At 35.2% G+C, this 72,089-nt stretch overlaps 1 protein-coding gene, 4 long non-coding RNA genes and 1 pseudogene across 6 annotated transcripts in view; 2 read left to right on the forward strand and 4 right to left on the reverse strand.

Moving 5' to 3' along the window:
* Window positions 1-13,386, reverse strand: part of LOC127842293 (uncharacterized) — a 37,906-nt gene extending 24,520 nt beyond the window's left edge. Inside the window, exons 1-3 of the mRNA XM_052371725.1 lie at window positions 13,258-13,386; window positions 933-1,503; window positions 352-510 (exon numbers count right to left, since the gene is read on the reverse strand). Of these exons, the coding sequence (XP_052227685.1) occupies window positions 352-510; window positions 933-1,442 (669 nt within the window). The 5' untranslated portion in view covers window positions 1,443-1,503; window positions 13,258-13,386. The remainder of the gene's footprint in view (window positions 1-351; window positions 511-932; window positions 1,504-13,257) is intronic.
* Window positions 13,387-18,026: 4,640 nt separating this feature from the next.
* LOC127842294 (uncharacterized) lies at window positions 18,027-28,278 on the reverse strand (annotated as a pseudogene).
* A 1,412-nt stretch (window positions 28,279-29,690) lies between these two features.
* Window positions 29,691-31,474, forward strand: LOC127841307 (uncharacterized). Its single transcript, XR_008030892.1, has 3 exons — window positions 29,691-29,870; window positions 30,242-30,361; window positions 31,160-31,474. It is a non-coding gene; the product is annotated as an uncharacterized LOC127841307 (long non-coding RNA).
* Window positions 31,475-36,385: 4,911 nt separating this feature from the next.
* On the forward strand, window positions 36,386-48,004 carry LOC127841309 (uncharacterized). Its single transcript, XR_008030894.1, has 4 exons — window positions 36,386-36,479; window positions 38,122-38,193; window positions 38,592-38,718; window positions 46,893-48,004. It is a non-coding gene; the product is annotated as an uncharacterized LOC127841309 (long non-coding RNA).
* On the reverse strand, window positions 42,257-45,331 carry LOC127841318 (uncharacterized). Its single transcript, XR_008030906.1, has 3 exons — window positions 45,266-45,331; window positions 43,038-43,169; window positions 42,257-42,400 (listed from the first exon to the last, which is right to left on the reverse strand). It is a non-coding gene; the product is annotated as an uncharacterized LOC127841318 (long non-coding RNA).
* Window positions 47,456-49,980, reverse strand: LOC127841315 (uncharacterized). Of its 2 annotated transcripts, XR_008030901.1 has the most exons (4): window positions 49,914-49,980; window positions 49,265-49,326; window positions 47,834-47,893; window positions 47,456-47,552 (listed from the first exon to the last, which is right to left on the reverse strand). It is a non-coding gene; the product is annotated as an uncharacterized LOC127841315 (long non-coding RNA). The 2 variants fall into 2 exon arrangements; XR_008030900.1 differs by lacking the exon at window positions 47,834-47,893 and having other exon boundaries at window positions 49,914-49,972.
* Window positions 49,981-72,089: the final 22,109 nt, after the last annotated feature.

The raw sequence follows: 72,089 nt of genomic DNA on the forward strand, positions 1-72,089 counted from the left end.
CAGCTTTTTTGATGATATATAAAATCTGTATAATGCCCCAACAAGCTCGCTTTCAAACCCGCCCTTACAATTCAGTCAAATTTTATTAAAAATTTGGTCACTCAATGTGGCGACTAATGATAACAATGTAAATGCTGACGACGCACAACAATGCCAGACAAAAGTGACAACAAAAGCTCTCCATGAATGGTATGTGCCCTTATAAGCTCAAAACGGTATTATGATGGTGCTTTATCTGTTTAATATGAGTATCTAATGGTGAAAAGACATGACACAATATGTTATGCTATTATTCGTTTACAATAAGCAAGGAAAGGCGTTAAATGACAAGACATAACGCCAAAACACTACCTGGGCTAATTTCACCACAGCATTTTTGGCAACGTTATCTTGACTGAGATAGCTTGAATCATTCAGCAGGTTGTTCAATGTTGTGAAATAGTCTTGGAGATCGACATCCGTGACTTTCATTATTGAAGAGTGCCGCACAGCTTTATGGACTTCACGAGCCTATTATGGAAACACAGTATCTATAGATATTATGTATTTGGCAAATGTGACAGCTATCCATTATGAAAACATGCACATCAATTATGTGTAAGCATTTATCTATCAATTATGTGTAATGCAAAACAACACGTCCTGTTTAAACCTCTACTGTTAAATAGCGCGTCAAAGATAGCTCCGCAAAAATGTCAGCATTTTATTTTAAAGAAAACCTTTGTAGTAACCTCAGAAAAGATAAGTTATATACGACGTTCACAGTAGACAATTTCAGTGCAATGCTGTTTGAAGTGTTAGATCCTTTAAACGTTATATATGTCAATTTAACATTATTCAACATTCATGTATACGTATAACTCCTGAAATACTTATATTTAGATTATTTGATAGAAAATACACTACTTTGACAGAAGCACTGGAGTTTTTACCTTATACAGGAGGCATGCAGGATTGTTATGGGTTGGCTTTCCCTTTGTTATTGGAAAAGAAAACTTGCTATCAAAGCGTTTGCAGTTCAGCATAAAACTGACGACTCCGTTAAAGTCTGTTTCTTGAATCGATATCTTGTCAGCATATCCATCTGTTTGGATGTAACATTTCGCTATTTCCCAATGACTCGTTTGCCATAATGTCGCAGATGTATTATTCCAAGAACATTTTTTGTACCGATGTTCCTTGATTATTTCCTGGCAAACTTTATTACAAATCTTGACTGGACACTGTTGGTTTCGCAGTAAATTTGCTGTGTTACAGCTGTTGCAAGTATATGATTGTGACTGGAGAGTAGACGTTACATTGTTGTAAATGTGCTGGTGAAAATTACGAGCCTCGTTGTCAGCTAAGTGCTCCAAGCCAGACTTCGCAATGTCTATTGCTAGCCACGCCTTGAGCCAGTTCACCCGTTCCTTCTCCTTAAACCCATCAGCTAAACTTGCCATGATGCTTACATCAACAAACTTGTCTTCATAGAGTCAACTTTTCAGCCATGTTCAGTGTCACCTAGTAAACATAATTACAACATGATTAACCACAATAAGAATTATTCATAACATTTGGGTGATAAGCCCGCTCTACAATTAGAATACGTCCTCTGAAAGCTCAGATGGAAGGAGCACGATAATTAGCATAAGGGTTTGTAGGCCTCACAATAAGCATACGTTCTATGAAAGCTAAGATCAAAGGATCACTCTAATAACGTATCGTTGGCAGGCTGCATAGAAGGAGCACATTAATGTATGTAACACTGGAAGATTCCACAATAAGCATGCATCAATGAAAGCTCAGATAAAAAGGAAAAACGAATAAACATAATGCTGGGCATGCCTAAACAATGCATGTCATCATACATCCTATGAATGTTCAGGCGGAAGGAGCACACTCATTAACGTAAACCTGGCAGACGCACAATAAGCATACAATCTTTGAAATCTCAGATTAGAAGGAGCATACCTATTTACATAAAGCTGGTTGCACACCACAATAAGCATAAAAAGGTTTTCATAGACCACGATTCTTTCATGTTGATAAAGAAGATCGAAATTGATTTTTTTTACTTGAGCAAATTTCAGTTCTTGTATATATTTACCCCAATAAAATCATGTCCAAAGAGTGTACAATCCTATCTAAACACCCAGTTATCGTTATGATGGTATTCAGTATTGATATTAGTATTTTAAGTACTTTTAACACAGGTGGTACGCGTTTTCGTATGATATTAATTAGTAAAAGAACCATTTTGAATGAAAAATAATTTAATAATTGCATATTATGTAATTTCATCTGATGTATTTCTTAACAAGTCTATCTTCTTTAAATAAAGATTTTATTATTATTATATTATTATTATTATATAATTGTTACGAAATAATCACTATCAAATATATGTATAACAGTGTATTCAACTGAAAATAACTTGGCAACAGGGTGCATCGCTTTGAACAGACATTACTTCAGCAATTGTGCAGCGATGTCAATGCACTTGGTCTTATTAAACATAGAAATGAATGTCTCTCAATGTTCGACACTAACTATGCTGAGTAAGGAGTTCTTTGGCTCGCTTTCCCTGAAATTTTTTAGTCCGACCATTCTTCAGGAAGTAAAAAATAAGACACGGTTTATACCGTATTTTTCGGCTTATGACACATCTTAACCCTTTGCATGCTGGGAAATTTGTCGTCTGCTAAAATGTCGTCTGCAGAATTTCTAAAATTAGTATTTTCTTCTATTTTTTTCAAAGAATATTATTAGAATAGCAAACAGTTTGGATCCTGATGAGACGCCACGTTCTGTGGCGTCTCATCTTGATTCAAACTGTTTGCAAAGGCCTTTAAAATTTGGTTCCCGCACTGAAAGGGTTAACCATAAATTGTTAAATCCTTTTTCTCGTTTGGTTTCAGATTGAAGTTCAACGTGACTGCTGTTCAATCTTTGTTGTCATTTGTTACTCAGATTGCAAAATTATTTTACACATGCCAGTCATATTTAAGCTAATTATTGTAATTAAAAAATATAATGTTTTATAATGCATTGATATATGCTTGCTTGTTAAGATTCGGGATTTGTTGTAACAGCCCATTGCATTATATGTGTTCCCCATCTTAGTTACCATAATATATAACAGCCAACTAACCGCCACAAAGCCCCTGAAATTATTGATTGACAGTGACATAGGGTTATTATTAGAGTCCAGATTGAAGGAGCACAATATTGAACATAAGGGTATTGTAGGCCGCAGAATACGCCCGTCCAATGATGGTAAACAAATGCGCCAAATGATTTTAGAGACTCTCAATAAATGACAAAGTTATGGCCCGGACAAGCTGATTAATGGGCATTTTGACCTTTGAACTCCAAGTTTGACCTTGACCATGGAGATAGCGACGTACTTCTTTCGCATGACACACCGTCCCATGATGGTGATCAAATGTACCGAGTCAATTTAAAATCTAACGATACATTGCATAGTTATGGTCCAGACAAACCTTTGGTTTAAACGCACTAAGTGACCCGTAACATAGCTTTTGACCCGACATGACCCATATTCAATATTGACCTAGACATTATCTAGATACAACTTCTGACCAAGTTTGGTGAAGATCGGATAAAATTTTCGGGACCGAAAGACCGACCGACCGACAAATTGAGTCCTATATAGCCCACATTACCAATGGAAATTGGGTTATAACAATACTCATACATCCTATTAATATTCAGACGAAAGGAACACACTTATTAATATAACCCTGGCCTGCTATTTGCAAGTAGTTTGATATGGGTTGTTGTCATTTTAATACATATTTTTATTTGTATAGGCAAATCATTTATATTAATCATCATAGTTTTGTTTTCAAATTTCATGTTTACCAAAAATTTACTTTAAAATGATTGATCTAAATAATGCTGTATTGAATGGTCGATCTATCACAAGAAAGATTTTGAAAGAAAAAATACAAAAATATGTCTCCATTACCTGTGAATGGGGAAAGCACAATTATTGCAGCAAAGCTGACAGTGGTCATAACAAAACAAGTCTAGACGTTTGTCTTCATGAAGGTCACATTCCTGAAGAAAATCATACACTTCCTTTGGCACTGGCCATATACTTGTGTCCCTCCTTCCATATGTGACATGTGCAGGCTAACATTTTGCACAGTTATCGCAGTAAAACTCTATGGTCAATTGTGTGCCTAGACAAGACGAACAACACAAGTCTATAAATGAATCAGAGCCTTTAGCCAAAGTTGCTGAGAAAACGTAGCCATCTTGATCACCTTTAATAAATATTCAGTAGAAAGCTATTTTCCTTAAATTACACCCACCATCTGATGGCTAAAATCACCTGGTATAATACTTTGGACCGTACTGTTTACAGATAAACATTTTAGCTACCGGTACTTGACCTCATGTGACAGTACGCGTTATCAAATCAGGTGAGGTGCATGTTATCATACAACATTAAAGTCTGTAATCACATCAGCGCTTTAAGGCACAGTCCGCTTAGAAAAGATGCTACATTTAATAGTTTTTTTAAATCTAAGACTTTTTGTGATATATAATGTTGGACACAGCCTATATTCACACTGCATTTAGCGGGTTTTAACTGTGTTAGCAATGTGGAATATAAAACCATGTCATGTCCATGAAACCTCTATTGGAAATGTTTTTCAATGTAAAATAATTTAAATAAAAATGCAAAAAATATTATATAATCTAAAAGGGACTTGTGTACAATAAGGCGGTCCTGAGTTATTTGAACGTGGATGAAAAAGCGGTGTTTGGGTATTCATAATCTTTGTTTAAAATTGCTAGTTTTGAAATTAGAACACTGACTGTATTTAACATTTAATTAAATAAAAAACTATTAAAACAAATTAATAAACATCAACATCAAAGTGTTAAAGCTCGCATCAACACCTTTATTACAGCTTACAACATGAGTCCAGTTATTATTATGGCATTTACAAAGTCATATTTACAGTCTCATATCTACAGTCTTACATACAAGTCTCATTTGTACAGTTTTGTCACCGTGAGCATTATCCAACTAATCCTTCTGTTTAACACCCGACAATATGTAAAGATCTGTATTTAAAAAATGTGGTGAAAGGTTAGTAAATAATGTGATAAACAGTAGGTAAAAATGTGATGAACGGTGGTGAAAAATATGATAAACAGTATGTGAAAATATTATTAATGATATGTGGAAAAATGTGATGAACGGTGTGATGTTGATGATAATTGATTATATTGATGGGTAATGGCTGTAGTCAGGTGTGCCATGGGACCCCATGGGTCATTGTGGCATCACCTAACAATGGCAAAAGGTTGGAACGCAGTTCTAATTTCAATTGTCCGTTTAAATCCGGCTGAAACGTTGGTGGAAGTTGCAGCTAATACGTGTGTAGATCTTCAGTAAATAGGCCAAACAAATTAATCGAAGGTTTATCGTGGGATCTCCTCCAATGGAAAATAAGAGGGGCTCAGGTTTAACTTTACTTGTCCGGTAAAATCTGGTCAAAAGGTTGGTGGAATTTGCAGCGTGTACCTCTACAGTGAAAAGGCGAAGTAAATGTGCTGTGTTACAGCTGTTGCAAGTATATGATTTTGACTTAAGAGTGGTTGTTACTTGGCTGTAAATGTGCTGGTGAAAATTCTGAGCCTCGTTGTCAGCTAAGTGCTCTAAGCAGGACTTTGCAATATCTATTGCTAGCCACGCCTTGAGCCAGTTCGACCGTTCCTTGTCCTTAAACACATCAGCTAAACTCGCCATAATGTCAACATCAACAAAATTGTCTTCATAGAGTCAACTTTTGTCGTAGAAACAAGTCATTGTTCAGTGTCACCTATTAAACATAATCACAACATGATTAGAGACAGTAAAAATTATTTAGAACATGTGGGTGATAAGCTCGCTCAACAATTAGAATACGTCCTCTGAAAGTTCATATGGTAGGGGCACACTAATTAACATAATGATGGCATAACAATGGTTTTGCAGGCTACACAAATTAGCATACGTTCAATGAAAGCTCAGATAAAAGAAGCACTCTAATAAACGTAACGTTGGCAGGTTCCATCATAATAATACACCATTTGGAAGCTCAAATATAAGGAACACATTAAATTATGTAAAACTGGAATATTCCACAAAAAAGCATGCATCAATGAAAGCTCAGATGGAAAGGGAAAAGGAATAAACATAATGCTGGTAGGCTAAACAATAGTCATACATCCTATGATATGCTGAGATGGAAGGAGCACACTTATTAACATAACCCTGCCAGGCTCCACAATAAGCATAAGTCCTATGAAATCTCAGATAGAATTAGCACATTAATTAACATGATCCTTGGAGGCTCCACAAGAAGCATACGACCTTTGAAATCTCAGATAGAAGGAGAACACTTATTAACAAAAGAGCGGTTGCTCACCACAATAAGCATACAGAGGTTTTAATAGACCAAGATTCTTTGAAAAAGACGATCGAAATTGTTGTTTTTTTCTGACTGGAGCAAATTTCCTGGTTAGCGTGTGGCTATAATTTTAATTAGTAAAAACAAGATTTTGAATGAAAAACAATTAAATTGTAACGAAATAAACACTATCAAATATATAACTAACAGTGTTTTAAACTCAAAATGACCCGACAAGAGTGTGCATCGCTTTGGACAGCCATTACTTCAGCAATTGTACAGCGATTTCAATGAACATTGTCTTATTAAACGCATGAATGAATTTTCTTTCTAAAATGTACATATCTTGCAATATGTTTACAAATGCCGGGTCAAATTGTAAGAAATAAAACGAAACACAACTCGCGTGACCTACTCGTCGTCGATCCCCGGGTACTATTTTAAGTACAACAGAAAATATACCGTGAAGATTATTGAAAAAGGAAAATACAGCTAAAGTTCATTATGGGTTGCTACCACACCGGTGTTTGATACTATTGATATTCCTATTCTTATTCAAATTCTCCAAAATGAGTTTGGAATCCAAAGTACCCCATTAAAATGGATTGAGTCATACCTGACTAACAGAACAATGAAAGTTTTGATAGAACAATCTTCATCTGACACTGAGCCTTTGAGATTCGGCGTCCCCCAAGGCTCCTGTGCTGGACCAGTGATTTTCACTCTGTATTTATCGGCCCTAAACAAGGTGGCTCAGAAGTATCCAGCTGATCTGTATGGCTATGCAGACGACCACAAGATTGCAAGAAGTGTCTCAATGATATTATTAACTGGATGACAACTTTCAAGCTGAAACTGAACCAATCAAAAACAGAAATCATTTTATACGGAACACGGCAACAATTATCTAAAATGTCCATATCAAGTGTGAGTGTTGGAGGATGCATGGTTAAGATAGTAGACCGTATGAGAGATCTTGGTGTTCGATGACCAACACTTTTAACCTTTACCTTCACATCACGAAGAAGTGCCAATTGCCCATATGCAATTGCGTAATTTAAAACCTATGCGCAGGCATTTGACACAGAAGTCAGCGGAGGTGTTAGTGCATGGTCTTGTACACTCACATATTGACTTTTGAAATGGTGTATTCACCAATCTACCAGCTTACCAAATTCAAAAGCTTCGGCGGACTCAAAATCATGCCGCAATAGTGGTCCTGAATGCATCATTTGATCAACCAAGTATTGAACTCTTGAAGCAACTCCACTGGATACCATTAAAAGCTATAAGAATGTACAAAGTCCTGGTTATGGTATTTCGTGTTGTCCATGGTTATGCTCCAGGTTACTTGCAAGAAATATTTGTCCCAGCAAGCAGTCGGTACAGACTTCGATCACAAAGTGACTGAAATCGTGTTATTCCCAGGAGGCGAACTAAGATGGTGGATAGATCTTAAGCTGTAGTTGGCCCGAAGTTGTGGAACAATCTACCAAGCCACTTAAAAATCATTGACCATGAGGACTGTTTTAGATCAAGACTTAAAACTCATTTATTCAATTTTTTTCACGGATAACCAATGTGCAGTGTTTGTGAAACGCAATAGAATATTGTTATAATAATTTTTGCGCTATATAAGTTGCATGTATTTGTATATTTGTATTTGTTGATTTTACCATTTCGTTAATACTTGATGATACATATCGCTAATTACAAAAAATAAGCCACAAACTTACATTACTATATACAGTAATACAACAACTTCATTTCCAATATATTTAAGGTAAGTACATAGTATCAAGCTGAGATTAATATTTAAAATGTATCCTTACTTTAAATCATCCGAGACACACTTCCAATTTAGCTCAAGCGAAAACAAATGTATGTCAGTACAAATAGTTGTGTATTTGTGTATTCTCCTAGCTTATTCATACCCATAAAGCCATTTTGGTAATGTCTTATTGATTCCTTTGAACAAATACAATGTCACGAAATTTGATATATCATTATACAAAATACACATACATACACTGCGGTTTGGAATTTTTAGTGATACTATTAATGACGATGAACTCTAATTGAACTCTTTCATTGATATATGTTCTACAAATTAAAGCTGTTCCATTATTAGATTGATTTGGTCATTTAAAAAAATACATTTTAGACTCAGAGATTATATTTAATGGAAACAAGAGCTGTGTTTGTTAAACACAACACCACAATCTGCGCTTTGAAGCAGCACGGCAGCTGTTTTAAAAAAAATGACCATTGACAATGATGATGACCTTGACCTTGACCTTTTACCACTCAACATGCGCATCTCTACGAGATACGCATGTATGCCAAATATCATGTTGCTATCTTTAATATTGCAAAAGGTATGACCAAGGTTAAAGTTTTGGGACAGACAGGCACACACATACAACGACAGACATACAGACGGGCCAAAAACAATAAACCCCCGATCATTTTATCCGGAGGCAAAAAAGTTATTCTTTTATAAACACGGCAACGAAATTTAACTTTGTTTTGTTCTGATACTGTTATGAAATTGCCGTTATTTTAACCTGCTGTTACTCTGGGGTAATGATAACAAATCATCACGTAACAAGCAAGTTACAGTTTATTTAGTTCCATTTATAAATCAATAGTTAAATGGTTCATGAAGATGTTCAAGGAGACGTCCAGAAAGTAGACACAAAACCATACACGTATTAATACAGGTGTGGTTTCCCTCATTATAGATTATATGATAATTTTATTGATTTTTTGTGCATGCGCAATGCACTAGTAGGCAAAAGCTCTGGTTACAGTAACGTACAACATATGGATAACGAAACGTGTTTAGTCAATAAAACGAAAATAACTCCGAAAAAACACCAAAATAATATTTCAAATATACCATTTGTAGTTCCAATATAACTTAATTAATACGTGTGTTTGTTTCTTTAAAAAAATACGCGTGATTATCCATCAAAGTAAAGATGGTCTGAAGACTGAAAATCCGACCTTTTGACACAACAAAAATCTCTATGCATAAGCATGTTATTTGTTTTGCAGATGAGCTTCAGTAAATTACAAAAAATAATAATACATATATTTAAAAAACTATAATGAACAATGGAATGTTTACGCCAATGTAAACTGATAAAAAATATAAGTAATAGAAACTGGTGCATTGAAAATAAACGTACTACAAAGCACAATTAAAAGAAAGCGCATGACTGTATTCACATGTAATTTTACATGTATGGGTTTTGTAAAGTGAATGAACTTATTGAGTAATATTAACATACAACCGAAAACCACAACTTCACATGATGCAAATTGAACTGTGTATTCGTGTATATTAAACAATCGTTACTACTGAATATGAATGACATCATCTAACAGGTTAACACACATGCATATCCCTCTATATATCAATATTGTTGTCATTGAAAAAAACATTATTTATCCCGTTGGTGTCAAAACGTAATTTATTGTGTTATGATTGCGTTTGTGAATTGCCGTAACATAAAATCTTCGTACATAATGACGTGGTTTTTAATAACGAATATCCGCTAAATACGCAAACTGATTTTACGTTAATTTTATCATTATTAAAGACTTTTTTTAATAAAGTAAATGGGCTAGTATCTTAACGGTGTATAGATTGTGATAATCGATATGGGACATATGACTTAATCTTGTTTTCTTGCTTTTATCATGTCGCTCGTGAATCGCCGTAACAATACATCTTCATACAGAATAACGTGGTGTTAACTCACCAATATCCGCTAAATACGTAAAAGGTTTTTACGTGAAATTTATCATTATTAAATACTTCATTTTTTTAATAAATCGGCTAGTATCTTTATGGTGTACAGTTTATGATAATCTATATAAGAAATATGACTTATGCTTTTACAATGTGTCATATATTTTATTTAAGACACAATTAAGTAATTTGCTGGTAAATAATTCAACCAAATGACTGCTTAATACTACCAGAACGAGAAGACACGGTGACATCATCAATTGTGTTTAATGACCAGACTGTCATATGTCGCCCACTGTGGTTTATGACACCATGTTGTTAGTTAAGTCTCGAAAATATCTGATCAAAACGAAATAACAGGGTTTTGCTGAACAAATGGCAATTTTATTATGTCTTTCGTGGTGTGCGCGTGACGGCAGTACGATTAACCCAAAATACACCCAAATACGCTCAAAATACCCAAATACGCATACTTTTGACTCATTATGTCATGTTTGTCTTCATTGCACACGTAATAGTACACGTGACATTCCCACATCATTTAAATCAGAGTATGTAAACAACAAAGTACAAAGACTGTTTTATATGTGCATGTAACTTAGCTGGGGAAATTCAATCCTATATTTTAGTTATCTAAGTTTTAGACAAATATTTTAAGTCATCAAGCGGACCCAAGATAAATGTGGATGATACCCCAACACGTACTATGGATGTTTTAACATTTTACCCTTCTACGTTCATTCAAGTCAGGTGATTTTACAAGATGAGATAATGTTTATAATGAGGTGAATTGAATGTAAGATACGTGAAATTATATCTGACTTTATCTATTGGTTTTCCTATTTTTAGAACATGGGATGATTAAACAATTTGTACTTTTCCCTGACGTGTGATACAGATGACGGTTGCACAATATTTGTCCAGATAGCATTTCATATTATTGTATCAATCTTTGGGCTGATTGCATTTCTTATTTGACACACTGACACCAGTATAAAATGTAAAAATGCATTTTAATAATTAGATAAAGTTCGTCACAGTTTGTGTTGTTTATGGTTATGTCAACTAATGCCATTATAGTTTCCATCGTACGTTTAGTATGAGACCTTTACAAACACAATAAGTATAAATGTGCGACATAAGCAAAATAAAAGATAGAAGCTAAAATATTGGCCTTAACACATAAAATTAATTAAGAAATAATTAACGGGTCACCGTTGGTTATTGCGGTAATAACCAACGGTATGGAGTTCCGATGCGTAGGAATTAAACCACGAGGGCGTAGCCCGAGTGGTTTGATAACAAGCATCGGAACGACATACCGTTGGTTATTACCGCAATAACCAACGGTTACCCGTGGATTATTTCGATTCTAACACGATTTCATTAATAAGTTATCCGCGATTTAAAGGCTATAAATGAGAATTATATTAACCGAACGTCCTCCACTTTTCCGCGAAAACGTGACGTCACCACAACAATTACAATCAAATGACGTCGTCTTCATTCATAAAATGTGCGCGGACAGGGTTAGTGACCTCAATCAAATAGGGTTAGTGACCTCAATCAAATTTAGTGACAATCAAAGTGACGTCACTTTAAACAACCGTTGGTATATCGGGGTAATAACCAACAGTAGTTTTCCTTCTTTGTATATAGAAAAAAAGTCACGTGCCGTGGTAGAATGTAAGATATATCATTGGAATTCGTAGAACTTAAACAGAAGTAGCCGCAACTTAATTTGCTATTGAAATATCTTGTTGTTTCGCTCTAATCTAATGGCGTTATTTTTTCCTGGGTGTATTACATCACAGCACGGTCAGTCTTCATCGCGGATTACGTTATTAGACAGTTAATATAAAGATTGACATTTTGAAAGATTAAAAAATTCCTTTCTATTTTGTGTTATCATTCACTTCTCTAATTTATTTGCAGTTGGCCATCTTTGAAAATAAGATTTAAAACACATTTCGTAATATCTTTGTAAATCGTACCATACGTAAATTAAGCCAATCTGTTCGAGTAACATTTAATTTGACATGCCCAGTTTCTGCCGTTGTATGTCGCGTTATTTTCTGTGTCACTAAGAATATAAGTATATAGCATACGATAAAAACATAGTTGCATAAACTGAAATTATTCCTTCAATATTCGAGTTTATTTTGTCGATGATACATATAACGATGTTGACGATTCAATCCATTCAGCTTAATAGTGATCTCGCAATGTTATTTTAAATAAAGAAATGAATTTGTCGATATTAATAGATTCAGGGAATAACCATAAATATCCAAATCCAAAAAGTATATCGCCAACTTTTGATAACCAATTCACCGTATTATTTCTTTTTAACAATTTCTTAAATATCGTCCAATGAATAAATGATATCGACCAACTTCTGCATACAATGACAATGAATTAGTTGACAGTTTTACATTTAATAATCTTTTTTTTAATCAGTGAACGCGTTCAATAATATTGTCATTTATAAAACCCCATACTTAAATGTAAAACTATGTGTAGCATGTACAGTATGTATATCGATAAGAATTTCGAGGATAATACTAGTGATACCGAGAGTGAATGCGAATGAGTTATTTTGTTACATAAGTTGCTATTACAAATATTTTAAAAAATGACACAAATGCACACAGTTATGTGCTTAAAATGTACATTGAATTCACAGAGATCATTCAATTAGTGTAAAATACAGTGTCGAGTTGTAGAGCATTCTAAGCAAAGAATGCATAGTTGTCCTTCGGACTTTCGATTTAAGAGTCCTATATTTATCCACTGCATGATCACACAAACGGTATTTTACTGTGAATCGATTTTCGATTGATGGTCCCAATTGGTGTCAGTTTTAGTCACACTTTTCTTTAAATTGAAAATTAAAGAAAGAAAGCTAGAATTAACCTACCTCATAATAAGACGTAATTGACGGGTAAGGGTATGTTAATTACATTTATGACCAATGGTTTTGGGGCAAATATGGTTTACTCAACGTAACAAACGTTTACTTATTTTACCCTAGCACAAACTCGTATACCAATTGGTCTATAAATAAAGTAAAGCACTTACATGAAATGTTGAATATGGAAATGTATTCCCTTCGTCTTTCTTGACACGCATATCACTGTTAAGTCTATTCCTGTGACTGTCTTAAATACAAATGCGCAGATAACACCAAACCACGTGATAATTGACGTGGTCTATGACTTGATTGAAAGGAATTTTGAGGTTTGATAACACTTCATTGTAACTTGCATTTAAAGCTGCGCTACACAACTTATTTGGTTAATGAAAAATTAAAATATAGATTTATATTCCCCTAAAAAATATTTTAAAATAATAGAACACATTGCTTTTTCATGACACTTTGTGATATAGTTACACTCACGGAATACTTGTTTTTTTTTCTAATTGGTATGATTTGTTTACCTGAATTTCAGATGGATGCATGCGGTGAAGTGCTAGGATTATATACGCGCTTAGCGCTGTATTACATGCAACTGAATTTTTAGTGCATGCCTTTTCAAAAGTATTTGAAATTTAAATGTTAAATATCGATGTATCTGAATTTGTTGTTATATATTTAAAAATAGAAATTGTGTTGTGCTGAGTAATACAATTTACAAAACAATGCGCTTAATTTTATATAATGATTTCCATATTTCTTAATGTAAGCTATCTTAGGCGAAGTTATTTATACCTAATTATTGCTTTGCTGAAAATGTAAATACAATAACTCTTCCTACTCTCCATGCAAAACCCCCCAATTCGTACAATGAGACGAGTCGATTTCTTACCTTAGGAAAGTAAACTGTTTTAAATTTTATTGTATTTCAGGTACAGAGTGGGTATTTTGTCTTGTCTCGGACGTTTGAATTAGCTAAATAAATATACGCGTAGTAATATATCTTCACTCGTTAGTTATTGAAACCATTAATCATTCGTTTTGAACGTGATAGTGTCAGTATTTTTATCTGGTGTTACAATGTGTATTTTTCCCATATTCGGCGATTATTGAACATCATGTTTTTATGGTTAGAAAAAGCTTTCGTTATTTTCCGAGGAATTGCGTCGAACAATTTGTAGGCCTTATAATTAACTGTATCTATATTATATTAGTGGCATACTTTGTAAGAGCATTTTTATCAAAAATGTAAATCGTTGCAGCTTTTACGTCCATAAAACATTGTTCGTTACATCCAAACACTCCACTTGACAAGTATTCTTTGCACACGAACTTGGGTCTAAATTGAACACTATTCATTATAAACGAAAATAAAATTTTGAATAAGGTAATAAATTGTGTGGATTAAGTCGTCCAATATCAGTCAGTTTTTGGGATAACGTTTAATACTTATTCTTAATAGTTACAATATCATTTAGTATAATTGAATAAAGTTGATGAATTAAAACGAGCAAATTAAAATCGCCCACAATTCAAGTGATCCGGGATAAATACACGCGTTGTATTTAAAAGTTTAATATACTACAAGTATAATAATTAAATATGGTTTACATTACTGTAAGTAAATAAATACCACAATTATAATGATTTACAAAAGTTATAATAGTCAATATTTGCTAATTACATTTGCTATTTGACGATGCAATTAGATTAACACATAATTATAGTTTGTATCGATTGACATAAAACAAACAAACTCAAACTATACATTCATTTTAATGTCCTTGGTATTCACAACCCGCACGGTGCGCCTTATAAAGCAATTGATTACATATCGAAGCGTAAAATTGTTATCGCTCGGTAAACATTCAAAAAGTGCAATATCAATTCCAAAGAAGTCTTTATTCTCTCAAAATCTTCGATAAGAATACACTTGCCGATATAACTGACTGAAGATCTACGTAAAGCCTATGTTTGAAATAAACGCATCAGGTCCCGAGTACGATTCGTGGATCTTCATTCGAGTCGTCGCCTGAGTTTGATAGTTCAAGCAGAATATTTAATCTATGTAATCTATGATATTTGTATTCACATTTTTATACTTTAAACGTCGGTTCGGCGAATTATGTGTCAGTAATTCGCAACTGTCCTTAATGAATCATAATGTGAACTCACCACACATTGAGCATGACAGGTGATCGATCCGTGATCCACGGAAATGTGTTCGTGCGAACTACCAGTGCATATTGGGTTTATTGCAGAAAGTTAATTCGTAGTTTTCCTAGAGGCAGACTTAACTCAGTATTGCATTTTCGGCCCATTTTTGCAAATGTCACTTTTTCAAAAATATGAGAGGTCAGTACACGTTAGATATCCGAGCAGATAGGACACAATTACTTGTTGTCGAGAGGCCAGTAGGCCGCCACCTTTATCTTGCTGTTCAGAATATTTTATGGACATTATACAAAGTTGTGTTATAGTTCGATCAGCAAAAATAAATCTAAATGAAAATTTAAATGGACTTGTGTACGTTCTTGTGTTCCTCCGACTCTGTGACATAAATACAAATTGGTATTAACCTTAAAGGTGTAAAATGGCCATGGTGCATCATAAGTCCAGTCATTTGGTGAAACGGAATACAATAGCAACGACATTCGATTACAAATCAGGCACAAAACTGATGAAGTTTGTTGTGTATTCCTGTTTGAGCGTTGAGCTACATTCGATCATGATATATTATAATCGTTAAATATATGTTGTAAATAAATTGAATGATTTCTGCAAATGAAAGTTATTATTTAAGTGGAGATAAACGGTTTATGAAATTAAAGACCTACACACTATATAATTTTTGGCGATGTTAGTGGAGAAACAAAACGCTCTAGGAAAACAGGGTTTACTGCATGAGCGTAAAGTGTTGTAAAGGGACAACATAATCCCCAATTACAGAGCTTTCGCTAGGAAAAATCTTCCTTTAGCGAACAATACCATTTAAGCAGAAAGTTTTTACCCTGATTAGCCTGTGCGGATTGCACGGGCTATCTGGAACGACACATTACGCATATTTAGTAGGCCTCGTTTTCACAGTAATAGACTCATTTTGGCCTTACCGCCTATGATGTTGCTGAACACGGTGCATCAGGTTGACCATTGATTGATTTTATTTGGTAAAAATATGAACATAACATAGTTACTACACAGTGCAGACATAAAATATATTATCACAGCAATATACATAGTAAAACATGGAATGCACACACAATATTAAGGATAACACAAAAAAAAAGAAAAATTATTATCACTTATTTCCATTGTGGTCCTTGATATTCGTGGCAGTAACCATGAAACAGTAATGCATTAGATATTTTATAATTTATATGTATCAAATATGTGCTGTATAAAATATCAAGTATATTACTGATTAAGTTATGAACAAATATTATTAAATGTTGATCATATCACAGAAGTTGCTTAAGAAAGTATCACACTGCATATGTGGTTAATAAACATACTTTGTAGCACACTAAATGTTTAAGAATACAAATAAGATCCTTGCATCATAATGAGCATAAGACTTAACAATGTTTAACAGTTTTTAAAAGAACATAAAATGCATATTAACATTTGTACTATACATGTAACAATTTATGAAGACTGTAAAACATGTTTTTGATGGCATCCTTGAAAATGGTTAGATGAAATTACAACCCTGATGTTTTGAGGAAGATTGTTCCATAAACCGATACCATTATGTGTAAATGTTTTAGAACCGAAACTAACTCCTCTTGGTTTGGAAAATCGACCAGAATCTACAAATTTTCAGCAAAATTATCAGATTCTGGCTGAGCAACCATATTGGACCTAGCACAACGATTATGCCATTTTTAACCTTATGAACATGACATAGTATTATCTGTTCTACTCTTTTTGAAAAAGGCAGCCAACCTAAATATGAAAAGAAAACTGTTATTAACCAACATGGGATCTGTTATCCATACTCAAAACAAACCTTATCACCTTATTGTGTGTAGTTTGAAGCCTATTTTTAAGTGGCTGAATAAGACCAGGGTACCAAAAGGAGCAGACATAGTCAAAGTATCACTGTATAAGGGAAATGACAAGGAGTTTTCTGGTGTGCAATGTTAAGAACTTACTTTTTCTGTATAGGAACTTTTAACCTGGAGTTTGCTTTTGTAATAATTGACCTAGCAATAGTTTTACCAGACAGACACTTGTCCAATATAGCACCTAGGTACTTAACATAACTTGATGAAGTAATTGACACACCATTGCAAAAGGCATTTAAGTGAGGATTTGACCTTAGTTTGGGCTTTGAGCCAAACAATATTGACTCCGTTTTACCAAGATGTAGAGGCAGTTTATTGTCCACTAACCACTCACTTATAAGTTCGAGATCACTAGAAAGAATGGATTCAATTTCTGAAATGTGTTTACCAGCTACCAGGATGCCAGTACCATCAGCTTAAAGTAAAATTTTATTTTTAACCACATCGGCGATATCATTCACATGAATTAAAAATAAGATGGAGCCCTGAGGAACACTACAAGAGATGGAGGCCTCAGAGGACACAGTACCTGATACGTCAACAATCAGATGACGATCGGAGAGATAGGAGGTGAACCACCTGAATGCGTCACTATGGAGCCTCAAGTTTCATGATTGAAATACTATGATTGACGGTATCGAAGGCCTTCTGTAGGTCTAACAATAGCATACCAACCATTTTACCTTAATCCATCTTAAAACGAATATAATAAGATAAATGGGTAAGGCAGGTGTCTGTAGATTAGCCACGCCTAAATCCTGATTGATAGCTATACAGAAGCTTTTTGTCATTCCAATAGCCTTCAACTTGGTTATAAAGAACTCTTTCAAAGATCTTTGAGATGATGCTTAAGACCGAAACCGGTCTTAATGGCTCATGGCCTGCGGGTACCGAGCATGCCCAGCCGCCTCGTACATGACGGCCGGAGTGTGCGAAATGGGGATGCCGAAGAATACACCTTTCAAAATGCCAGCGCCCATGATACCGTAGTAGTCCCGCACTTTGCGATATGCGCGTGTGAGACCGCGATCACTGGACATACGTTCATCCTGTGCGTTATAATGGAGATTTAACTGAAATTAAGATAACGTCGACGACGATTGATTATCAATGACAAATTTGTGTACATTACCATCTTACATGAAATGCATGCACATATTATTTAAGTGTAATTGACATTAAACTCTAAAAACCATGCCAATCAGCGGTCGGATTGCCGTGTACGGGTGTCGTTTTTGGACTATAATAGCACTTGTGCAAATCCGGTCAGACAGTCTTTCATATGCATGTATATTGTTTGTTCCACTAGTTTTGACTACCTGTCAGGTAAGCAACACTAGTGGCAGTTGATACTCCTATTTGCAAATATATTTTATTATGGTTCATAAACTGCACTTTCCATTATAAATACTTTTCCTCAGTTTCGTCTATTTCTGTTCCATCAAACTTTCTTCTCATATTTCCAAATCTCGAAACCGCATGGCTTGCGCATAGTTAACGTTAAGGTGAAAATGTATATTTTGTCCGTAACCGGTTAACTAGCACATAAGCATACCACTTTTAACTAGAGTATTGCAAAAGAATAATACATATTTTAAAATTATTAAATGCTTGTGGTGTATGCTTTCCCAGCCTTAGACTCTGCAAACGCAACACATAGGAAATGGTTACTTACGGTAATTTAAAGCGCCCAATAGTTCCAGTGACTCTACCAATGAAGTGTGATGCGCCTATGATTGACACAAGAATAGAACAGGCTTTGCGGCAAAACACTCTTGACGTCATAATGACCACAATAAACCACGCCTCAACGTTGCCTGCCGGTAAACAATGCACGGGATTGATGTATGAAATTAATGGGGGCAGTCCCGAATTACTCATTCGGCAGAGTAGCCAACTGCCTATGGACCCGCGACTTTAAGGGGACCCATGACACCGTGACAAAATATGTGTACGTTCTTACTGAGTTTTATCTAATGACTTGACAAACGCAATTATTTTATATCAATGTTATGTTCTGATTAAAGGCGTTACATTGTCTTACAAAGTGACAATTATTTATTATTTGCACAACGAGTGAAATATACTGAGCACTGGTGTTTTAGTAGGCACGGGACCGACTAGGGGCCGAGGACGAAGGGCCAAAAGTTAACTGCCTATGGGCCGCTATGATGCTTTATCTTTTGCCTGCATCTGTTTTTTCCAAGGTTGTACAGTTTGTCGTTATCGTTCGCCTCTTTTGCCATACATGTCTGTATTGAACCCTATTTAAATAATCTTGTCAAAACGGACGTTGTAAGCGAATATGTACGATTTTTAACGTAAACACTCTATTTCGAAATCTTAAATCCAGCATATGAATAATACCGAGGAATGTTGAACACTATCCATTAACTATATTATAACCTTGTAATAAATAAAATCTTTTTAATTTCAATGGAAATAATAACGAACAGACTAAAAGCGATACCTACAGGGTTTACTAGGGTATTTCCATTAGCGTATTCGGTAGTCATTAATTTACCATGTAACCATGGTGCAAAACAATACATTAAAGCTGCTACGACAGAGATGATCACATGATTAAGGAGATAAATACATGAAGCTGCACATCTTGTTTGAATCGTTTGAACAAAAAACTCATTCATCGAAGATGATTAATCATTGTAAAATTGCATAGTCAGTATACAAATAATATTGGACCAAACGACTATTTTGGGTAAGCCCGTCTACAAGTAGATTTGAACGTTTCACTAGGAATGGTTCATTGCTTGTTTTTGGCAGTTCATACCAACTATGATTTCCTAGCTTATAAACCGGTATGATTTATCATTTCATAATTTTATTCGTATTCATTTTTTTTGTTAATTAAAATATAAAAATACATTAACTAAAATAATTGAACAAAGTGAGTTTTTGTTACCAAAATGACCAACCATCATAGTGTTATAATTGGCTAGTTGAAAAAGTTTGCAACGACTTAATTGTGACCACAAAACGAACACTCGTGATAACAATATGCGTTGGACATCCGTCGAGTATGCGTCTTTGTCTCGATCGCATTGACGCTGCAAGCCCAACAAACAGACATTAGCACAAGCCCTTCAGCTAACGCGTGCACCCGTCGTAAGGGCAACATGCTCACATCGTTCGGTGAACCTTCGTTCGTAGCGCGTTGTTTAACCAAATGCGCGTTGGTGTAGGAAGGCGTCCATTTAATGTATGTTTGTTTAAGTGTGTGAGTGAATCCTTATGTGCGATAGTGCTTTCGTGCGTGCGTGTGTGGAGGTTGGTTGCATGGAACTGTGCGTGCATGTGTGTGTCTGGTTGTTTGTATTGATAGTTAAATTTAATTGTTACAAATACGCAGTTACATGTAATCGTTTAAAAAGTAACATTTCGATAAGGGGCAACGCGTTTGGCTTAAACCTCGAAGAGGTTGCCATATCCGGGACCAGAGCTAATTGCCAACTGTTTATGTTCCGTTGGTCAGTCTTGAGTTGCTTCAATCTGACACTTTCCGGGCGTACGTTGCTCTGGTTGTCACCCTTGTTTGTTTGGCAATGGCTTTACAACCAAAGTTTGAATTTGTCAAAAGAAAATAGTTCGTTGCGCTCTTGTCCACTCTTGCGTACGAATAGTTTTCCGTATTAATGCCTGGCCCCTCCACAAAGTCAGACTTATTAAGGCGAAATGATGTAAGAACATCTGCATTGATCTTTGTTAGGTCTTCCTTTATGAAAATGCAAGTTTGTTTTAGAAGTTCGGCGCTTTTCATGATCTCGATTTTGATTGGCGTCGTTCTTGTTCGCCTTAATCGCCATACGTGCCTACACTAGGCCCAATGGCAGAAATCAAAACGAAAATGTACGTTCGTTTGGGCAGTATATAAGATTACTAATGTCAACATATTTTTTTTATCAGAAACTTACATATTTACATGACAGATTAATGTTGAATCAAATTAATTGAATATATTGTAATGGTTTAATAAATAAAATCGTGTTAACTTCATGGAAATAATAAGGAATCGATTCAATCGATACCCACACGTTTTCACTTATTCGTTGCAGGACCAAACATTGTGTCTATCAAACTTGGACAATTATTGTTAATTTTCCGATAGTGTACATGACTGAGGTTTTGACATCTAAACAAAATTAAATTCAATTGCAAACACCTCTTATTTCGTTTTCCTTTAATCTGAAAGATTATTAGAGTGTGACTTTTCAACGTTTTATCTGTTTAAAGCGACCATATCCGATTGTTATATCAACATTTTATTTATGCAATCCAACCCAACACATGACTTTAAACGAAGAAAAAGGAATGGCCATTATTCTAACACGACACGCGACTTGTTTTCTATAGATAAAGAAGGAAATCAAGTGTGGGTTATTCTACAATAACTTATGGGCGGAGCTTAATGTTTCGAAAATAGTTCCGAATAAGCAAATAACATATTGCAGTAAAATGCACGTGCTAAAACCCGCACTTAAAGAAATCTAATAAATGTAGCATGTATATAACTGTAATGAAACAGCAAATTGTATAAATGGTGATAAGTGGCATAACCACGCCTACAAAGAATGTTATTTGTTAGGAATCGTACTTAAGAAAACACAAATAGCATGCCAGCTTTTTCAGTAGCATCAATTAACGTGACGTCATTTAGTTCCTATGATTGTTGTTTTCAATGCAAGTGACGTCTTTTGCAAAATATTTATGAATGAAAACGACGTCATATATGTTTGTACAATTCAATTACGTCACTAAATAGTGAACTCTGTACTAAGAACGGCGGAGTATTGAAAAATATAGTTCACGTCTAAGAGCTTGAACCAAATCAATCAGAATCGTGATATAATCGAAAAAATATTTTTCTATGATGGTTTGTTGTCGAATAACCCACAGTAAGGAGTATAGATGCGTGTTATCAAATCACTCGTGCTTCGCACTCGTGATTTAATTCCTACGCATCTATACTCCTTACTGTGGGTTATTCGACAACAAGATGGTATGAACCCAGGGAACTGCGATACTTTTCAATCCAAGTTTTTGCTTGCCAATATAAGAAGTTACAACGAATAACAATATTATTGATTTATTTGTAAACATAGTTCAGATATTTTGTTATTGTTGTTTTTTTCTTCAAAAAAATAATAAAACTGTGCACATGTCCCTTTAAATACTGACCACTGAGTGCTATCAGCAAAGAGTTCGTCAGCAGAATACAAATAAAGAGATCCTTGCAAAAACTAACAGCACAGGTAGTTTGACCGCCTATGGGTAAATAAAGACATAACATATATTCATACACAATTGACAATTTTTAAAGAAAGTTCATCCATGTGTATGTATACGGATTTAAATTGCATTAATTTCACTATGCCACCTGTTAAAATTGACTTTGTCTTGATGTACAAAGAAATGCAAAATTGTACACGAATTTCCAAAAAGGTGATATTTGCTATGGGATCGAGTAGATAATGCTGCTAATGTTTATTTACATAACGTATTAGTCGCGCTCTGACAAAACATGACTTCATGCCTGTTCGTGAAGCTTTGTCCCGTATTAGACTTTGCGGATTGCTTAGGCTAGTCTGTGACGATAGACTAGATGACGATAGAATAGATGATAGTTTCAAAGATAATGCATTTATATACAATAAATCCATAAAAGCGTAAAGTGTCGTCAATGAATAGCCTTTGCAGACTGCACTGGCTTCTACGGAAATATACTCTACGCACATTCATCAAACCGGTTTTCACAAAAAGCCACTAAATGATGTATTCCCCGTAGTACTCCCCGTCGTTCACCGGAAAAATAAACGCATGTCTTGGGTACTCTAGCAACTATTCCATAAGAAACACATTGATGTGACCACTAATCCTTAACAACGTTGTCATGTTTATGGTCAGCGATGCCTAATAAGCCCCGCCTTCTGCAGGACTCGACCTTATAACCTTTTCAAAGTATCATCAGAAGTATCTTTAAGGCCAACATAAAAGCTTAGTCAAACAAGTATGTTAAGGAATATACTATAATAACATTGAACTTAGAATGCTAAAAAAAATGTGGTGCAAAAATAGGATGATTTTGATGATCGGTAATTTCCGATTATCGTTCAGCAATTTCCGCCGCCATTTACTCTGATAAGGTACGGTTTGAACTGGCTTCTTTCGCCGTCACATAATACTCTTTGGAACACAGAATAATCAAGCCAAATGGTATACACTCGAGGGAGAAGTCGGCCAGCATAATGAACGCGCCTTACAAGGCGAAGGTCTCGATGAACACCTCATACAGATACGGCACGATGAACTGGCCCAGGCTAAAGCCAATGGTGAGGCAGATCAACGAGACCCCTAGATCCTTGTAGAATACCTAACTTAGTGTTATGAAGGCCGCGAGGTAGCACATGCTTATCCTCATACCTGTTCGAATTTCAGTCGCTTTGTGCGAAAACTTAGCTTAATGAATGTGCGTAAAATGTCATTCCAGATAAGCCTGGTCAGTCCGCACATGAAAATCTGGGACGCAAATGTCCACTTATCGTTTATTTTTGTTTAAAGGAAGTCTCTTCTTAACGCTAATCAAGTTAAGGCTGATAATTGTCGTTCTTGAATAACCTTTGTAGATTGCACTGGCTAAGCTGGAACGACACTTCGCACAAGCATTAAGCCATGTTTTCCCAGAGTTTAGCATATAAGTTAGCCGCAGGGTAGCAAGAGCACATCCCCATACCAGCTATTATAAGTTACCGGTATCCATTGGTACAATTGGAACGCCTTTGTCGTTTTGCCGTATAAGCCGCCTACTTGTTATCCGCGTCATGCCAAAAGGGGTCTTATGTCATATGCGGCTGAGCATCCGCACAGTCTGGTCAGGAGCTACCCACTTCGCTATTGCGCAGTCTGGTCTAAAGCTAAGGTGGCCGCATATGGCATTATACCCCTTTTCGTAGGACGTGAATAATGCTATGTAAAGATAGGTGAAGAACACTCAGCTCAGATATGGCTACTAGATGGCAACAGACCATTACCACATCTTTTGTAATGAATAATAACTTTAAGTTGCGTGATGCGAGGCTTTGAAAACAAACCCGGGCCTGTATTCACAAACCAATCCGTAGACATAAGTCTAAAAATAGATTATTCTTAAAACTACCACGTGCTAAAACTTTTTCATAGCCAAGTCTTGCGTGGTACTAAATGCATTTAATTATATAGTTCTTTATTAAGAACAATATGATAATGAAATAAGCACCAGTGTAAGCCTGTATGTGTGAAAAATAAAGGCTATTTTTATTGAGTCTCACACTTCACTTTATTTTAAGTATAAAAAGAAATACGGAACCTGGACGTTAAACCTTAAAGTCGTTTGGTTTGAGTATTAACTTATCTGGTCTCGACTCTGACCTGATATGCTGTTATAATTATCAATTTCGCATTGTCCTTAATTTGAAAAAAGACTGTCAACCGGTGTGAAGTATTATCAGTTTTTGTTCAGTTCAGTTTATCCGATGTATAATTATGCAAGTAAATTGTTGTTTACACCTAAAGGAGAACAAATCGTACGAAACGCATGAATTAATAACAAAGAGAGTTTTCTTACCTTTGACACTTGACAATCAAACGCCGGTACAAGGAACTCACCAATTTAAAAACATCGAGTTTAAGAGATTGCGGTGGCGTAGTGTATATCGGGTCCGCCTGACTGTCACGTAGTGCATATCGGGTCCGCCTGACTGTCACGTAGTGTATATCGGGTCCGCCTGACTGTCACGTAGTGTATATCGGGTCCGCCTGACTGTCGCGTAGTGTATATCGGGTCCGCCTGACTGTCACGTAGTGTATATCGGGTCCGCCTGACTGTCACGTAGTGTATATGGTGTCCGCCTGACTGTCACGTAGTGTATATCGGGTCCGCCTGACTGTCACGTAGTGTATATCGGGTCCGCCTGACTGTCACGTAGTGTATATCGGGTCCGCCTGACTGTCACGTAGTGTATATCGGGTCCGCCTGACTTTCACGTAGTGTATATCGGGTCCGCCTGACTGTCATGTAGTGTATATCGGGTCCGCCTGACTGTCACGTAGTGTATATCGGGTCCGCATGACTGTCACGTAGTGTATATCGGGTCCGCCTGACTGTCACGTAGTGTATATCGGGTCCGCCTGACTGTCACGTAGTGTATATCGGGTCCGCCTGACTGTCACGTAGTGTATTTCGGGTCCGCCTGACTGTCACGTAGTGTATATAGGGTCCGCCTGACTGTCACGTAGTGTATATCGGGTCCGCCTGACTGTCACGTAGTGTATATCGGGTCCGCCTGACTGTCACGTAGTGTATATCGGGTCCGCCTGACTGTCACGTAGTGTATATCGGGTCCGCCTTACTGTCACGTAGTGTATATCGGGTCCGCCTGACTGTCACGTAGTGTATATCGGGTCCGCCTGACTGTCACGTAGTGTATATGGTGTCCGCTTGACTGTTACGTAGTGTATATCGGGTCCGCCTGACTGTCACGTAGTGTATATCGGGTCCGCCTGACTGTCACGTAGTTTATATCGGGTCCGCTTGACTGTCACGTAGTGTATATGGTGTCCGCCTGACTGTCACGTAGTGTATATCGGGTCCGCCTGACTGTCACGTAGTGTATATGGTGTCCGCCTGACTGTCACGTAGTGTATATCGGGTCCGCCTGACTGTCACGTAGTGTATATCGGAACCGCCTGACTGTCACGTAGTGTATATCGGGTCCGCCTGACTGTCACATAGTGTATATCGGGTCCGCCTGACTGTCACGTAGTGTATATCGGGTCCGCCTGACTGTCACGTAGTGTATATCGGGTCCGCCTGACTGTCACGTAGTGTATATGGTGTCCGCCTGACTGTCACGTAGTGTATATCGGGTCCGCCTGACTGTCACGTAGTGTATATGGTGTCCACCTGACTGTCACGTAGTGTATATGGTGTCCTCCTAACTGTCACGTAGTGTATATGGTGTCCGCCTGACTGTCACGTAGTGTATATGGTGTCCGCCTGACTGTCGCGTAGTGTATATCGGGTCCGCCTGACTGTCACGTAGTGTATATCGGGTCCGCCTGACTGTCACGTAGTGTATATGGTGTCCGCCTGACGGTCACGTAGTGTATATCGGGTCCGCCTGACTGTCACGTAGTGTATATGGTGTCCACCTGACTGTCACGTAGTGTATATCGGGTCCGCCTGACTGTCACTCAGTGTATATCGGGTCCGCCTGGCTGTCACGTAGTGTATATCGGGTGCGCCTGACTGTCACGTAGTGTATATGGTGTCCGCCTGACTGTCACGTAGTGTTTATCGGGTCCGCCTGACTGTCACGTAGTGTATATGGTGTCCACCTGACTGTCACGTAGTGTATATGGTGTCCGCATGACTGTCACGTAGTGTTTATCGGGTCCGCCTGACTGTCACGTAGTGTATATGGTGTCCACCTGACTGTCACGTAGTGTAAATGGTGTCCGCATGACTCTCACGAGATCCTAGGTACGATCCCCACTCTGGGTGAATTCTTAATATTTCAACACTATCAACACTAAGTACTGGTTCTTCCTAGGAAACGGACTCGAGAGCATGACAATAAGGGAAGAGCTTTAGAAACAATCGATCTAAAATAAATTAAAACTAAATTCAGCGATTTTTAAAGCGTTATGATTCAACTATCTGATATGACCACAATAAACTTAATGCTTTCTATACAATGGAGCAAAAATGTCTAGGTTTAAACAACATTAAGGAGTTCTATTCGCATTCTTACTGGATATGACGCCGGTGCACAACACTATTACCCACAGCTGGCTATCAACCCACCGCTACACACGATTGACCCCGCGATTATATCGGGACCGGGAGGCCGTTTTATCAACAGCGTGATCTTACGTAAGATTCTTATGATTTTGTCGTACGCTTATCGTAAGTACTGCGAACCGTTTTATCAAAGAAATCGCAGCTAAGATGTCGTAAGATTTGAATCCGGGTCCGTTCGCCCTTATTTCTGTTCGCCCTAAATCACGCTCCAGGTCGGAAGACTGCACGCTGATGTCCACCATCTCGGCTTCCTTGCGCAGGGCTGGTACCAGCACGTAGAAGGGCACTGCGCCATGATGTGCCTGGCTGTTGAGTCGATGATGCTAGTCTGAAATCAATGCAAACATGATTTAAGATTTGCGTGTGTTATTTAACAAATTCAAAAGCAAATTGAAAATAATTGCATAATAAAATAATAACAAAATCAATTTTATATTGCAATTACCTTTTGCATCATTATTTGTTCTCATCGAACGCCTGAAGACGCTCCAATCTTCCACCCGAAAGATGGCGTTGTTTATCCATTGACGATTGACGTAGTCCACTAGCTGCGTCAGTTTTACGGAGTTTGCACGGGCCTGAAGCTGGTGGAACGTCTCGGTTATGTGTCCGGCAGGCAGGAACGGCAACGCCATCAACTGCCGAACATACTGGTGGATGGCCTGGTTGTTTCGGTAGGCGGTAGCTAGGCCTAACTCTGCACTTTCCGCCACACAGACTGCACTCAGTGAAAGACACATACTTTTATGCTAACTAAAGGAAATACTTCGCGGATCCCTTTCCATGCAGCTGTAAGTAGAGCAAAAAATTCTAAAATGTATTTAAATTTTAAATTATCAATGATTTGTTTGTTTTAAGTTTATATCTTACTTAATACAAAAATACATTTGTTTTGTTTTGTTTTTTCTTTGCTCGCACCTTTCTCAAAGTCCAGGACGATGTTTTCAACTGACAAGTTTGGAACCCTGTCACGGATGACGCGCAGAACAGCTGTTCCACGGCCTCCGTTTTCCGCGACATCAGTGCGAACACAAGTGGGAACTGCTTCAGCTTCCCGTCCTTGTGGATGAATGCATGAATGCTTAACAGCTGGACCTGCTCTTGAACGGGTCTTTCACTACCTGAAGCAAAACAAAACACACAAAAACATTTTTTACTTATGCTTTTTAATGCATTAACCGATTGTAATACTTAAAAAAACATTTATTAAGAAGTTAATATAATTATGTTCCTTTGTTTCGTACCTTGAACGTTCCGTCCATGAACCATCGTGTCGCGTTCTGTAGCAGATTTAATTGGAATTGCGTAGCGAACACGAGATGTCGTTGCTCCTATTTTATTTCCTATAACTTCATGTATTGACACGTATTTTTTTTTACTTTAAGAACATTTGCCATTTTTAACAGGCAATTATGCAATATATTCAACATTACTACACTGACATATGACGGCATAAGGCTTGTGTGTATTATTTATGAGTGATGTTCTGGGAAAACTTGGCTAAATGCATGCGAATAAAGTATTGTCCCAGATTGACATGTGCAGTCCGCTCATATCATACCAAGTTCCGTATTCCACAGAGAAGGTGAAGGCCTTGTGGATGGACAGCACTATGACAATAAATGGTATTTTTAATTGAAAAGGCGGATGAAATCGACTAAGGTTATAATAAAAATTGACATTTTATCTCTCCATTTGGAGACCGTTTACATAATTTACAAAATTGGCCTTTAAGTTGCGCTGCTTACCGTTTTAATATTTATATAATTAAATAATAATAATCTTATACCTTAATGTATTTATTATATTGAACATTTTCTTTGAGGCCAATTTCTACACAATTTAAAATATACAGCTCTGTTTCATTTGCATAATGTATGTTTATTTACTTAATCATACGCTAATAATCATATTAAAGATAATTTCTAAAAAAAATTAATAGAACAGAACAGAACAGAACAATACTTTATTTCTCCCAGGTATACATAGATACAACATGGGGAACATATAATATACATGTTACAAAATACATATCATGTTTCCGGTTCAAGTGTGGTACATTTTGTTGTATGGGGGAAGTCATATAAACAATGTGAATCAATTTGCAGCTTTTATATATAGATGCTTTGATATTTTATAGTATTAATTCTTAATACGGTAAAGATGGAATAAGCATGTTTACAAATAGAACGTTTGTAATAATAGTAAGACATGTAGTAGTCATCACAACAACGGCGAGATAATAATAATAATAATGATAATAATATATAGATAATAATAATAATAATAGGAATGATAATAATAATAATAATAATAATAATAATAATAATAATAATAATAATAATAATAATAATAATAATAATAATAATAATAATACGAAGAAGAATCAACATCAATGTCATAATCATAATAATCATAATTATAATAATGGCACAATTATAAGTGACTAAAAGCATCAGGATAAGGAATGATTTTCGCGATCATTAATCAAGCACATATTTATCAGTGTTACAGTGTAGGTTGCTCTCGAGACAATTATCAGGCGTTTAATTTTGTGTTTTCAAAGTAAACTATTTATAAGAAAAAGCTATTTTTAACAAATATGAGTATAGAAATGCTATGTATCGTATATAAGAGTAAATACATCTCGCAGTTAAACATCGTGCTCTGATAATATAAGCGACAGGTGGCTACGCCGCTGCGCTATTTACATACGGGTCTTTGCGACCTCGTTTGAGACCGTGTGCAGTTAGAATTGTACATTGCCTCGTGTGAAGATTATCGGTTATGGCAGGCGCGTGTGTTCTACAGAGTTCAAGTGCACAGTTAATTGGATACTGCTCGAGAGATTAAGGTAGGGCATTTTAGAGTTGAGAAGTAAATGCTATTACAAAGTACATACATAAGGGTTATAGGTGTTCGATAGAAGTGAATTGTTAAAAAGCATAGTAAGTGAGAGTTGAGGCATTGGTGTTTGTTGTTGTTGTTTAAGAAATAAGTGTTCGACCTTTACAGCCTAGTCTATTGCCTGGTATATTTCTTCATTATTATTTTGGTAAATCTCGAAAGCTGTTTCATTTCTGCTATTGATGTCGGCGTAATGATTTCATTAAACGTCATGTGCCTTTCTATTAGGTTTCCCATATATCGATGCCGTTCGTTATAAAAATAAGGGCATGTCATTAAAAAGTGTTTTTCAGTAGCTATTTCGTTTGTGTGACATAGGTTGCAAAGGCGTGCATGGAATGGCGTGCCTTCATAGCGGCCTGTTTCTACAGGAAGAAAGTGATTGGCAGTACGGAATTTGAAGATATTTTGGGACTCATCCGGGTGAATTTTAATCATGTATGGCTCAAACTCATGGTTTCATTTAAAACTGCTGTATATGCGCCCTTTGTTGCTTATTTGTAATTCAGCATTCCACGATTGCTTAAATTGATCAATAAGTGTTTGTTTGATTTGTATGTGGATGTTGTTTTGTGTAATTTGTGTTTGGTTTTGCCAGATGTCTGGTCTTCCAACAGATGTTAGGATTTCTTTTATCTTATGTATCCATTTGAAGTTTAGATTTGGTTGTGAAAGCATGTATTTATAAATGAGAAGAGATATTTTGCTTTCTTTGCCTGTGATGAGTCTATTCCAGAAAGAGATCATTTTTGTGTTTACATTAATGCTTAAAGGATAGCGACCTAGTTCACCATATAGAAAGTTGATTGGTGTGGATCGACGGGCTTTAGTTATTTTTCTCATAAAATCTTTGTGAACTTGTTCCAATATTTCTAGGTTTTCATATCCAAATATTTCTGAGCCATAAGTAAGAATAGGTAGGACAGTATGATCAAAAAGTTTAATAGCTAGGTCAATGGGTAGATTTGCATTGTTAACACGATTCCAGAGTAGGTGCATGGCTTTTGAGGCTTGTTCTTTAACATGTTTGCGCGCATTTAAAAAAGAACCATTACTTGAGAATGTAACGCCAAGATAATGATAAGTGCTTGTAATTTCAAGTTGATTATTGCCACATTTAAATTTAAAGTTTCTTGTTTGTCTTGCACCGAAAATTACAACTTTTGTTTTTGCAATATTTACATTGAGGTACCAGTTTTTGCAATAATTATGAAATGTGTTGAGACTGTTTTGCAGGTCAGATGCACTATTCGCGACAATGACGGTGTCATCTGCATACAACAGGACCAGAAGCTTAAGCCACGATATTGCAGTATCTGGGTTGATAAGTTCAACCCCAACGGATCCATTTATATGCAGGTATGAGTGAAGGTCATTTAAGAAAAGTGAGAATAGGACTGGGGATAGATTTTCTCCTTGTCTGACACCTATTTCTGATAAGAAGTACTGGGAGCATTCTCCATTAAAGGAAATGCATGATTTTATGTTTCTGTACATGTTTAAAAGGACTCGAAAAAAGTTACCATTAATTTGTGTGCCAAGTAATTTGTGCCAGAGACCAGCTCTCCAAACTTTAACAGTTCTGTTTTATAAACATGATTTATGCATGCATCAATATTTAGTATACTCTTTAGTATAATAGTTTCAACTTAATAATCATATTCTACATAACTAATTTCTATATGATAAGTAATTGTTCTCAATGTTAACTATATTAGGTTAATACGACACTCAATCAATCAATTAACACAGACCGTTATCTCTTTAATCTCTTAATTAATCGATAACGATCAATAAAGGCCAGTTGCTACTTCACACAGCGCAATACACGCGAGAATTATTGGAAGTTGATCAGTTTAGTAAATTGAATATTGATGATGTTTTTATTGAGATTTAATGGTGTTTATATGTATTTTAAATGTATTTGCCTATGCAGATATCGACAAGATTACAGGAAATAAGATAATCCGAAAGACGGTGGTTCTATATTGCTGAATGAAAGAACCATAAACAACGCAAGAAGTTACACTCAAAATCTCATAATCTTAATGATTATAATACACATATTAATGTACAAATAATTTATAAATTTAATATATACAGCTTATATATAAAATAATAAATGATGCACTTTATACTGTGTACATTATAATTTAGAGTTTACATACTCACCAGTTCCATATAGTTTATTATAAATGATTATAGCTATCAATAATGATAAAAGAATAAAAACTGAATAGTTATATTTTATTGAGATGTTTTTATTATATACAATTGACAAATAAAATTAAACTAACCAGTTCCACAAAGCCGATGCTGCCAACGTTCACAAACGTCGCATGTAACCGCATGTTGTCTAGGTCGTACCTCCAAATTGCACGAAATGCACAACACATTATCAATTTTTGAAATAATAGAACCAGACATTTGAGCTCCATTTTATATACTGGGATAATTCACAGTTAAGTTATTCCAAACATATCAAACAAAAAAGTATTACCGAAATATAAAAGACGGCGCTCTTTAACTTGTAACCGTATTTGTAACAAATGCCAGTAATATTCCCTAATTGCTTATTATATTAATTAATGATGAAATCTAAGGTACAAACTCGCTTACATGTGTGAAAAATCAAGACGGCGCTCTTTAACTCGTAAGCGTGTTTGTAACAAAGGCCAGTAATTTTCACTAATTGCTTACTATATTAATTAATGAAAACTTAAGGTTCAAACTTGCTTATATGTGTGAACAATCAACTGTTCATACCCCGATATGCAAATGATAATATAGGGCGAACGAACCTAGGGCGAACGTGTAACTAGGGCGAACGGACCCGATACCGTAAGATTTGTGCTTAAAGCTATGACTGGGTAAGACCACTCTTAGGGTTCGTAAACCTTCGTAATCATAGCGGCCGCACGCGCTTTAGACGTAGGTCAACCAAGAGAGGTGAGAGTGTTTCGAGAAAGAAAGGATTTAGCGATCTCCGTGATGGAGAAATATTGATACTATTGGACCTATTTATGTTTGATAACGTGCAATATATTCGTTATATCATTCTCTGCATTAAGCTGTTTGTGACAGCAGTCTGAAATTCACCGATGTATTTTGCGGCTGGCCGGATTCTGTCCACGACTCAAGGATTTTTAAGAACTCAACACTTATGGATAAGATTCAGACTGACAATCCCACAGTTTCCCCAAGGAACACACAACTCCTTGGAGATTCAGCATATGCACTGCAACAGTGGATGATGGTTCCGTATAAAGATACTGGCAGCCTTTAAGGGATCTTTTCACGCTTTGGTAAATTGACAAAATTGAAAAAAGTTGTTTCAGATTCGTAAGTTTTCGTTTTAGTTATGATATTTGTGAGGAAACAGTATTACTGAACATTAACCATGCTCTAATATAGCCATTATATGCATCTTTTGACGATTTTAAAACCTAAATATTATAAAGCGTTGCAACGCGAAACGATTGAATAATTTGGAGAGTTCTGTTTTTGTCGTTAAATTTTGTGAAACTACGAAGATTGCTTATATAATGTATAAAATACGTCAAGAAATTGTACTCGACGGAATAGCTCAGTAGGCTAAAGCGTTTTTACTTCAGGACTCTGGCAGGACTCCAGGGGTCACTGGTTCGAAACCTGCTTCGGGCAATGTTCTTTTCCTTTTTTTAATTTTTTTTCTTGATTTTTTACTGGAGCTTTTATGATCCAATGTTTACATTTATCAATATAAAGCATTTAATGAATAAGTTAAAAAAATGACAAAATCTGTGAAAAGGCCCCTTTAATAAAACTCAAAGGACGTATAACTATATACACAGTTCCACAAGAATGAGCATTGAGCGGTCGTTTGGCGCACTGAAAGAGCCCAAATCCCTATTTGGAGCAAAGTCGTCGGCATCAATATCGGTGGCCTCTGTTCTACGTGTTTGTTCTTTTGAACAAGGACTGCATACGAACTCAAGCTCGCATTCTGACTTCACAGCGGCATTGTATTCATCAGAAGAAATACCTGTGCAATGACGGATTTATTGTTTATCAGATTATCCATACAATATATCGCTGGATTATATAATAACTTGTTTATAATAAGTACATGTATATCGTTTTAAAAGTAAATCAAGTATATAGAAAAGCAAGTTGATTTGTCATTTCATTATTAATGATACGCTATTTCTTAGCAATAAGGAATACAGAAATTATCATATTATCCATACAATATACAGCTGGATTATATAATAACTTTTTTAACATAAGTAAACGTATATCGTTTTATAAGTTAATCAAGAACATAGAAAAACAAGTTGATTTGTCATTTGATTATTAATAATACGCTATTTCCTAATAATAAAGAACACGGAAATGTGAAAGAAACGGTTGTTATAAGTTTCGTACACACAGTTCTATTTCATTTGAAAATATGCTTGAAAATTTTTATACCAAAATGATTTATAATGCATCGGTTGAGACATCTGCCAAATTGCATATAAGTCAATAATCTATTCGTTAATATTTTGCGCATACGTTTTGTTGACAAAGAAATTTGTATTTGAAAATTAACATCTTTAAATCATATATTAGTATATTATAATACAGTTGCGCCTTGCTCTGGGAAAACGGGGTGTACTGCATGTCCGTAAAGTTATTATTTAACGTTGAACGAGTTTGCGAATTTGACTTTTATATTTTGTTCTTTTTCAATTTCTATTTAATTTTCAGGAATTATCAGATTTGTATTGAATTATTCATTATCCACATTTCAACACAAGCCGTTCAAAAATAAGGGAGATATATCGATATGATTAAGTGATGCGTAACGAAAGTCCCCAAGTGTAGATATTGCAATTAACACTCCATTACGATCCTTATCTATTTAACATCGGATAAGCGGCAATGTTCTAAAAGATAAGATGCCCGCATTGAGTGGCATGTTTATGACACTTGCTCAGACTGTTCATCAAATACCCATTTAGGGAGCACTTAAATTGATTGTTGTTCAAGCACCACTTGTGCCGTAGATGTCAAGTAAATCAAAGGAATTAAACGCAGTTAATGTTAAATAATGTCCAACGACTTAAATTAAATTATATTTTTTATTTAATTAAATTATATTTTTTATTTAATATGAAATTGTACTACATAAATATGATGTAGTTTATTTCATGGGTAAATAAATAAAACACAAAATTGTTGCATTTTACTGATATACTGATATTGTTCTAAACCTTCTCACTTCATTAACTTTTTACAATTACCCTTTTTAAACATAACAGATCACTTCGAGTATACACAATACACAATAATTAAGGATATACATAAAATCACAATTACAAACTTAATGAGTCGTAATTATTATACATTACAATATAGCAACACTATTTTTTTTTTAACTCAGGATCGCCAAATGTTTTAAATTAACGGTCAATTGCCTCAAATATATATGTTTATACCGGCTTTATGACGCGCTTTGGAATATACTTGTATCGAATGTATTGGATTGTGATTATCAATTCAATAAAAGAAAATCATCATCATTTTTTCATTAGTAACTAGCTATTATTCATCTGACTCGCCTGTTTTGCACGTTCGATGCTGCCAACGCGAACATGAGTCACATTGGACCGCGTGTTGCCGAGGACGCACTTCAGTAATGCATCTTATGCATGGAAAATCCATGTTGCACACAACTCCCTTTCACAACTATTAAACTATCACACTATTATGTTACACTTTATAAAACAATATTGGATGTCATAAAATAAAATCGCCGTTAAAAGTGCTTGATCTTACACTTGGGCATTAACACGTGTTTGTTTGTTCATTTTTTATTAATTTTTTTTCACTGGTCTAACTAGTGCCTCCGTAGCACAGTGGATAAGGCGCTTGCGTTAAAATCCAGAGGTCCCGGGTTCGATCCCGGGTCGGGGCACATACATGTCAGTCATGTTTCAGCGGAATGCTGACTGACAATTAAAGGCTTTGCTCGGCATTAACACGTGTTTGTTTGTTCATTTTTTATTAATTTTTTTTGACTGCATGCATTTTACATTAATATATATACTTATTGTGGCTCATTGTTTTTATCACCTACCCTTTGCCGGATAATGCGTGATATACTTACATTATTGATTCGGGATACTTTCTTTGATGATTATATGATTGTCACCAATTAAACTGTTCGTGTAAACAATTAATATATTTATACGTTAGCATTAAAGCGTACACAATACTATATTTATTACACGAAATTTTCAATGGTGTTACCTTTAATCACAATATTTTCAAAGCATATCGAACAACAAAGGACAAACATCAATTGTAGTGCATTTTAATTTCACATTTTATTCAAATCCCAGCAATGAACAAACTACACAAAAAGATATGTGACAAACATTGTACATTTAAACATTCCGCTCATTGGGGGCGAAATGACCAGGGGCGAAACGACGAGGGCCGAAACGTCTTGGAGGCGAAACATCCGAGGACCTTAAACGTCCATGGGAAATGAAATTTGTGATGTTAGGATAATTAATTTGTTAAATAGGTAAATATTTAGTCATCTTAGTTCAATTTTTATCAAAACAAATGTTTTATGGTTTCTTTTGAAGTAAAACAGTTCATTTGTCATTAAATATTGAATGTTAACGAGTGAATTAGAATTCGGTTATTTCACATTTCGGACGCTGCTATACAAGTTAGTTGTCGACGCAATAATTATACTGATATACCTTTTGCGCATAAATTTTGAAGTTTTTTTCTATCTAATGAATAATAAATATTGCACTGTATAATGTCTGCAATATCTGCCCCAGCGATTATAAGTCATAAACTTTGCAATCCCAATATTATCAATGTTCTGTCAAAATTAGATTTATGAATTGTACAGTAATACAGTGGATTGGTGTATAGCGGATTTTAGTGAGTAACGGATAGGTTAAACGTTTTTTGCAAAATACTTTTATTTATGTTAAGATTTATTGATTTCTATTAATTGAATACAAAAAGCCTACCATTGTTAAGTCGATTCATGTTTTTGTTGACGTGTGTCAATGTTTACAACTTTTTTTGAAAGCAAAACAAGGTCAAGTTATGTACGCACTGTTTTTGTGACGACAGGAAAAGTGCAGACAAATGGTTTCTTGAATTATGCAGATTTTGTTTAGTAAACATAATGTTCATTGATGTAATATTTTAGTATTATGTGTCCTTTAAAAAAGGAAGAATGCTCAGAAACCAAATTGATGCGTACCACATAAAATAAGCATGAAAGCTGCAACTCGGGATTTAGTGAATAACGGACATGTGGTGACCCATATTCAGAAATGTGGGGATTGTCTCAAAATAAATATTAACTCAATTGAAGTTGTCCAATACACATGTGGTTAGCGTGTGGCTATGATATTAATTAGTGAAAACATCTTTTTTAATGAAAAATAATCAAATTATAATGAAAAATCGATTTCTCTCAAAACATTTTTCACTATCAAATCTATGTATTATTATAACAGGGTATTCAACTCAAAATGACCCGAATATAGGGTGCATCGCTTTGAACAACCAGTACTTCATCAATTGTGCAGCGATTTCCATGAACTTGGTCTTATTAAACGCAGAAATGAATTTACTTTCTGGAAATGTACATATATTGCAATTATTTTTTACAAATGATGTGTCAAATTTCAAGAAATAACACGATACACATGTAATCCGATAAAGACCTTAGCGATCCGGTATTGACTAAATCAGTGTACCATGAAATTCGCGCTATAAAAATATAATTTTTTGGAAATTTAAAACCGTTGGCATAATTTAATAGGAATAGGAAAGACATGTGTCTATCTAGGTTTAATGGTTTAATTACTGAATGCATGGTATTTACGTTGAAATGAGACTCGAAGTCCTTAGCTATACGTTATACACCAATCGACTGTACATACAGTAGCTGAGCAACATAAATCTCAAACTGCACGGTGAGATGCAAGGTAGCAAAGTTATATTCTTACGCTCTTGCCCAATGGCAATGTTATTTTAATGACCCTGTATCACACTGTACAATGTCACTTGTCAGTCAGAAGTGGCTTAACTAATAGTGTTAAATCATAAAACATGTGAATTAAATAGAATTAAATCATTGAAACAAAGTTAGTGAAACACATTTCACATATTAAAGTATAGTTTATTTGCAGGTTCATTGAGGTTTTGTCAAAATGGCTTGGGTCAACACACACGATGCCTCTGTCTTTGTCCGTGGTTTGAAGGTATGACAATAAATAATGTGCTATTATGGATATACCATTAGAGGGACTATGGCTAATATTGGTTAGGAAAAAGTGGAATACTACTGTTATGATGATGCAAATATATATTTTTTACATCAATGCATTGCACATTACTAAAATATAATGTTTTAATGTGCATACATAATTTTACTTTTAATGTCTTTCAACAACATACAATATTCAATTATATTTCTGTACACATGTGTGTACACACTGTATCAACACATAAAATATGCATATCAATGTTAAATTTATAATTTAAATGAATTTAAGATTGCGTTAAGCTTGCGAGCATCCTATAGCTACGTTCATAAACCGTTTAACCAATGATTGTTCCAACTTAAACTAAACTTAGCTTATTATAAATTTGTTATTAGACTTTTCTGGAAGAAAACCACACGGGACACCTACTGGGGGACTCGGCTATCAACAATAGGTACAACAATGCCCAGTCAAGTGTATTGTGGTTGAGAGGGCTTTTGGACTGCCAAAGAGTAGATTTAGGTATGTAAACTTACTACATGTATGTTTATTTAGTTCAAAACAATTAAACACATTCAGTTAATCAACATAAGACACCATTTAATAAGCACAAAATAAATCTCCCCACCAAATATTGGATAAAAGTTTGATGCTTTATGCCTTTAATACTCTTTAGAGCATAATTGTAATCGTCACATCTACATCATAACAATTTAGTAAACGTACACCGTGGGAAGCCTTAAGCATTGCTCCTGTCAGGGGTGGCGAAATCAAATGTCCGAGTTGCCTGAGTCGTACATTTGCTTGTCTGGGCAACTGATTTTTTTCATTTAAGTTGTCCGTAGACATTTAGTTTTTTAAAAGTTGGGTCCAGGTATACACAAAATACATTGTATTAAAGCCGTAATTAAGTTTTACAAAACCGGATGTTGACATGCGATTACACTGTCAGTGCTATTTGCGGAGCAATCAAGCTAAAATACGGGCTATCTCCTGCGCAGTGATCTCCCTTATTCTATAAGAGACCAGGAGCATGCGGCATTTTAAACATTCGGCCCGACCGTTAGACAGTGTACAAACTGGTTTCTTTATTTTTACAATCAGACGAACATAAAAAGTATCAAAGTTAGATAATCAAAACACGGTGTATCTGTTATTTAAGACGACTTCAATGGTAAAAATGGAACATTTAGTTTTTTTTAAATCTTCAACAACGGAGCAGAAACCCGAAGCTTTGAGCAGTCCACCTCCCAAAAAAAATAAAAAAAGATTATGCTAAAAAATATGATCTAAGTAAACGCACCAGAACTTTTCAAGAAACTTGGCTCACAGATTTTCAATGGTTACCAGTTGATGATAATCAAATTGCTACCAGTAGCGGCGCAGAGCAACGGTCTGATGAGGTCGACATATTGGACTAGTTTAATTTGTTAAGATTACGATGTACTTATGTTCAACACATGTTTTAATAACACTAGCTTTGCAAGATTAAAAGTTTTAGAAAGTGTTTATTTTGTTTATAATATACTGCTATAATGAATGTACTATTGAAATACAACTATAAACAAAACTAGCAAATCATACTCATTTTGGTATATTCCACATTGTTTTACATTAAAGTTCACCTGCCACGGTTTTAAAAACCCGTAAAACACCTTTATTTATCGAATTTAGTGCATATCTAAACTATTTCGCACCTCCCTTCATTTCAAATACGGTGTTATTAGCGAGAACGAATAGAACAAAGTCGCGATTTTTCACACATTCCGATGTTCTCGCCATTTTCATTCAAACCGGAAGTGACGTCACAGGCACTCAATAACGACTCAATTACGAGCCGGCATCATAAATGGCTTCGGATGTATTATATCTTGCAACTTTAGTTAAAAAATTGTTGAAAAATGGAAGATGATAGCGATTACGATGAGTTTTCCGTTCAACCGTATATGTATGAGCCAGAATTTAGTGACAGTCAATCAGATTTTTCTGATTCTGACTCGGACAGCGAGGAAAATTTTGCCGATGCCCAAGACGACCATCGTGTTGGGAATACGGATTGGTAAATATATAATTTTGTTACATGCAGGTGTCGGCAAAAAACCAAATTAAAATTATTCTTTGATTGTTTATCTACAGTAAAAGCTTGTTGAATATGACTAGGTTGTATGATCTAATTATTATAAATTAGAACGGATACTTGAACTGTTCTGATTAGGAAGGAATGTTTGTATTGCAATTCGACGTATTTGTTTTATTTTCAGATGTGCATGTTCATGTTGCACACCATATCGTGTGCAGATTGAGTGCAAATGCTGCACAGAATACCCAGAGCTGATGGAAAGGATGGACGAGGCAGGGGTAAAGTGCATAACTGAGCATACTGGCTTCAAAGCTAACTGTCTCCATCCAGATGTCATTGAAGTTTCGTTTTATGAGTTCCTTGATGTAAATGGTCCCATCGGTGATGAAGAACCAATACATGAGTAAGTTGTCATTAATTATTAAAAATGTTTATGAAACCAGGACAGATTGTTTGTAAAGAAAATACACTGTAGACATTAAATAACACAATGTTTTGTGTGAACTTGTCATTTGTATTTCATACTGTAAATATGTTTTGATACAAATAATAAAAATAACATAAAAAAGACAACATTAAAATACGCGTGTATACAAGATGACTGGGTTATCTAATTGTAAAATGAAGTATCAATTTGCTACACAATGATTTTTGGTTACTTACAAATGCCAGTTCATTATTATTTTTCAACATTTGAAATAAAAATATAAATACAAGCTGTTTAATTTTTTCATAAGTACACTACAATAACAACCTGCTACAACATGATGTGAAGTTGCTTACACAATCTGATTTCTGACATATTTTCAGTAAAATATATATTATATAATATTATATTCAAGCTGAATAAGTTTGTTAAACTGTAAACTTAAGTAAGAATCTGCTACAGCATGGCTTTTGTAATTGTCAGGTTGAAAAGTACCTTTGTTTTACTAAACATACTAATATTTATCATAATGGTATCCTTATACATTTATGACTTCAGAGTATGCAGATACATTGCATATAGAAGACTGGCTCGTTGGATTTGGCACCGTCTGAGCAAGAAGGACCGACGACCTCTTCCGTCAAGCGCTGTGGCAGCCATTCGCCAGAGATTTCCGTCCGACTCATACATTGGATTTTGCTTCGCCAGGGATGGAAACTAACGTTTTACAGTTGGTTTCCCACATGGACAACGATCTATAGTTTTTTGGTTTCCCATCGTAAGCCTTAACGCGCCCAGTACTATGTACATGTAGTGTCATGTGTAACCAATACTTTCTTTAAAAGTAATAGATAACTATACAACAAAACGGGCAACCACTAATTTCCATCCCTGTTCGCTAATTAAATCGCGAACGATGGTTCTGCACAGCCTCTGACTTCAGAATTCTGTTTGCAGATGAAGACAGGGGTGGCGGTGAAAACAGAATGTTGCCAGAGGCAGCCCTTGCATTGGCATCGCTCTTGTACTCCTTTCATCCTAAGCAGCCTTGCCATTAGTTCATCAACATAGTCTGAAAGTTATATTAAAATAAATTATAATTATTGATAAATTGTTCCTTCTTATTAGAGAATAATAAACAATGAATGTTTTTTGTATTGTTGTCTTCAACCATGTATTACAGAAATCTATTGCTTTTAGAAACCAAACATTTTGATAAAAGATTGCATGTAAACTCATGTATTTATTTTGATATCTTAGATAATTTCACTATCTGTTCAGAAAAAGAGACTTGTATCAAGCTTATTCTAAAAACTCAACAAGTTCAAAATGCAAATACATTTAATGTTGTTTTACATTCAGAATAATCACCAGATTTTAGAATCATAATTTCTAAATTTTGTTTCAACATATTGCACAAGTTCAGGTGATTTCTGTAAGCGGTAATGTATTTTTTTATGTGCAAAAACAAAATTCTTCAACAAGATAATTCAATATTGCTATCTGTGGTTATTATTTATACAATACAATTCATTATGAATACATTACCATAAGTGCAATTCTCTTTAACTGCTTTAACCACATGGTGTCCAGCCTTGTACTAAGGATAGGAGAGTCTGTATCTTTTTTCCCCCTGTCTGGTCTCAGCCTGCTTGCGGTTTGCATTTGCCACGGAATGCAAAGCAGCAAGATGTAGTCTGCAATTTAAAAGTAACATTATTTGAATGAATTACAATATGAACTGAGACACACAACAGAGGCCCTAACACTTTTGTCCTTTCCCTGTGGTTTGACAGTGAACCCCATATGTTCTGTTGGCCAAAATACAACCGTCTGAAATGATGAACATTTTGCATTTTTCAGAAAAACACAATGCCCCCTGCTGCGCCAATTTGAAGCATATCTTTGACATTTGACCTTGAAGGATAGCCTTGACCTTGACCTTTCACCACTCAAAATGTGCAGCTCCGTAAGATACACATGCATGCCAATTATCAAGTTGCTATCTTCAATATTGCTAAAGTTATGACCAATTGTAAAGTTTTCTAACAGACTAACAGACTGACAGACGGATGAACTGATGGCCAGTTCAAAAACTATATGCAACCCTTTGGGAGCATAAAAAATAGAAAGTTTCCCCATGTATAGAAACAGAAAATAAAGAATAAAAACTATATCACAAGAATTGAGGATTTTTTTTCAAGCCAATGTAAATATGTAACTCCTATCACATAAAAAGCAGGCTGTTTGGAAATAATTAAACACACTTATTAATAATTGACATTGTTTGGAGATTGTTAAACAAACTAATTATTAATTGACATTATTACGAACCTCAGATGTCTGTGATGACTGCGAATACACATTATCAAAATGTAATTCAGGATCACTGATCCGAACAGGCGACTGTTCACAAGACATTTCTTCACAGACATCTGGCTCTTCCACACATGATGAATATGGGTCCTACAAATAATTGTCATGTTACTTTTTATAAATACACACAGAATAATGACAGAATGACACAAATGTTTATATCACTTAATATAAGCCAAACTATGCTATTGAACTTTGAAATAGTATGTGTCGCACTCTGAGAAACTGGGCATAATGCAGGTGCGTGAAGTGTTGTCCCAGATTAGCCTGTGCAGTCCGCACAGACTAATCAGGGACGACACTTTCCGCTGGAATGGTATTTTTTGTTTAAAGGGAGTCCCTTTTTACTGAAAATCTTGTTAAGACGGAAAGTGTTGTCCCTAATTAGCCTGTGCGGACTGCACAGGCTAATATGGGACGAAACTTTACGCACAGGCATTATGCCTAGTTTTCTCAGAACGCGACAGATATATTGCAATCATTAGCCTTTTAGTGGTAGTGGGGATAGTCTGATCAGTTTCCTTTTCGGATTTTGAAATTGAAGGGTGCTAATTCTTAAAAGAGCTCTTCAGTGCACAAAGCCATATTATCTCATTTGCATAATTTTAATATAAAAGCATGTGTTTCATTATAATTACTAAGTAAATATTTCTAATAACATGATTGTTAATTGAAAACACAATTTCTATTATAAATAAAACTAGTTTCAGTTTGAACATTTATATTAATTTATTGATAAATACAACTTCCTTTATAATCATATGATAAAATCCACACAAGAGCATGGTGTAGGGCATAGTGAGACCTTGGGTGGGACTTGGAACTGCACCCCTTGGTTAGCTAAGCTAGGGCACTGGTCTGATTTAATACATTTTATGATTGTTTGTTGATTTAATTGGGCTAGGAATAATCTTTATCTTGAAACCATACTGTGTTCTACCATAATCTTGTGATATATCCAAAGATAAGGCGCTATTCAACAACTAAATAGCCATAAACTCCAAGACACTGATGGCAGTTCTGTATGGATTAATACACAACACTGGTAACTGGTGTCAATTTGACTGGTAACCATGGACATTCTTGAAACTTAAGAAACTAAGAAGCAATCATGTGCTTTGTTATATTTAATTGAATCTAGAGAATTTTATTTCAGAGAAATGCCAAGCTGTTCATTGTTTAAGAAATAATAAACTGTACAAATAATTACAGTACATGCACAAAACCCTTCTCAATTTACATTTTTATCTGAATAATTCAATACAGCATGCTGAAATGTGTTAGTAAATACTATTAATATTTTTATGAATACTATTCTAATTTACTTTTACACTGTCTTTTAATCATCTGTGTAATAGACAGTACTTTTTTATTTTGTTCAATATATCAGTATAAGAAAGTTTACATAATTATTGTTTTACCAGCACTTTGATTCTCTCATACTTTCTTATCTTATGGAAATGTAATTGAAATAAGCCCAATATTATTTTTATACTTTGAATATTTTTGGTGAGTTAGCTAGTCTTATTTATTTATCAAATGGAATGTTTTTGTCAGTTTTAAAGCTGTTCCACTGATTAACCTATTTTTCCTTATTATTAAGAGAAGTGTTTTAATTAATTGTTTGTCACTAAGCCATTATTTCATACATGCATACAAAATATAAGAAAATTTTGAAAAATATATATTAAAAGGTAAAATAATTAGGCATATCCATACTGGGCATAAGGCTGAGCCTGTACATGATCGAACCCATGTGTGCCCCAGCATTCCTTATAAACTGACTAGACTTTTAAAGTGTGGATGAAATTGGAATTATCATATAAGCAGCATTTTCCAGCTACTTGGTACAGAAAGATTTCCATTTTTTGCGGATGTGTTCTGAGTGGAAGGCTCATTATCCAGAAAAACCTAATCCATCCTGTATGTTGACCATCAACAGCACTGACATTACTCAACAATATACAGGAAATGGCCTTGAGCTCAGGTCACCTAGCTGAGAAGGACACATATCAACCACTGCGCTTATAAAGACCATCTTTATGTTATTGATAAAATATATTTTATTTAAATATAATGCATGGTTAATACTGTGAAGAAATACTTATAAGTTGTTTGCGGATTCAAATGTTTGACAAAACAATGTGTGAGAATACTATAGTCTATAGGTCAAACAATATTTCTACAGTACAGCTTCCTCTCCTTTGTATTAGCCTGACCAGTATTTGAAATAAACTTGCATCGGAGACTATTGTGCGGTATTTTCTAACCAGATGTCAACGCATTTTTTAATACAAATGTCTTGAAATCATTTGTAATAATATGCTGACTAATCAGACTAAAATTATTAAGCACTATGAATATCAAAATAAACAAGCATAGATTAGTCATTAGAAACATAATTACCGCTTTCTGGTTCCATTTAGAATAGGCGCCATACTTCGCTCGGTTGTGCTTCCCTGGTTCAAGGTCGTTGGGATTTAGTGGAGCTTTCTTTGAAGCTTTGTATGCCTCTGTTTCCGGAAATATCGTTGGAATTGCACCAGCTTTGAGCTTGAGCTTTAACTCCATTCCAACACTAGCCATAACACTTGGAGGATGAAAAAAAAACTGTCGTCAAAATGTTTCAAGCACAACCTAGATGCCCTACTCGGTTTGAAATCAACCAGTCTCCCATCGATTACTCTCCTGGAATTAACTGCCTTTATCCATTTCTTACAAGTAACATCATCCTTCGGAAAACGGAAAAAACCTTCTTTCCCTTTTCCTCACGTTCTTTGCACCCGAAAGCAACACACTGAACCATATCGAATAACGATTGTCATGCAAAAAATACAGAAAAAAACACACGATTTCAATAAAACTTGTGTAAAAGAATTGTATTATGCTAACGTGATAGATCTATTGAGCGTCAAATTTGACATTAAGCGCGAAGTGTTCACGCTTTGATTCGTAATAACAATGGACGAGTTTCCGATTCATGCGCGTTGAGTGCCTGTGACGTCACAACCAAAATAGGTGGCAGAAATACCCGGGCGGTTTACGGAAAACAAAAACATCGTTTTTTAGTATCGTAACATTTTTTGCCATAGCTCTTGATGATTCCACTCGTTTTAGAATATACATATTTATAAAAATGCATTTTTCGTGATAAAATCGACAGTTCACCTTGAATCAATAAATGCGTTTATAATTTATATAAACATTAACGGACAAGTGTAGTTCAGGAACAGACAAGTTAAATTTCCTTAATGGTTGTCCGTGGACAAGTATAGTTTTTTTAGATTTTGCCACCCCTACCTGTTCGTCCTCTGTGTCTGTCTGTTCACCTGTGGATGGATTTTGCATAACAGCAACTGCTGAATGACCTTAATGTGTTAATGAATTGCAGCTGTACACAAATGTGTAATTAAATTTGTTTTGTTATTTGTTTTCAAGTTTTGAGCATATATACACAAGTTGTTTGTACTGAAGAAATTTGTCTTTTAATGACTGATGGACTTGTTTGTGTATCTCAACGTGACATGGGGGCATCAGTGAAGGAGACACATGTAGTTAAAAAAACATTTGATTCAGATTTTAATGTTGCTTTCATATGCACGTGCATGTGTTGATAAAAATGGATGCCGTAGATTATTGCAAATTTTGTTTTATTAATTTATTTCTTTACCCATTTTAGTCTTAAATTTAATTAATATCTGAAGATGTTCATCAATTAAATAAAATGCATAATAATCATTAGTATTAATAATAATAAATTGGATATTGTAATTAAATCACTAATTAATATTGATTGTTATTCTCTATCGACAGGTGTCTACATAAAACTGGCGGTTGTTTATTCGTGAGACTCGATGGGTGCTGTCAAGCAGTGGCTGCATGAATGCGCCTGCACAACTTATGCATAGATTAGCAGGTGCCACTGCCTGAACAACTTACTGAGGCACAGGAAGTGGATGAGGTTGTGCACAGTCCACAACAAGACCAAAATGCAGCTTATATGGACAACACATCATTGACTTACTTATGTAGTTGCTGTTTTATGCTAACATGTGCACGAAGTGCTATAGGTGAGTCATTGTGGTCTGTCTATGTTCGGCGACATGTGTTTATATTCAATATTTGACTCTTTGTTGATGAAAGATGGTCATAATGTTTCTGCTAATGATACATAATAACTTAATAAGTTAATGATTTCTTGTCTATGAACTGCTGCACTTCGGTCAAGTGTGGTCAACATCTTTGAAAAAGTGTGGATATTGACAATTTCTACCGTTCTTGTGGATGTTTTTCATTAAGGACACACTTTTTACAATATTCATTTATGCAATGCGTACCATGATTCATGTTTCGTTTATATAATAACAAAGTGAAAATAAATTCTACTCCTTTATTTCATTATCTTTGTAACATAACAATACAGGGTTTTCTCCAACAACTCTACAGCTAGGGAACAATGAAGTGGAACACTATCTGAAAATGAAATACATTTTATGTTAATAAAATTTGTATTTGTAAGACAAGTGATGAAATAAAGGTTAACATTGTAACATAAAGAGATGTGGTTTGCTCTTTAAAGAGCATGTACTGTGTATACTGCACATCAGACGAGGTTCTGTTGGAACTAATAGTTTCATATAAAAAATTCTTGAGAATGAATTGTATCATTTATGATAAGATGGATTGTTGATTCATTATTACACATTCATGAACGTACACTTCATAAGTTAATCTTTAATTTTCATGGAACTCACATCTTTTTTTTCTTACTGGCTCATCTGACTGGGCCTCACATGCGCTGTTTCGCGGATTTCCTATAATGATTATATATGAATGAATATGTCTCGTAAAATAACATAAGTAATCCAATATGTTAATTTAGCTTATGTATGCTCGTTAATTTATTTTCTACAAGTCCATGTAAAAAAAACTAACTTTTTGTAATTACTAAAAAAAAAAAGATTCAATTGATTTTTTACAATTGGTATTGTGGAATGTGATTAACCTTTTTTATGCTCCACCAAAATTTATTTTGAGGGGAGCTTATAGTCGCCGTTTCGTCTGTCTGTCCGTCTGTCCGTCCGAGCACAATTTTTGTCCGGGCTATTTCTCAGAAACTAATGACCAGAATTCAATGAAACTTTATGGGAAGCTTCACTACCAAGAGGAGATGTGCATATTATCAGTGGGTTATGGTCGGATGATTTTTCACAGAGTTATGGCCCTTTAAAATTTTCCATTAACTGTACATATAGTGCAATTCTTGTCCGGGCTATTTCTCAGAAACTAATGACCGGAATTCAATGGAACTTTATGGAAAGCCTCACGACCAAGAGGAGATGTGCATATTATCAGCGGGTTCTGGTCGGATGATTTTTCACAGAGTTATGGCCCTTTGAAATTGTCTATAAAAAAATTATTGTCCCCCCAACTACTGTGCCCTCAAAACGTTTCCTTTTATCTGAATAAATAGTGCAATATTGTGACAAAAAAAACCTTTGGGGAGCATCACCCGTCTCCGACGGTTTCTTGTTTTTAAATAACATGTATTAAATATATCACCATAATAACTTTATATATGAGTCCCGCTCTGATAAAATGGGGTTTAATGCATGTGCGTAAAGTGTCATACCAGATTAGCATGTGCTTTCTGCACAGGCAAATCAGGGACGACACTCTCCGCTTGTATTATATGTTTCGTTTTAAGAAAGACTCTTCTTAGCGAAAATCCAGTTTAGGCAGAAAGTTGTCCCTGAGCAGCCTGTGCGGACTGCACATACTAATCTGGTATGACATTTTATGCACATGCATTAAACTCCCCTTTTCACAGAGCGGGATTCATATGTAAGTATATGCAATGTTTTTTATCTTGTTATTTTGCGAAATTACTTGTATCTAACGATAAATAGTCATTAATAAATATGGACAATCGATCTTTATGAGCTGTCATACATACAAACATGTACATTCAATGACAAAGATATTTTGATATTATGCATTTATTACAATGTGAAATGTATCTGTAACCAAGTAACTTCATAAATAACGATATTTATGTCACATAATTAATTTGTGATTATGATAACGTTGTTAAACCTTATTTATTCTATGTGTTTTGTAACATTGACACACCTACACGAATAAATGTGCTAACTTTATACTGTGTACTTGATTAATTATCTTACCAACTTTTGTTCAACTGATGTGATGGACGAGATCTCATCATTCACACATGGTTGTTGTGCGTCTGAAAAGAAAGTACATAGTGTTCAAATTCAAACATTCCACAGTTGAACGAAAAAAGTGATGAATGGATACCGAATACCTAAATATAAGAAATAATTATGGTAAATATGTCAGAATATGTTAAAAAATATTTACATGGGAGACGGAAAACTACAACGGGCGAGGCATGGTCAGGGGTGAGAACCCCAAAAAAGGGTTAGGGTAAGGGTTAGGGGTCGGGTTAGGGTTAGGGTTGGGTTTAGGCTAACCCAAACCCTAACCCGACCCCTAACATTAACCCAAACCCTAACCATAACCCTCTAACCTCCCTTGCGCAATACCATACCATGCCTCGCCCGTTGTAGTTTCCGTCTCCCTATTTACATACATGAACTGGTCCGGAATGTGTCAATAGAAAACAGCAAACACACAATACACAACAATTATTATTCCTAATGATTATTCCGTGCAATTTCAATAAAAATGTTTTTATGTATAATTCAAAGTACAAAATTTACCTTGCTCCCATTCTAAGTTTCATTTTATAATCATTTTGTGGTAAGAGTAAGTCAGTAAGTAAGGGTCATGAGATTTCATTAGTTAATATACCTTAACGTCTGTCCATTTCTTGATAACTTTTTCTATCTTGGGGCTACACAATCAAATGCTGTTCACTCTAAAATTGAGTGATAGTTTTAAGGTTTGTGTTTACAATTAAAAATTAATTCTAAAGCTATGCACACTGGGTAATAAAGTAAATTCTATGCCAAAAATAAATATACACATAACAGTAGTCATTCGGATATACTATCCCGGTGGTGTAGTGGATGAGGTGTCCGCCTAGCGATCGGGATTTCGTGGGTTCGCTCCCTACTCGGGTAGCATTCTCATTATCTCCTCCATAGACACCATGTACAGGTTCTTCTCAGGATACGGACTCGACAGTGTCCATATCTGCCTATATCGGCCTTCATGTAATAGTCAGCAATTGACTGTAGGAAGTACAAAGTAGAAGAAGAAGTACGAAAACAAATATATAGCGAAAGAAGCAGAAATGTGTAAGATGAGAATGTTCCTTTAAAAGAGAGATACATTTACTCTAAAAACAAACATAAAAATAAATTGTTTTCTTCAAATGTGGGGCATAGAAATAATGTATTGATTGATACTCGAATACTCTTCTGCCAAAAACATTAGATATAAACACACAACGATTTGTCATTTTAAAGGCTGACAGTTCCAAACGCGGGAAAATATGATTTCGTTATAACAGTACTTGCAACTAGAATTTAGAAAATAAATACATAAAATAAATGCATAAAACATTTCGATTCTTTGGTGTAAAATAACGATATGAATTTAATAAAAACTCAGTATCAATTACGAGACAAATGGACAGACATAAACGCTAAAATATTTGATTTTTGTTATAATTGATTTTCGGATCATTCGTTTTTATAGGATTTTCGTTATAATTGTTTTTCCGATCTTTCGTTTTTCAGCTAATTTATTAATAATATTTGATCACATTGTGGTAAGTTTCATTATGTCCCAGGTTGTATTTGTGCATTCCTGACAGTAGTAAGGTAAAGTTCTTTTCTAATTACACAAATATATTTTTGCGAATGTGTTATTGTTATTTTCACGGCATACACGACAGAGTCAGTCGGATATTTATTTTCTGCAAAAAAACTTTCAATTTCTTGATCAATTAATTTTGATAAACCAGAATGAAATGTGTTCGTCAAAATGTTTTATTACTATAACATAATGTGAACGAGAGATATAAGTTAAATACAAATAAAAAAAAATGATAAGGATAGAAATAAGTGTTGTTCTTTAATTTACGGCTAGTGAATAATCGCCCATATACAATCCTCTGGTCTTTAATTTACGGCTAGTGAACAATTGTCTATATAAAATCCGCTAGTCGTTAATTTACGGCTAGTGAACAATTGTCTATATACAATCCGCTAGTCATTAATTTACGGCTAGTGAACAATTGTCTATATACAATCCGCTAGTCTTTAATTTACGGCTAGTGAACAATTGTCTATATACAATCCGCTAGTCTTTAATTTACGGCTAGTGAACAATTGTCTATATACAATCCGCTAGTCTTTAATTTACGGCTAGTGAACAATTGTCTATATACAATCCGCTAGTCTTTAATTTACAGCTAGTGAACAATTGTCTATATACAATCCGCTAGCCTTTAATTTACAGCTGGCGAACAATTGTCTATATACAATCTGCTAGTCTTTAATTTACGGCTGGTGAACAATTGTATATATACAATCCGCTAGTCTTTAATTTACGGCTGGTGAACAATTGTCTATATACAATCCGCTAGTCTTTAATTTACGGCTGGCGAACAATTGTCTATATACAATCCGCTAGTCTTTAATATACGGCTGGTGAATAATTGTCTATATACAATCCGCTAGTCTTTAATTTACGGCTAGTGAACAATTGTCTATATACAATCCGCTAGTCTTTAATTTACGGCAAGTGAACAATTGTCTATACACAATCCGCTAGTCTTTAATTTACGGCTAGTGAACAATTGTCTATATACAATCCGCTAGTCTTTAATTTACGGCTAGTGAACAATTGTCTATATACAATCCGCTAGTCTTTAATTTACGGCTAGCGAACAATTGTCTATATACAATCCGCTAGTCTTTAATTTACGGCTGGCGAACAATTGTCTATATACAATCCGCTAGTCTTTAATTTACGGCTCGTGAACTATTGTCTATATACAATCCGCTAGTCTTTAATTTACGGCTGGTGAACAAGTGTCTATATACAAATCGCTAGTCTTTAATTTACGGCTAGTGAACAATTGTCTATATACAATCCGCTAGTCTTTAATTTACGGCTGGTGAACAATTTTCATATACAATCCGCTAGTCTTTAATTTACGGCTGGTGAACAATTGTCTATATACAATCCGCTAGTCTTTAATTTACGGCTGGTGAACAATTGTCTATATACAATCCGCTAGTCTTTAAGTTACGGCTAGTGAACAATTGTCTATATACAATCCGCTAGTCTTTAATTTACGGCTGGTGAACAATTGTCTATATACAATCCGCTAGTCTTTAATTTACGGCTGGCGAACAATTGTCTATATACAATCCGCTAGTCTTTAATTTACGGCTGGTGAACCATTGTCTATATACAATCCGCTAGCCTTTAATTTACGGCTAGTGAACAATTGTCTATATACAATCCGCTAGTCTTTAATTTACGGCTAGTGAACAATTGTCTATATACAATCCGCTAGTCTTTAATTTACGGCTAGTGATCAATTGTCCATATACAATCCGCTAGTCTTTAATTTATGGCTGGTGAACAATTGTCTATATACAATCCGCTAGTCTTTAATTTACGGCTAGCGAACAATAGTCTCTATACAATCCTGTGATCTTTAATTTACGGCTAGTGAACAATTGTCTTTATACAATCCGCTAGCCTTTAATTTACGGCTTGTGAACAATTGTCTATATACAATCCGCTAGTCTTTAATTTACGGCTAGTGAACAATTGTATATATACAATCCGCTAGTCTTTAATTTACGGCTGGTGAACAATTGTCTATATACAATCCGCTAGTCTTTAATTTACGGCTAGTGAACAATTGTCTATATACAATCCGCTAGTCTTCAATTTACGGCTAGTGAACAATTGTCTATATACAATCCGCTAGTCTTTAATTTACGGCTCGTGAATAATTGTATATATACAATCCGCTAGTCTTTAATTTACGGCTAGTGAACAATTGTCTATATACAATCCGCTAGTCTTTAATTTACGGCTAGTGAACAATTGTCTATATACAATCCGCTAGTCTCTAATGTACGACAAGTGAATAATTGCCTATATACAATCCGCTGGTCTATAAACGGCAAGTGACTAATTGTCTATACACGATCCGCAAATCTTGAATAAACGGCAAGTAAATAATTGCTTACGACGTCGCGCTCATTACTGGCGTCAATTTACATAACGTCAAAAAATACGGAACATGAATGCTAACGTTAAGGTGTACTTTAAGCCGTTGACTCTTGGTTCTTTTTGTTGTTATGTAGCATTTATTCTTCCGAATTTTTAGGTTTACATATCAAAACTTTTTGTTTGTTATTAAAGGGATTTTTTAAGTGAAAGTGTACTGTTTTTAACAACTATTCAAGGCAAACACTGTGTAGTGAGATCATATAATTATCTTTATTATCTGCATTGTCTTGCTTAGTAACGGTCGTCTGGACGCATTTAAATACAACAAATTATCTTAACGTCATATGATTTTTATTACATTTTTTTAGTCTCGTACAAATTTAGAAAGTTCATATAACAATTTACACATTAAAGTATCATATACAAGTGTTATGAAAAGAATGTCTGTTCTGTGAATAACTATACGAGGCTACATACTGATTCAGCATTTAGTTGCTTATTAACATCAACATAATTATAAGAAAGACATGACATAAAATAATAAAAAAAATAATGCCCACAACTTTATAATACATGTACATTACACGGACCGACAAAACTCTAGACAGTTACATAATTTGAAATTTCACATCTGCATATATAAACACAAGAAACAGTAGATATATATCAACTCACCACGAATGAATAAAATAAGTCCCACAACAAAAGAGTATACATTGTCAATGGAAGGGGCCAATGGTTGGTATCAGATTAAGTTATGTATAAATTACAAACCCTAGTAGTTATAAATGTAGTTAAATAGTATGGTATACGCTTCAAAGTGCTTTGAATGCGATGACGAACAACTCGTAAATACTTATCATTAAGAATCAAATTTCTGTTAATTTCTGTCCTAAAATTATTGTTATCACCAAACATCTAAAATGTTCAAACTGTTCTCATCTACGCTTATACTTCCGTTTTAGTCGTTCTAATCCAACATGTAACAAACCGCCACCGAATACACAAAGGCTTTTCTCCTCTTGACGATCTAAAAGGCGAACTCCGTCGATTTGTAGTAATACCCTTCTACAACGCGTGCTCCTTTCGGAAAAGTGTTACCCCAGTCATCTCTACCTTCTGCTCGCAATGTGTATGGAGTACGAGTTACCTGGTAAAAACAATCCAGGTTATATAAAATGATACATTTGTATGTGTGCAGCACATGAGAGCTTCAATAGACATTATATGTTCTTAACGCCTTTCAGTAAAGTGAGGCTGCATTATTTTTTGTCATGTACCTCAATTTTATCGGTTAATTGTTTAAATGGCATTATCTGATAATCAGTGTAGACATTTTTTTCCGATCACCATCGATGGTAAAAAAACTAAAAGGACTATATGTTATTTATTTTACTCGTGCGAATACGGAAAAATCTTTAACAAGGAGTAATCATCATTTTCATCCGCCGGAACGACGGCTACAGTATCTCCTTCTGTTATGAGGTCTGCGGTGTTTTCCATCTCATCCATTCCATCGTCTACTATTTCTGTCCCGATCGCCGCTTCAGGGACTCGAATGTCAAGGTCACCAATGCTGCTAGTCATGCACATGTTTTGGCGTGGACTTTCCCATACGGTAAAATATACATTATAAAATATTATCATGTAACATATATTCAGGATTCGTCTTCGGCGTCGCGCTTACCGACTTATCTGTCAACTACCATCAGGTCAATCTATCGATATTTTCATTGAATTACATGTACTGAATAAATGATTTAGAGAAAAAGACAAAACTAATGTTGACCTTTAACTATAACTTTTAGTAAGAATTATTTAAGATTTATTAGTTATAATAAACTTTAAATCAGACTTACCAACTTAACATTTGTCGCAGGTGTAACATGACTTGTTCATTGCTGAAATCTTAACGGGTTCAGTGGTAGTCAACTGGTGAATGTACTCGAAAATTCGTCTGGTATATATTCTGCTCTTCGGTGCATGCACGTATTCCGCTGCGTATCAGTAAACATCCTGAGCATTTTGAATGATGTTCCCCTTTAACACGACAAGATCCAGTTGACCTTTCAATACACCCCCGGTCGCGTCCTGCGGCTCCTTGGCATGGCTGGTTTCAAAATAATTTCCTTGGAACACTTTATATCTCATCGCACTACAAACTAAGGACGACCTCCCCATGCACGTCGTGCTCTTGTATTGGACACTGCATCCATCCGATATTCTATCATTTTATCTGTCTTATAGCCGACACTATCGAGGTGAGATTTTATTTTCTCCTGAACTTAAGCAACAAAGAAGTGGTTGTGAGTACCGTCTGGGCTGATGCAGAACATAAGCTCCGACACGAGCTCGTTTTCGTTTACATGGTCATATTCAACAACCGCGTGGCGATATATAACCGATAAATGGATGCTTACTTCGGTTTTGCCAAAATATCCGGATTGCAGTTTATTCTTTCAATACACCTGTGATTCTCCAAAAAAGCATGGATAAAATCATGTCAATAGACATTGTTTCAAAGAATTAAGCTTATTGATTTGCCAGTTAGCACTGAACTGGTGTTTTGTAAATGATTCCAATTGTGACCGGAAGTAAGAAAACATCTCCTTTGCTGCGGTTTTCTTTTTTATGAGCATCAGTTTTCTTTTCGTACGTCCTTTAACATCAATGTTGACAAAGTCATACCTTTCCCATGATATGTCTTTTTCCGGTTCTCGTACGTTCTCATCTTGCAACATCCATACGCTATTTACTCCGCAGCTATTATATTTTCTTTCAATACATTATTTTTTAAAGTATTCAGAGTTATCCTGCTTTTCGCACATAGTCGCCGCGACCAGATCACTAAATGTTTCTTTTATACCTAATGATAAACTATGACATTTCTGCAGTGAGATAACAGCAGTGAAAATAACACATTGTTATTTTCACAGGTGAAAAGAGCAAATTTTCGGACCTCCATGGCTATTTTTAGATTATCATAAATAATTGTATGTATATTTTCTATGACCACAAGTGAATAAAATCGACATTCCACCGAATCTAACAAATTGTCTTTTTATTCTATGCTTTTTCACCGTTTATTTACATTGTAAAAGAGTTTATCTGGAGAATTTCGCTTTTATAATGACGTCATTTGGTCACACTTATGACGTTATTTGGTGTTTTGAAATGTATTGAGGCACGCCATGGGAGAAACAACGAGACAGAGTAACCTTTCAGCGAATGGGAAACAGCTGTTAATTATTTTCTTAAAAAAGCGGCATACAAGAAACAGAAAATGTGTTCATGTTAATGTTAGATCGTTTGTTATTTCACTCGTGATCATAGAAAAATTATATTTCTTATGATCACCCGCGTAATAACAAACGATCTTACACTGACATAAACAAAAATCCTCTATATCATACGTGTGTTCTGGTTAGTTGTGCTGTTTCATATATTCTTTGCTTCGAATATTTAAGAGCCGGTCTGACCGAGCTCTTGTTGCAGGAATAGGGGCGCCTAATCTGTTTTCCCGTTTTGCCGAGTTAATGTGGTTATTATTGTTTCGGTAATGTTTCAAGTTTCTTTCTGTTTCTTTTTATCATTTCCTGTGTTTATAGTACTCGGCTTTTCCTGCGTTTGATTTAAACTGCATCTGAAACATAAACATGCATAGAAATAAAATAAAAAAATTGTAATCGACCGCGATGATTTAGTTGTATAAAGTTTGCCTCCGTCACGGGGGATGCGAGTTCAATACCCGACAAAGTCGCGCAATTCATTCCAAATTTTGTAGTACACTAATGGCTCGAGAGATTAAGGGGAGGATAAGGCTATTCAAATGTGAGTTTTTAAAAATATGGCTCAGTAACTCCATATAGCAAACTGCAAACAAACAAAAAATATAGTAAAGTGTTCAAACAATTGCACATATGTGTGTATAATGAAAGTCGCCAATTAAGCATTTCATTTTGTCATTTTTTAATCGGCAAGATGTTACTTGTACCAATTTAATGATACACCCTTATATTTATTTTAGATTTTCGTGTACTTGTACATCTTATAAAATATAATTCCTTTAATCTAACGCGTTGACTTTAAAAGGACAATAATACAAAGCAAAGCAATGTGCGTGTCCATGTACATATTTATGTATTGAAATTGTCAACCGATTGAAAAAACCTGCAACTTAATACACAAAATAAAATCCCAAAGTATTCAAATATAATGAAAACAAAATAGTTGTTAAGATATCGCATTTGTAAAAGGTCAAGGTTTAATTAACTTGACAAAAATTAGGGAGTACCAAAGAATTCAAAACGACTATCGCCAATTGATGTTTTAAATGCGTTTCACAAGCGTTACAATACACCAATCATATCAATTCGCCGACGCCACAGCTTAGTTGTGTTGTGCTTAAGACAGCTTAATGACAAAACAAGTCTTTTCTTTGAAAAAGAACAAAAGGTTTTTGATCGAAACGATCCCATGCATTGATATTCATGGGTTACATTGTTCAGCAGTACAATTAACTGACATGGTACGATCACGGGTTTGCCCTAGTTTAAAACAAATGTTGAATGGGTTTGAATACAATCCTCAATTACATTAATATACCCGGGAGTAACGTTCAATAGAGATCTATGCACTCAGATTTAAACCTTGTCGTTTATTGATCACAAAATAGTCCCACATTCAGAGCAGAACATGCTATTATGTTATGTTTCACATACATAAATATATTTTATACCTGCAAAGTGATCTGTCGATAGTATCATTTCGCATGTTTCGCGTTGCACATTGAAGTAAACGTTTACATTGTTTAATTGTTCCTATCTCAAGAGTCGTTCGGTGTGAACATTGTGAAGATCTATTTTTCAATTGGCATTTTTTGAATTGTTTAAATCGTTTAAAATAAAAGGAGCGTTTATTTATTTATATGGAGACAATATCAACCTTCAAGCTCGGCTATCGGAATGGTTTAAACTATAATATTGGTTAAATATTTGAAGTTATATATCATGTTTCACTAACTGTTGGCTTTAATTAGATGTAAACGCAATGTCATATTTCAGCGAATGTCGAACGCGCGGCGTAAGAAACATTAACACAAATATTCTATCGCCAACTTGTTCGCCAGTTCGTTCCCCAAGTGTTCTGATTTCTTTCGATGCCATTAACCGATGCTCAAGTCATTTACTCGCAGTGTTTAGGACTACCCAAAGTATGCGAGCGATTAAACAAATACTTATCAATTGCCATATTTCGCTTTACATTCGCTACATTCACCTTTTTGCATTCACCGCGCTCTCAGCCATCTGTACCAGTATCACCATATTGTAATCTCGCAGGAAGCGGACGAGGGTCGATGAGGTAGCGATTGTCTCCTTTGTTTATTGATCGATAAATCATTTTACATTTTAAATCATTTGACTCGTGTTTGCCCCTGTAATGATAGTTATATGTGACGATACTGTACCCTGAAACATGACTCATGGTTGGATTGCTTGATTTTTCTTTGTTAATATTGAGATCAACACCCATAATGCCATCATATTCAATATTATTGATTTAAACTCGAATACCTGAATTGTGTTTGTCAGTTTCATAAATGTGAAAACTTAAGCAGTTTGACTCGAACCAAAACAAATATAAGCTCTATTCATATGTTAAGACACAATTATTGGTGTTTCAGTTGAGTAATCTCTGTAACCTAGGTTCGTCTTAGACAAATGTTGTTTGGTCTATGTAACGGTCACTTTGTAGTATTGCGTATTGGTGTTGAAAATGATATGTAGAACACAAACCAAGATATTAATGCTCGATGTCAGTGCTTCTGTATATATTATAACGCAAACTCTCCACGCTTGCAAATCGCAGCTGCATTCTGAATTGTTGCACATTATTAAATTTCTATTTCAGCAACGTTGCAGACGCACGAATTAAAGCTATGTACCCGTACTTTTAAACATTGATATACTTACATGGCCAACCGATTAAATTATCCTGCAAAAGATTAATACAAAAATTATTGTCAATATGTGTGTATTCAATGAACAAACACTAGTTAAAATGTATCGAATTCATAAAAGATTGTATACAGTGAACAAAGACTCGTTGCAAAGATATCGAATTGACAAAAGGTCAAGGTTTAATCACACTGACTAAACCTTTTTTGAGCACAAGGTGCATTGAACTTTACCGATACGTACGCAAGCGTAACACCTAACACCTTACACCTAACACCTAACGCCAGTACTGAGCGCGACGTCTTACGTACAATCCGCTAGTCTTTCATTTATGGCAAGTGAACAATTGTCTATATACAATCCGCTAGGCTTTAATTTATGGCAAGTGACCAATTATCTATGTATAGGTTATTATATGGAGGAAGTGTGCCTTTAGTGGTTATTGGCACACTTGGTGAGTTATTTGTACGAGGGCTTTGGCGTATACATATGTCGTGTATATCAAAATTACTGATGAATATCGCGTATATCGAAATTAATAATTAATATCGTAATAAAAACATAATTGAATATAAATGACACGCTTACCTCAATAACAACTTTAGATCAATATTTATAACAATGAAATTTAAACGAGTTGGACTAACATTTTTTTTATTCCATCTCTTTATTGAAACTTATTTTTAACCACATTATTTTATTGTATTCCTATCGAAGTTTATAATTATGCACGATAAACACGCAATGCGTAATTCGTTTTGCATTTGCTCGATGCTTTAAACAAATATTTTACTGTTAAAAAACAACACGCCCAACATGTCCTTAAAATCCAGATAGTTAAACTCAAACTAGTGTGTTTCGTCTTAGAAATTACGTCTTACAACATACGTCATAAATTGCGCAATCAGTTGCATGAAAAATAAAAGTACGGAAAGCCGGTTTTAAGAAAAAAAGCGATTCCAAAACCCGGTCAGACGCCATTTTGTTTTAACATCAACGCGTGCCGACGATCCACCGTTACTGGACAACAGGTGCGAGATAACCGGAAGTTTGCAAATAACCGATTTTGGCACATTGTGCCAATACCCGGTTATTTGCACACTTGCTAAATACCGAGATTTTCACGAGAAAAAACGGCCAATTTTGTTATTAAATATAGTAACATATGCAATAAACATATATTTAACATGTACAATAATATAATTAAAACACTAGTATACGTGAGAAAAGATTATTCTTTGTTTTATCTTTTTTCAGCAGGATTTTTATCAAATGAGACTCAGTATTGTACTACGGTCAAGTCATAATTATTCGTGTGATAATACTTTTCGAGGAAGGTGTGAGTTGGGCGATATGCGACATTAATTATCGAGAATCCGATGGTGTGGATTGGGACATTAATAATCGAGGATCCGATGGTGTGGGTTGGGTCATTCATTCTCGAGGATCCGTTGGTTTAAGTTGAGACATTAATTACCGATGATCCGATGGTGTGGGTTGGGACATCAATTCTCGAGTATCCAATGGTGTGGGTTGGGACATAAATTCTCGAGGATCCGATGGTGTGGGTTGGAACATTAATGCACGATGATGCGATGGTATGGGTTGGGACAATAATTCTCGAGGTTCTGATGGTGTGGGTTGTGAAATAATTCTCGAGGATCCGAAGGTGTGGGTTGTGGACGTTGAACGGTTCGGTCTAAGCACAAACACATCGGAAAACAACCTACTGAATTGACATGTTTTTCAAAATTAAGAAATTCACGAATTAAAGATCCACAATAAATCCATGAAAAAGTCGCACGAAATTTAATGCCGACGAATATGTCAAAGATTTTACAGTATGTCTTTATCCAACCTCCGCGCAGAGATTTGACGGGAACCGGCATAGCTGTATCAAATCCCTGCCTTCATAACCGACCACGTGATGATAGACTAGCCACGTCGTACAATAAATTTAACATGGTTATGTTTGCTTTTTTTAGTAAGGTATATTTTCGGTATTAACCTAAACTTATACTATATTTTCAAAATGTAAAAGAAAATGATACTACTTTTCATATTATACTATTTAAACAAATAAAACAAAATACTATCAAATCTGGTAAGGTTTTCTTGTGATGGCAGAGATTGTCCGTGAGAGCAGGGAACGATAACACTGCGTGGCGATTGATCTTAATCTAGTACTTGCCTTTTTGCTAACAATGGTTGCCTTTCACCCCCTCATCAGACCTCGTGTCCGTACTTACATGTATTTCTAGCTTGCTTGATCTCATAGCTCACGAACACTGTGTGTTTAATACATCATACACTCAGCCAAACACTATGTTTGAAAGCCTTTTTTTAAAAACAAAAATGAAATGCGCATTATGAAGGTAAATACGGTAAACAATTTTCTATTAATATGTATTTTTTAAACAGATTAGTAAGATTTATGTATCGTGTTTGTAAAGGTCCAGATAAATATTTATATTTATGATTATAAAAAAGTTATCGTAGGGAATACTTTAAAATACGGTAAAATTAGAAGCTGTAGCAAAATCATAATTAATGAAATGTATATGTAGGACAGCTGTGCGCATGCGCAGCGTAGTGCAGTTATCTGCTTATTTAAGTAGGCAATTTTTTTATAGCAGGCGCGAGTTCTAATCTCACAAGAGGCACGATAAAATAAACTCACATTGTTTTACTTTATACGTTGTAAAAAGTATTCAGTTAATATAAAATACAAAATTGTTATTTGATATAATAATTGTATCGCGTCGCGAGAAAACATACCTTATTGACATGTACAACGTCATGTTGAAAATGTCGTCAAAGATTTCCGCGTAAATTTCGTACTGTGTTTACCGGAGCAAGTTTACAGTAAAGTGAACTGATAAGCAATATTTTGTGATTTTTCTCAATATAGACGTGAAATTAGAGGTAAGCACCCTTTACATGAAATTTTCTGATTTTATTTTTGATTGTTTTTTTGGTATATCAGTATCTCTATATTACTCGAAACTAGCTCACTTATGAGCAAAGCTTATCGAGGGTGTGTGTGTGTGCGCTCTGATGTTACATTGTTGATAGCACGATTTAGTTAGGACACTTGAATTGATCGCGTTTTGTACAAGTCACTACACTGTCTGGTAACGAGTTCCAATCCCCAATAGTACGTGGGATAAAATAGTATTTGTAAATGTCAGTGTTTCTTGTTGCAAATTGATGGACTTAGAGTTTAGAGTTTCGTTGTTTGCGTTTGTTGACTTCTAGAAGATTGTCAGCGGAAACGGCCACCAGGTTGTAAATGATCTTGTAGAAGAAGATCCATCGTTGGTCTCTACGTCGGCCCTTCAATGGTTGCAATTTCAGTTCTTTGAGTATTTCTGTTTCACTGCTCTTGCGTTGGTAGTTGTTGCAAACAAAACGGACTGCACGCCGTTTTACTCCTTCCAGTTTATCGATATTTTTTTTTGAAATTATGGATACCAAACAATACTCGCATAGTCTCAAATATATATGCTTGCTCTTTAAGGTTTTTGTTGCTGTGTCTTAACTTTCTCCTGATGAATCAAACAATAATGCTTGCTCAGTTTCATACTTTATTAACATGTGTTGACCACTTTAAGTTTTCACTGATCTGGACTCCTAGATATGTATTATCTTCAACTTGTTTTAAGTAATAGTTGTTCAGAGAATAGTTAAACGTTGATGGTACACGTTGTCTATGCATTGTCATGAGATAACACTTTTTTTCGTTAAACCTCATTCCCCAGTTTTTTTTTACCATTTTTCAATTGAATGTAAGTCCTTTTGTAGGTTGATATGATCTTCGTAAGAGTATATTGGTCGATACAAAAGACACTCGGCGGCAAATGGACGTACATGTACTTGTGATGCTACACTGTTTGGGAGATCATTGATATGGCACAAAAATAGTAGTGGGTCGAGCACTGTACCCTGGGGCACTCCGGAGTCTACTGTACATGTAGAATGGGATTCACCATCGACAATAACTTAGTGGCGTCTTTCCATTTAGAATGATTGGATCCATTTTAAGATGTAGCCCTTTATTCCGTAATTTTCAAGTTTTTAAAGTAGTTTCCGATGTGGTACTGTATCAAACGCCTTAATACAGTCTTATATAACCATGTCTTTTTGTTTCTTTTTGTTCTTAATTTTCATCATATCGTCCATAGTTAGTATTAACTGGCTTTCACAGGAATGTTCACTACGAAATCTGTGCTGAAGTGATGTTAGTATGTTTTATCGCTCTAGATGGCTTAAGATGTGTCGGCATAAAATGCGTTTTACAACAAACGCTTGTTAAGGATACTGGGCGGTAGTTACTAGCTTAATGACGATTGTCCTTTTTAAATATAGGTGTAACGTTTGCGTTTCTCCAGTCTTGTGGTAAAATTCTTGTAGATAGGCTTAACTTGGAGATATAGGTTACTGCCGGTGCAAGTTCCTCTGAGCAATGTTGGAGTACCTTATTTGGAATACTGTCCGGTCCACCAGCTTTATTTACATTCAGTGCTTCTAGAAGTTTCTCTACACCAGTAATTGCTATATTTAATTCTGTTATTTCAGGGCAACAAGGTTCACTTAACTCCTGGTTACTTTCGTTTGGGTCTTACTTGGTACATACTGATTTGTTCTGGTTGTTTAGAATTTCTGCCTACGACTGACTGTCCTACCATAATTTTCAATTACTTTTTAGTCCTGATACACCCACATTCTCTGTGCGTTTTGATTTTATATACTTTCAAAAAGACTTATTATTCCCATCTTCTATGCACTTTGATAGGGATTCATTCACATAAGCCCAGTGTGCATTCCTTAGTTATTTCTGTAGTTTTACTTTTATAAACTTTAAGTTTATATTGGTCCCAGTCTTCTGATGCATGTGTTTGTTTAGCTCTTTGGTGCAGTTTTTGTTTTTTCTGGAATGTATTTTGTTAATACTTGATGTAATCCAGAAATGACTGTGTTTTTTAGATGTTAGTTCTGATGGTACGTTCTTATCGAGTGCACTATTAATAACACTTTTTTTAAGTGTTCCAGCATTCCTCTGGTGATGACTAGTGTTTTTCCTAGGCCGTTTTAGCTTGGCGAATCGCCAAGCCCTTGTTTTGTTTCGACACGCTGCCCATTTCAAAGTAATTTATCGTCACGCTGCCCTTTTCAAAGGCAGCCGCATTGCCCTTTCATGACATAAGCACCCGCTGTTTTTCGCGCCCTTATTGATAACATATTAATAGGCATAATAGCTCTTTGTGCAAACTACCTTGTCGACTAGTGTCAGAGTATGGCCCCAATGCCGCGAAGATTCGCTCGAATATGAATTAGTCAGGCGTGAATAACCCCGTGTCAATATTTATCGATAATTTCAGTGGCATGGTAATATATGCATACTAGTCCACAATAAAATCATGGACAGTTACTTTGGAGACTTCTATTGAAACCAAGATTTTCCTCGTGGAAAATGTGCTTTTCATGCATAATACAATATCATCAAAACATTTATCTTAAATTTAGATAATTAATTATTGACAGAATTACTGTAACGTTTTCTTATCTTATAAATAGGTGACAATTTATACGAGTTTACGTTGCTATGCGCACCTGTCGGTTTTCATTTTAACAAGATGGCGGACGATACAGCTAATAAATTGTGACTCTCGGCAAAAATGGCAATTTTACGATGGAAATCACACATTTAGAAGGGATAAATGAAATGCACGTGCTAAAGAACGATGCATTAATCGTTAAACACACAAAAACATATTTATCAGTAATCTGTTCATTTGATGTATGTCACGGACACGAGTGCTTGCAAATTGTTAGCGCTCTGTTTACTCATTTTACTAGAAACACTTCTGACAAGATTATCGTTAGAAAATGGGATAAGACAAACATGGTTTCATTTATGTGTCAGTGGATATGTGTATTATCAGATTCATATTCATATATTGCTTTATTATCGTTGTCATTCTGTACAGTTTACTGCAACAGCATGCTACTTTAATGGAGACATAGCAAGGTAAATGTATTAATATTAATTAAAGAAAGTTAAATACACCAATAACCATAAAATGTGCTTGTTTATGTGTAAATGTTTCTCTCTAAACCACTTAGTCACGTAACGTTTTTGCCCTTTTTACCTAAACTGCGCGTTAAAATGCCCTTTTTTAAAGTAATGCGCCATGCCTATTTTCTTTCTTATAATTCTTAATTTTCCTTCTTTTCCGCTTGTTATAAATTGGCTTGTTGTCACAGTCTGTAAACACAGTTTCATGGTCTAAAAATCCAGGCGCACTGTCACATGATTTAACTAGACTTGGGTGGGACATAAAACAAAGGTCTAGATTATGATCTTTTTTGTTAAGTTCATTTGTACATGATCAAGACAGTGTTTTTTCTGCAATATCTAAGAGGTATTGGTGTTGGTTAGCTTGGTTACATCCTGACTTTACCGCCAATGAGTTTCAATCAATGTCTATAGCTTAAAATCTCCGACCAAAATGATTATTTTCTCTTTACATTTTTGTTTAATTTTACAGATTGAGTCATTTAGGTATTCTAAGGCACTGATATCTGCGCGTGGTGGTCGGTAGTAGGAGCCCACTACAACATTTTTCACTTCTGTTTTAATTTCAGTCCAAATAATTTCGCATTTAGAGTTGCTATCATCGATAGACCATGTTTGATAATTATCTTGAGCTGTTATTAATACACCACCTCCATTTTTATATCTATATTTACGATGGATTTGTCTTGTAACTTTTAGGAAATATTTCAGAGTTTATCATATCGTCTGACAACCACGAATCACAGCCAATAATGGCGTCTGGTTTAAAGTTTACTACTGATTCCGCCATTTGTGTTCTTTTATTTCTTATACTTTGACAGTTTTTAATAAGCAGTCTTAAGTTGTTACGTTTGCCTCCGTGCTGGTGAGTAGTGTTCACTGATCCCTGTTCTGTCGACGTTGACGATAACAATCTGCGTTGTCTTGGGCTACTAAATGCTGTAGGGCTATATGACATGTCACTGACGGTATTGATGATACATGACTGAGAATACTAAATGAGTATAATATTTCAAGTTCAAAGGAGTGGTACGTAAAACTATCTACATTTATTGTATGACATTAAACGCAAATCTACGATACATTTGACTGGTGTAACAAGCTTATATCATTTGTACTACTTTCTATACAATGTGAGTTATACCAGACACTACAGTCATCACATGCTATTGCCGGGTACTACGGGTACTTGCAGGGGTATTACGAGTACCATTTGTTGGTCCGGGGTTAAGCTCTATGTAACCGGACAGAATGATGGAGAGTATAAGCAACTTGAGTGGAGATTTTCCCATGAAGTTTGGTTTGACGGGTCTGCAGGTCTTTTCCTTTCTAAAATATGGGGAGACACAGTTTATCGACGTAGGAGTTGAAGTTGGCGAGATTAGCTCACAAAAAGAGTTGTTTTTAAATGCCTATGTGGTTCGCCATTGTTATTGATGTTTCTTATCATCAAAGTTAAGAATACAATTGTAAACGAAGTTTTTATGATGGCCGCCATCTTGGATTTTAAGCTCATCTTTTTTTTTGAAAAAAAAATATGAGCTATTGTCATTACCTTGGCGTCGGCGTCGGCGTCCGGTTAAGTTTTGCGTTTAGGTCCACTTTCCTCAGAAAGTATCAAGGCTATTGCATTCAAACTTGGTACACTTACTTACTATCATGAGGGGACTGGGCAGGCAAAGTTAGATAACTCTTGCGTGCATTTTGACAGAATAATATGCCCTTTTTATACTTAGAAAATTGAAAATTTTGGTTAAGTTTTGTGTTTAGGTCCATTTTATTCCTCAAGTATCAAAGCTATTGCTTTCATACTTGCAACACTTACTAACTATCATAAGGGGACTGCTGGCAAAGTTATGTAACTCTGACTGGCATTTTGACAGAATTATGTGCCCTTTCTTTGCTTAGAAAATTGAAAATTTGGTTAAGTTTTGTATTTAGGTCCACTTTATTCCTACAGTATCAAAGCTATTGCTTTCATACTTGCAACACTTATTAACTATCATAAGGGGACTGTGCAGGCAAAGCTATGTAACTCTGACTGGCATTTGGACGGAATTATGGGCCCTTTATACTTAGAAAATTGAAAATTTGGTTAAGTTTTGTTTTTTGGTATCATAGATATTGCTTTCATACTTGGAACACTCGCAAACTCTCATAAGGGTAAAGTAAAAGGACAACTTGCATAACTCTGGTTGTCATTTTTACGGAATTATGGCCCTTTTTTACTTAGTATCTTTGAATATATGGTTAAATTTTGTGTTTCGATCCACTTTGCTTCTAAAGTATCAAGGCTATTGCTTTCAAACTTCAAATACTTTCATGCTATCATGAGGTTACTGTACCTGGCAAGTTGATTTTTACCTTGACCTTTGAATGACCTTGACTCTCAAGGTCAAATTATTAAATTTTGCTAAAATTGCAAGAACTTCTTTATTGATGATTAGATTTGATTGATACTTTGACAAAACTACTTTACCTGACATACAACAATATACTCCACCCAAACCATCCCCCATGCCCTCCCCTCCTCCCCCCTATTTTTTTGTGTAAGATCATCTCACAAATGACCACCACACCCTCACACTATACCCCCCACCCACCCACCCCCAATATTTTTTTGGAACGGTTCAAAAACACAAATATTTATTTTTATTATTTTATTTTTGAAATACCGTCCAACCATCGCACCAAAGAATCCCCCAACCCCCCCCCACCCCCCCACCCCCGATTTTTTTTGCATTTTTTTCCGCATTTTTGGAAGATAATGTAATAATATCCACACCCCCACACTCTACACCCCTCTTCACTCCACCCCTCCCTCCTTTGTGATTGAAATTGAGAGTTCCTTCACCTTTAAAAAGAAAATAGATGAGAGGTCTTCACCCGCAAGGCGGTGCTCTTGTTTGTTACTGGTGGCCGCCCGCTAAGATGGTGGAATAAGCTCTTCATTGTCAATTTCTCTAAACACGCGTAACACATAAGTAAAATATGGGCAAAACTTTATCAAGTAATCTTAAAATTGTATGAGGAGAAACTTATAAACGCTGTAAAATGGTAATATTCTTCTCCGGTTTTCAAAAAACTTGTCTTCCGCTTTGAGGCTACACACCACTCCTGAGGCTACACACCACGCAGTTGTAGTAAATAAACTTGAATTATTGTGCACGTCACAAGCACTGTTTAAATGTCGCGTGGTTTTCTCGAGAAATTTGAATTTCTAGTAATTATAATTCCATGTACTTAGTTTGATCGTTTTGTTTATGACCTGTCCGTTCTTATATCGTGACATTAATGAGGTAACTATTTTCAATAGCTCTGGTATTAAATAAACATCAACTCTTCGACCGATGCATTTGTAAACAGGACAGAAAAGTCACCGCTTGTCTTTTATTTACTATTTTTATGAGTTTGATTTCGTCAATTATAGTCTATGCATAAGATATAAAAGTAAGAATTTATATTTCAGCTGTGTATAAGTTGCTATTGTAATGTCTTATATGGTCTGTACCATGCTTCCTGATAGTAACATTACGCATTCATTGATGTCATACGCATATTCATGTAGTGGCATATACTGTCTGTTCCATGTTAGCACCTTACGTATTCAATAATACAGACAAAAAGACAGACAGACAGACAGACAGACAAACAGACAACAGACAGACAGACAGACAGACACACAGACAGACAGACAGACAGACACACAGACAGACAGACACACAGACAGACAGACAGACAGACAACACAGACAGACAGACACACAGACAGACAGACACACAGACAGACAGACACACAGACAGACAGACACACAGACAGACATACACACAGACAGACAGACAGACAGACAGACAGACAGACAGACGGACGGACGGACAGACGAACGCGCGAGCGGACGGACAGACAGACAGGCGGACTGACAGACGGACATACAACAGACAGATACAGTTTATTCGGACTGAAACAATCGTACATTTTCTTCACACTCAAAAATACACATTATATTCAGTCACGTGAATGCGAATAATAACATAACATTATATAACATAAAATCAATACAAATACAAAAAAAAACATAATATGTAATAAGAACACGTAAGTTCTATCGAGGGATTGTTGAAATCTATTAAACGGTATTATTTAGGATCGTATTTCTTATAACTAGAGCTTCTTTAGTATATTTGCATACATTGGACATTACTAATCTATCACAACAAACTAATACACAGATGGGTTAATATAAAATGTAATATTTATATTAAACAAATTCAGTGTAACATCTGCATAAACACATGAAATGATATTCGTCTTCTTAGTTCTTTTCGTGGAATGTTGTTCGGGGAATATCTGTCAGTTTGAATTCTTAACGGGTGTGCAGAGACTATTATTCTAAAAAAATAAACGCAGACGTCTAGGAAGGAAGTCTAAATATTCTTCATATTCAAAAGAAATATTTATAACTTAATACATTTCAAATACAGGACTGCTATTCAGTTTACCATACCACTCTTGTCTAAAATTATTAACAAGTCAACGGCATTTTGTGATATATCATATTAACAACTCCAAAATCAAATGATCGATTGGTCATGTAAAAATCAACTAATGTACAGTTTTCATATTTAAATTCGTCATGAGGGCATACAAGACACAGACATGTTCATATTTATACCTAACCTCTTCCCGTTTCTATCAAAAATTACGACTCGTTTTAAAGTTAAAGCAAACAATATTGAAACAAGCTGAAACAAAAAAGTGAAAGCATTAGTTTATGTAATTTTTTTATAAGAGTATATGTATTTTCTGTGCATAGTTCGTTTTGTAAACAACTACTGCTAAGAACGTTTTTAAGTATGAGTAATCATCGGACTTGCAAACATGAAGCAACTGTAAAGTGTTTGTCATTGAAAATCTTAGTTGCTTGAATTTGAATTTTCGGGACAAAATGGATTTTTGAAAACGACCGAGGGCTAGTTTTCGTATACCCATACGTCTACCTAAGCAAAGGACTTTGAAAAAAATGATTACAGACTCGCGGATTTAATAACACTGTATCAAAACAAAATCCTACTAGAAAAGTTTACTACAATGCTGTTTTTTAAATTGTTTTAAAAGAAGTTGTTGAACTTTGTGTTGCTTAAATGAATTTTTCTACATGTGTATGCGATTTACCAAGTGCGATCATATTGTGTTGAACTGTTTGTGTACGTATGGGCTTGAACCCTACTGTATTTTAAAATAAAACACCGCATTAAGTAAGACGCTAATGTCACCGTTAGATCAGGCTTTTTTCGTGGTCGATAGTATGTTTATTTTGCAGAGCATTTAAAAAAATATGTGTCAAAGCCAGGTGGTAACTTTTATTTTGACATAAGGATTAAAAGACAACTGTGATTTATAAATACAAAACATTTTATATTAAAGTTTTAAACATAAAACGATTCAGGATACGTAACTCAGAGAATTGCTCTCTATGAATGCGATACTGAAGTGCAAACGCACTTGTATCGCAACGTTTGTATAATTTTTATGTCTGAAATAAAGGCTAAATATATATTCTCTAATTTACATGTGGTGTTTCTTGAGATCAGCAACCACATAGATGAATAAACAAATTCATGCACGACACTCTGATAAATCTGAACCATGTGCGGGTCTCGTTGCGTCATGCTGCGCGTGAAATTAGAATTTAGCGAATAATTTGTATTGCTCCTAAACCAATCCAATAAATATTGTTTGTGCAATGTCTTTTTCTTAATTGAATTGGAAAACATTGATGTGTAATAATAGGTCTGTCGGTCATTAAGCAATGTATTTGAACACATACTCGTACCGCACGTGCAGAACGTGCATTGAACACACACACATCACATCGGACAAAACGAACGTTTGCTCTGCTTCTGAAATCCTGCTATGAAAGTTTATTTGAATAACGTGTCTTATTCGTGTTTAGTGGAACTAGAAAAGGCAAAACATGCAACCCTACGGGATTTTGAACAGGCCCCTATTCAACACACATTATGCATATTATATGTTCGCAATCAGATAAATGTATTTAAAAGCGCTTATAGCAATGAGTTCACCTACATAATAATGAGCAAATATCAATTTACTTATGTTTTTTCCTTTTTAAACGTGATCGATTAAGTTGTTTTCAACAATAAAAATTGCCTTTGTCTTCAGGGGTTCAAAAACTACCACTCACTGAGACACGGTCTTCTGTAAGCAATGAGTTAACCGTCAAACAAAATAATTGTATGGCGTTCTCAAACGAGCGTAGTATATCACATACATCAAATGTTTGAAAGTTTCTTGCATTCTTTCTGGTGACAATTAAAAAACCGGAAAATAATTATTTTTACTTCCTTATAATACCTCATAAATGGTCATCCTTTTGAATTATTTTGTCCGAATTGTTTGCATGCAACTCGTTGTGAATATACATGTAACCATAGATAGTCCGATAGTGATTTTACTTATGTTCCTTGTTTCGCATGAATTTAGAGTGAAGTTATAGAAAATGGCCTATAGTTGGGATATGTTAAATTGACCAGAGGCATATTCAACATTGGTAAAAAGTACCACTTGATCTGGTGCGACAATTTACGCAAATGCATTAAGCCCCATTTTTCCAGAACGTGACTCGTATAATTAAAATGGCTTACAGTAGGGATATGTTAACTTGACCAAAGGCATATTCAACATTGGTAAAGAGTACCACGTGTGTGTGTGTGTGTATTTCGAAGTTTGTGATGTCCTTGTAATTTACTATACTGAATTGATAAT

The sequence above is a fragment of the Dreissena polymorpha genome, chromosome 8 (genome assembly GCF_020536995.1).
Source record: "Dreissena polymorpha isolate Duluth1 chromosome 8, UMN_Dpol_1.0, whole genome shotgun sequence".
Taxonomy (NCBI): Eukaryota; Metazoa; Mollusca; class Bivalvia; order Myida; family Dreissenidae; genus Dreissena; species Dreissena polymorpha.